The sequence below is a fragment of the Cibotium barometz genome, chromosome 12 (genome assembly GCF_041138505.1).
Source record: "Cibotium barometz isolate CiBa-2024 chromosome 12, ASM4113850v1, whole genome shotgun sequence".
Taxonomy (NCBI): Eukaryota; Viridiplantae; Streptophyta; class Polypodiopsida; order Cyatheales; family Cibotiaceae; genus Cibotium; species Cibotium barometz.
In genome coordinates this window covers 55,991,740-56,063,828 of record NC_141057.1, presented here as the reverse complement: position 1 = coordinate 56,063,828, position 72,089 = coordinate 55,991,740, and the positions used below count along the sequence as shown (strand labels likewise).

Genomic DNA, 72,089 nt, shown 5'->3' with positions numbered 1-72,089 from the left:
TAAAATAAAAAATGATATAGCTAAATTTGTGTCTAAATGTGATGTTTGTCAAAAAGTGAAAAGTTATAAGGGCAAGAAACTTGGTTTACTCATGCCACTTCCTATTCCTAACACTCCTTTGGGAACAGATTTCTATGGATTTTATCACTAGTTTTCCATTGACTAACGAACCATAATGATATGATTTGGACCATTGTTGATAGGTTTAGCAAACAAGCATATTTTCTTCCTTGTAAAAAGACTCTTACTGCACATCAAGGCTGCACATTTATGTGTTAAACACATTTTCACACAAACATCATGGTTTACCACAAGTGATTATTTCTGATAGAGATTCTAAGTTTTGCAGTGATTTTTGGACTACATTGTTTGATAATCCAGGCACTAAATTGGATTTTTCCACTGCATTTCATCCTAAATCTAATGGTCAAACAGAAGTGATAAATATCACAATGTTGGATTTACTTCGTGCATATGTTTCATCACAACCTAAAAAAATGGGATAAGTATATCTATATTTTGTAATTTGCATATAACAACACACCGCATTCATCCACTGGAAAGGCACCTTTTGCGATTGTGTATGGAAAAGCTTTACCTACTCCTATCACTCATTTGTCACACACTATTGAAGCTGCAGATCAATTCACCATTGATTTCACTTCCATTCATGATCATGTTTGTAAAGCTATTTCTAATGCACAAGAGAAATACACTAAACAAGCTAATAAGAAAAGGAAGTACATGGTTTTTCAAGAAGGTCAATATGTTTTGCTTTGTATTGAAAAGAGACGTCTTAAAAGTACTAAGACTAATCTTGTTGTTAAGTTAGCTCCTCGTTTTTATGGTCCTTTTAAAATTACTCATAAGATTAATGACCTAGCATATAGGCTTTCACTTCCTTCTCATTGGAGAATTCATAATTCTTTTCATATTAGTCTTTTGAGGCTTATAGGGGACCAATTCCTACACATCCTGTATATGATGAAGCACCTAGTCTTGTTGACCAATAGAAGAACTTTAACCTGAGGCTATTATTGACCATGAGACCACTACTACTCGCACAGGTACTGTATATAATAGATATCTTTTGACCTTCAAAAATCATCCTCGTGAAAATGCTAAATGGATGCTTGAGCGGTTTTTTTGCGCCTATCCCGACATCATCCGATCTTACTTTCAAACACGGGCCAGTTGATATGATGCAACTAAGGACAGTTGCTATCTTGGGCAAGAGGGATGTCACGGTTTGTCTGTCTATCCTTCTATGGTTAATTGGGGACGCCTAATTACCACTATGTTCAAAGCATGGCACTTGGGTGATTCCAAATTTCCATGTGTAGGACATATGAAATTAGGAATAGCTAGAACTAAGTGTGGATTTATTACTTATGTGCTGTCGTGGACTTGTGGCATGTGTTGCTAGTTCGTAGCGTGTTTGAATGGACAACCTTGTAGGTTGGTGAGATTAACGTGATGGCGGCGATATGGTGCAAGCTATTACCGAGATGGTTCTCATTTTGATATTTTTACCATAGTGTTTACTCTACGAGATTTTGTATTTGGCCATCCATTTTATTCGGGCGTGAACCTATTGAGCCGCCCACTTTTGTTACATTGGGCGTGGATTTATTTATTTGCACGTGAATTAGCCCTTGGGGTTCTTTTTGTAATTATCCTTTTTAGATAGGAACACTTCAGCTAAGCTTGTGTTAAAAACAACCCCCATTTTTGTAAAGGGCAAGCCCATGCATAAGCGTGCATCTATTTTTGGCTTATGGGCTATTTTTTATTAACAAAGCATGAATACTCAAGAAGTGGAAGGAAGCCGACACTTCTCGAGGAGGGATAGATTGCACCCAATGATTCTCTCTTGTTTTTTTATGCTATGTAATGTTTTTATGATATTTATTAATTTTTCGGCTATGGTATTTGATTGAAGTGATGAACCAATTGGTATTTGGTTGGATGGTGTGTCTCCCCATGATCCTAGTGGTTTCAGAAACCTAAAAACAAAGCTCTCTATCATGCATCCATTAAGCAAGTAAGACTCAATAGCATACATGCAAGCAAGAATAGAGAAGCGGAGATCACAAGTATTCTATTGCAAGGGAATTAGACCTTAGGAAATGTGGACACATTACACATTGATATTAAAAGCAAGGAGGACTACGGGTTATTCAAAAAATAAAGGTTTGGGACTAAGGATAAATTGGAAGATAAGGCTAAGTAGAAAATATAGAGTCTAAATTGGGTCATAAAGAGCCATGTGTGCATGTTTCGACTAATTTGATAAACGATCTAGATAATTTTTGCTAAAAATATGGGAGCAAAGCTAGAAAATAATGGAATAAGGTCAAAAGGAGAAAAGCCAAGAAGTTTTTAGGAAAAGAGTTGTCGAGCACCCATGCTTGTTAAGCCCAGCTCACACCTAGATGTGAGCCCAAAGCTTCAGAATCATCAAAATTAACCTTAGATCAACTTTATATGTATTTTAAATTAGCCCTCTATTGAGATTGGCTAATTTAGGAAACCCATAAACTCTTATATGACATCGTATAGTAAATTAAGGCGATTAGGATGTCCACATGCATCATTAGCTTCAAGGGTTTCCCCTCAAAGATTAAGAGCTAGTTTAACATAGTCTATTATTTTTAGGCCTAGTTAAAACATTAATAGGCTAAAATGTATCTCTATGCATATAGTTTAGTATTTTTTATGCTTAGTTCTACATAATTAAGCCAAGGTGTATCCCTAAGTGTCTAGTATGATGATTTAGACCCTTCTCTATCTCCAGTTGGGATCGAGACCAAGAATTGTGTATGTAAAGATTAGGTTGTACTTCTTAAGCCAGAAGTTGTTCATTAAGAGTATGACAAGAATTTGCACGAAAAGAGAAGGTTCTTATTAATCTACAGTGATTCACATGCCATGTAAATAGATTCAGCTTTCAGTTATACTTGGTTCATGTTTTATTTTAAAGATTGCTTTGTAAAATGTTATTTTTGTGGCTATAGGGGTGGCTTGTGAAGGTATCTTACGGGTTAGTTTAATCTGATATGATTGTCACCTATCAGGGATTTCAAGCGAAGGTGTTCCTCTGAGACAGTGATACCTCTCGAATTGTATATTTGGTCTCATGTTTGTAAATGAGATTAGATTTCAAAACATGGGGTGCTTATTGATAACTTTTCTAAGGGACTTGGAATTGATCTCTGTGAGCTTTTGTTTGGTCACGATGCTACAAACTCTCATGAGCTATTCTAGGCTGAATTCTTGAGATTTATGTATGAGTCATCGATGACTCATACATAAATTCTTGAGATTTATGTATGAGTCATCGATGACTCCAATGTATATATCGTATGGAGTTTGGTTGCTCTCGTAATCACTACATTGGGGTTTGTGTTACCCTAGTATATGCAAGACGGGTTAGATTTACCCCAATACCTCTGCCGTAGTAGTGGAGCTGTGTGCTCTGGTGATTACCAACTGGTGATTACCAACTGGTGATTACCAAAGTGGAGCTGTGTGCTCTGGTGATTACCAAAGTGGGGTTCATCTTGCCTTGGAATATACATTGGTATAATTAAGCTAATCCATCCGTATTGTTTGATGGACATATATCTTAAGGAATCATTCCCATGGGCTGTACAATTGGGATTATCTAAGTACTCGATGGATAGTTAACATTGTTTTTAGTTAGTTATTCTAAGGACATCTATCTTAAGGACTCGTTCCCATGGGCTGTACAATTGGGATTATGTGAGTACTCGATGAATAGTTAACACTGTTTTCAGTTAGTTATTTTTCTATGGACATATATATTAATGCTAAGGTTTTAATGATATTGTTTGGACATATATATTAATGGTAAGGTTTTGATGATATTGTTTGGATACTTGATCTGGAATTATGTAGTTGAAAGTTGTTCAAGACAGATCTTCTTTTTAATTATCCTTTTAAGAAGTTCAGTGTGCCTATTTTCATTGTATGCATGCCAGCTAGGGGGCATAGGAATTATTCCTCTTTACACTGAGAAGACACCCCAAAAGCTTAAATAGAACACCAAATTCATCTACTAAGTGGTTTGCTAAACCAAGCAATGGATGAAGTTAAACTTAGTTTGCAGATTTGGGAAGTCTAGGAATCAAGTTTCTTCACCAACTACACCACTTGTTGTTTTTTGAATTGAGGCATCATCATCATCATCATTAAATCTGTGTTTTCATCATCATTAGTGTTGCAACCTCTTCCTAGATAGCCCACTCCTCTATAGTCAACCCCTTGGTTTGCATTTTTTGTGCAAACTTATGTGCCTTTTGCCTCATCAACTTCTTACTTGTGATTTGGTCTAGCCTTCCTTCCTGTCTTCATCACACTGGGCTACTCTTTAGCAACTCTAGTCCAACTTCAGCCTCGAGGGTAATCCTCTTTAACCACATCATATGTCAGTAAGGTACTTAGTGCTTATATCGTTAATATTTTAAGATAAAGTAGCATGGAGGAGTTCAACCTTTCCCTTGGGTGCTCTAGCCTGGCTTTCATGCCAAAAAGAAATGTACATGGAAGTATTATAAGCACCATCACGAAGTATCTTCTCCTTGCACCCCACACTTGACCATTAAGTCTTAGAATCTTAGAACCAATGATGCAAAAGGATCTTCATCGGCATCGAGGGAAGACTCTTCTTCCTCAACTTCTAGGACTTTTTTATTTTATAGTCTTGAGTTCTTTGCTTGAGTAGTCCCCCAAAATATGAGTTGTATATTTTTGGATCCTATTGGATTTTGTAACGCCTTGTTTTCTATAAAAGACGACTCATCTCCATTATTCCCTTTTTGCCCCTTTTACGTGAGGGGGCAGCGAGTTGTTTTGGTATGCTGATGTAAGAGGTATTTATCCCCAAGGTAGGACTTGACCTGTGAGTCCTGCCTCGAGGGATAAATACCTCTATAAAAGACTCATCTCCATTATTCCCCTTTTGCCCCAACTTTACGTGAGGGGGGCAGGGAGTTGTTTTAGTATGCTGATGTAAGAGGTATTTATCCCCGAGGCAGGACTTGACTTGTGATGAGTCCTTTGCATTGAGCCATGCTTTATGAAACTCTGAGCCATGTTCACTAAAGTTGCGGCTACGTCTGGTCTTTTCTTGTGTTAGAGTACATAATTATTGAAGGTTATGCATCCACTCCATCATCACCACTCCGAAGGGTTTGTTGGCTATTTTTGAGTTAGTCTAGAGTCTAGTCAAGTGTCCTTAGTGGTGTACCGTGTGAACACCCTCTTATTTAGGGTCAAAAGATAAGGTCATGGTGCCTATAAAAGCATTGTACATGGTGGAAGTATTATCATAGTACAATCATTCTTGTGTGGTGGAACTCCTCTTTATTGTGTGTGTGTGTGTGTGTGTGTGTGTTTGTCCACCATTAATATGGCTTGAACTTCCATATCATCTCTCTACTTGCACTCTACTCCTATCTATCATCTCTCTACTTGCACTCTACTTCCATATCATCTCTCTACTTGCACTCTACTCCTATCTATCACAGATATCTTTCATCCTCCACCGGGGTACCCTAATTTCAATATATGTAACTTTTGTATAAGAAGCCTAATCTCATGACTAGACCCTTGTGATGTAAATAAATAAACCTACAGTAATAAAGAGAATTTTGTTTTTCTTTATTATAAGTAAGATTAAAAAATCTCCAGCATCATGAAGACTCAACTTCAAACTTGTCTCCATTGGAGTAGCAATAGGCTTGCAGTCTTCAAGGCCAAATCTCCGCAACAATGTCTCAATATACTTTGTCTGACACAAAGCAATACCTCCATCACACTGCTTAAATTGTATCCCCAAATAATGATGCAAATGCCCCAAATGTGACATCTCAAAAGAGGCATTCAAATGAGCCTTAAAATCAGCAATACGACTCTCATTTGGTCCTGTGAGCAGCATGTCATCGACATAGAGAGCAATGATTAGATGTACATCATTCACACGTTTAACATACAAAGTGCTTTCTGTTGGACTATTCTGAAAACCATGTGCAGTCAAATATGCATGTATCTTTTCATACCAAGCTCGTGGAGCTTGCTTTAAACCATACAAAGCCTTTTTCAACCTGCACACTTTGTTTTCCTGCCCTCTTTAAACAAAACCACGAGGCTGAGATACATACACCTCCTCATGCAAATATCATTCAAGAACACAGTCTTTATGTCCAACTGATGTACATTCCAACCATTATGAGCTGCCAATGCATAAATGCTACGAATGGTAGTCATACGACAAGTGGGAGCAAAGGTCTCATCAAAATCAATGCCCTTTTCTTGAGCATAACCCTTTGCAACAAGTCTAGCCTTATAGCGATCAACACTGCCATCTGGCTTTCGTTTCAACTTAAAAACCCACTTACATCCAATGACCTTTTTACCAATAAGCAAATCACACAAAGACCATGTACCATTCTTCATTATAGCATCATATTCACTTTGCATTGCATCCAACCAATTTTTTGATTTTTGTGCCTCATCAAATGAAAGAGGTTCTTCCTCTTCACACATACTAGACACAGCCAAAGCATAACAATCTGATGCATAAGAGGCATGCTCAAAACTTGAACGAGTATGACTAGAAATAAGTGCATCAATTTTACTATCACGCAAGGTTTGCACCAGCCATTTAGGCATACCTCTAGCCTGCTCATTTTCAACCCTATCCTCATAAATTACATCCTGTAAATCTACATCAGAAATAGGCTGATCTATGATGTCGTTTGAAATCTGCATAGGCTGAATATTTGCCTCATTAGGACTTACATTTGAATTCCCACCTGTAAATAGAGGCAACAACGTATCAAATACATCCCGTGAGCTCACACCTGTCTCTTTGGTACATGATAACAAAGGCTGCACATCATCTTCCACAAAAACAACATCTCGACTAATCAAGATACGCTTTGACTGCGGATGATACAATCTGTAACCCTTGCTCTCAGCACTGTAACCAACAAAAATGCATTTGACAGCCTTATCATCCAATTTTCTATGTTGTTGCACAAGCACTAAAGCATAGGCCAAGCAACCAAAGACACGCAAGTGACCAATAGAAGGCTTCCTGCCATGCCAAGCTTCATATGGAGTAACAGACTGCAAGGCCTTAGTGGGACACCTATTGAGTACATATGCAGCACACATGACAGCCTCAAGCCAAAACGCATAAGATTGGCTCTTGACCATACATCGTGTCATCTCCATAAGTGACCTGTTTTTTCTCTCAGCAACACCATTTTGCTGAGGGATATACGGCACTGTACATTGGTGTTTTATCCCACAACTAGCCAGAAATGCATCAAACTCTTTAGACATGTACTCCCCCCCTCAATCAGAATGGAGGGTGCCCACAGTATAATTGGATACATTTTCAACCATAAGCAAAAATTGTTTGAAGCACAAAAACACTTCGGACTTTGCCTTCAGTGGATATACCCATGCATGCCTTGAGTAATCATCAATGAAAGTCACAAAGTACAAGTGTTTACCAAATGACGAAGTTTGCATAGGCCCACATACATCACTATGTACAAGTTACAATTTGCAAGTGGCCCGCACAGAACCATCCTTTGGAAACGCAGAACGCTGCATTTTGCCCAAAATACAGCCTTCACAAACATGTTTCAATGGTGCCTTAAGAGGGGGCAATGAAGCAACCATATCAAATTTATGCAAACGTAGCAAACTAGCAAAGTTCAGATGACCAAAACGAGCATGCCATAGTTTTGCATCTGAAACTGCCTTTTCATCAGAAACTGCATTTGCTGAATCTTCCACACACTTGTTATAAGAATTGAGCCTATACAGCCCACGAAACAAGGTGCCAGATGCAATAATCGTATCACCAGAAGTGAACAATACATCTGTCATCCACAAATTTGATTACAAGTCCAAGTCCAGCAAGCGCAGAGACAGACAATAGATTCTTCTTTATCCCTGGCACATACAAAACTCCTTGAGATCTTTAATCTCAACAAGAAAAATATTCATGTCATCATCTTCCTGCATAATCTTCGATTCTAGCTCTTTACGCAGGTAAGAGATTTTTGCCTCGTTACGACCTGCATACAAACCAGCTAGAATATCCCAAGCTTGTTTTGCTGTTTTAGCTGAACGAATATGTGGAGTGATATTACGTTTGACAGAAAGTGCAATCAAGGCATGAGCCTGCGCATCTTTACCATCCCAAAACGAGCTTGTTCAGCAGCAGTGGGTAAAACAACAGCAACAATAGAGCTGCTAGAACCTACAACATCCTCAACAGATCCTACATCCACAGAACCTGGACGTACATCCATGGACGTACATCCATATCCTGCACAATGTTCCACACTCCTTTAGCAACCAAAACATGCTCCATCATGTATGCCCAAAGTGGGTAGTTGCTGTCTCCATCCAATTTGTCATCAGTAGACAACATGCAAAATACATCATTGCTGTTATCAGCCATGGCCACTGACTGAAACTAATGCAAAGCTACCTGTAATGAAGCAAAGACTGAACAGAAAACAACTCGTGCTATGTAGCACGGTCCACAATAGAATATGTATGCCTATTTTGCAAAAAATTGCACTGTCAAAAATTTTACACAAAGTGACGACGAAAACACATGTACAAAACTTGTAATGCAAAAACGGAGACCGAAACGACCTCAGATGCAATTTTTGAGAACTCTAAGCCTTACGGGCTTATCTACAGAGCATAGGGACCTACAAGTGCTCGTGAAAGCTCGCCTCAATCGGAGAACGTGAGTCGGAGGGTGCTAGTGGCGTAGCCCTGGGAGCCGATGCCTGCTCTGATACCAATTGTTGGAATTAGGGTTGCAGGAAAGCACACAAAGCTTGGAGAAGAAGAAGCAAGAATGAACACAACACATAGTGTATTAGATTGTGTCAATGTACAAAGATAAGTTTGCCCTAGAATGATGGGCGTATATACAAGCCGGGGGAAAAAACCTCCTAAAGAGGGAAAAAGTGCCCCGACGGTCCTAAGTGTGTTCACACACATCACTGCCTATATATATGGCAACAATTTTTGCTAGGACTACAACTAGGATGGGAACGGAGGAAAGTTTGTTGTGGATATTGATTTAGCCTTCCTTCTATATTATGCCTCGAATCTCAATTTGGTAATGATAATGGAACAATGGGATCTCGTAAAAGAGTATAGGACCCGTGGCTATGGTTTTTTCACTTTAGGCGAGTACTTGGCTAGGCTAAATCATCTTAGTTTACACCTCCCTAGTCGTAATCATAGGGCAATATAGATCTTTTTGCGTGACTAGACGTGAGAATTAGAATCATTGTTAATGATGTAATAAGACTTTGGTTAATAAAAAAAGTCTCTATCATGAGTAATATGGTCTTGAGAGAAGAATATTTCATTAAAATTCAAGTGACTTTTGAATAATAGACACAAGTATGTTTTCCCAAATACCTTGTAATTATGGTAAGGCTATCATTGAATCGCCCATGGGAGAGTTTGATAATGATGTAAGAGATGCACTCTATAGAGCATAGCCTGGACCATTCATAAGAGAGGGACAAAACCTGTCTGATGTATTGGAAGGCTAGATCGACTCAATGGATGAGTATTTTGACTAGCAAGTTACAAAATGAGCAGAGTAAGATGGTGCTAGAAGAAACCCCACAATCCTCCTCCTCTGTAACTTATCCCGTGTTTCCATCCCTCTCTAGTAAGCTACTAAATCCTTATCCTAGTGTATTTCCTACTAATAAAACTGAGGGAGAGTGTATCTTTTCACGTTACTCTTTACCCCCTGATAAATTTCCCACTGACCCTCTCGATCTCGAGGAGTTGCCAGCGGGACGAACGTATCTCCACAGAGGCGGCTCGATGAGGTACGTATTCTCCACCCTTGGGATGACATTGCACCATTTACTGTTCAAAATGTATTGGAATCTTTGTCAGCTATAGAGTATGAAGGCTTAATAAGGCAAGGAACCCACTCTTGAAGCCAAAATTGATGTTCCAAGTCCTCATGCAAATTACCCCTTTTGAGCCAACACATAGGCCTACTCTACAATAGGGTCGAGGCGGTAGTAGAATGTTCCTTACCTTTGTCGAGCCCCAATTACCAGACATGGAAGAATTAATGCCGATGGGCAGAGAAGGAATTGTGGCGCGGCACACCAAGCTAGTGAATCCACACCTTACTGCTGATGTGTTGGAAATTTGAGTGGTCACATTTATGATAAGTTATTGTTTGTGGCGAAGACAAAATCCAGTACATACACGGGGTGGGTATTATGTAATTGAAACAGATGGTGACAACCCTCGCCTATAAGATTTCAGCATACAACCCGTAAGGAGTACATAACCATACCAGAATACAGTTGGGAATACAAAAGCTCTGCACCAAACAAACGAGTCAACCCAATATACATGCCTATCAAGTAGCAACTCACGCCATACCAGTTCACATAAGCAAAACAGAGGGACTCCCATATATGCTACAATTTTTCAAAGTTCTAGCCATCGGAGTTTTTAGATATATCTAGTCAGAGGAATCAGATGCTCACATGGATTCGATCATGGCATAGAATTCTAGATCCAGACATAGTGGTTGCATTTCGATTTCTAAAATTGATTATGGCTCTAATTGACTAGCCAAAAGAAAGATATGATGGGCATGATGTAGAACATATTTGCTTTGACACATGAACAAAGGCCCAACGGAATGAGGGATGATGCTCTACTATCATCGCCTACCAAGATACATGCATGCCACATTTGAAGACATGATAGACACTGGGTTTTTGATTTCCCTCTCAGCATTCAAAAAAGCTTCAGTCATGCTGAAGGTTCTACAAACATGAGTTCGGCGACGACCAAGTCTTTCGACCTAGGTAACAGGTTCTGAGGATAGAACCTACATCAAGTAGGGAGGGATGTTAATCCCATTTTAGATTAACAAGGATGCTCCTCCATTTGAGGACATTAATAAGTGTTATGTAATGGCACTGTAAAGGCTGTAGATTATGAGATATTGACCAACCAAGGCTTTAGTTAGTAAGTTTTGGGTGCCCAAGTCTGAGCTAGTTGTATATAAGGCAATTAGTGTGGAAAGACACAATCCCCCTTTGTGCTATGAGAGCTCTTGTCTTGTCTTGTCTTGTGTGTGTGTGTGTGTGTGTGTGTGAGAGAGAGAGAGAGAGAGAGTAGTCTAGTCCATGTGCCTCTTCTATGCGTGTGTCTGGGAGAGTGAAAGGATGATTGCCTTGCATTGTGGTGTGAGCGACTCCATGGTGACATAGTGGAGGTGGAGATTGGAGCTTCTACAAGCGAGCTTAGAGAGCCTCAAGGGACGTGAGCTCAGAACATTGGTAAGTACCCTGCGAGACGGTTGTTGTCTATTGCTTGTTCCATTAGTGAATGTGTGGAGTTCTCTTGGGAGGTGCAGTAGGCCATAACACTAGCTTGTTGGACATGGCTGAATGGATCTGGATTCTTGAGCCTCTTCTTGATGTACTAGTTGCTAATCGGCCCTCTTGTGTGAAGCATGGCAATGACTGCGGAAAGAACTAGAGCATTATAGGCCTTGTGGGGCTTGGGGGTGAAATTCTACATTGCCGGACAATTTTGATCTTAGGTGTGAAGCATTTTTCCACTCGGGTTACAACGGTGGTTCTTTTAGCGGGCTTCTTCACTCTTAGCCTAATCCAAAACCTCGATAAAGATGATGATGAAGAAACTCACAATACCAATAAAACTAGGCATTAATTACAATAACGATACAAAAATAGTCACCCAAAATGGTCTTGGCAACTTAAAGATTAGTTGTGAAAGCTACTATCACAACCTCTCCAATAGGGTCCCTTAGCAATTATGTTGGATTTGCAAGAGACTTCTAGAGGCATAAGGATTTTATGAACATAATTTATGAATATGGGTTTGGAAGCAAAGGTTCTAATTCCCAAGCCTGCAAGAGCTAAAGCTACCCTAGCAACCCCCAACCAATAAGCCTAGGTGGGAATGGAGAGAGAGTAAAGACATTAACTCCGATTGAGTGGTACTACTTTAGCAAGAGTTCAAGAAGCCCCACCTAGCAAACCTAGGTAGGAACATATAATAAAGACCTTGACTCTCATTAAGCCTTCCAAACTAGAAGTTCCACGAGCATACATGGTCACTCAAAATGAGGATGTTGGGAGGCAAATCATAAGCTAATGGGGGGATGCCTCATGAATCACGGGGACACTTAGAAATCCCACATGGAGTGTGGTCGAGGGTTGAGTAGAACTATATGATCTAGATCGGGGTTAGTTTTCTCCTATCTTATTAGGCCCATAGTTTTGAGGGGGGTGGGAAGGAGATGGGAGTCTTGTCGGCAACGCTACCCCCACTTGTTGTTGCCTCTCTTGTGATTGTGATGGCTATGTGAAGAGTGCCCTTTGACGATTACTATAGTTCTCTTACCTGGTATCAGAGCGGGATTTTACTAGATCCTTGGGTTGCTCCTCTCTCCTGTGTGGTAGCCTTTGAGGGGGGTTGTTGGGAGGCAAATTGTGTGTTGATGGGGGAGTGCCATGTGGATCTTCGGGGCACTTGGAAATCTCACATGTGGTGGTGTTGAGGGTTGGAGAAGGCTATATGATCTAGATCAGGGTAGGTCTTCTCCTACCTCCTCGCAAGCCCATAGCATTTTTTTGGGGGAGGGAGCCCTATCGGCAACGCTGCCCCCCTTCTTAGTGGCCATTGTTGTTGCCTCGTATGGTTGTGATGATTGTGCAAAGAGTGTGCTGATGGTACTGTAGTTCTCCTATAGATGAAGCTAAAGAGATCCTAACAATTCCTAAATCACTAGAACCACATTGCAAGAAGTCTGCCTCGCTTAAAGTTTGGACAAAGTAGCCACGCTTCTTCATGGTTGAGAAAGAATAGGAGACATATGATTCATGAGTTAGAGTGAATAGCAAGGTGTCTAAGGAAATAAGTGGTAAAAAGATTGTTGCATGCCTTGCTTTTAATTCTAGGGAGAGAGAGAGAGAGAGAGAGAGAGAGAGAGACTCCAAACATGGAGTGTCCGAGACTCCCAAGTTGAAGCTCGATGTTGGGGCGGGTCCGGACAGAGGTCACTTATGGTTAGCACGTCTGAAATCATCAGACGAACACCCCTGCGGGTCTTAAATTCGGAAAATAAAAAAAGAGATAAAGTAGGCAAATATATATATACTTAGGCTAGAGGGTTTCGATTCCTGGCTTTTGCTTCATCTCGCCATCGCTGTGTGATTTTCTTGCAGTTATATTTTACCCCGACTCTAAACGACCGTGCGCTGCAAGCAAGCGTAGCTTCTTGCGGCAGATTTCTCTCTTTGTCATTTGTAAAGGCATCCTGTGAAAAGCCTATTTCTATGCTCACCCCGAAACATGAAATTGCTGCTGAGCAGTTTTATTAGGGTTAGTCTCTGCTGATTGCTGGGTTCCGATCAAAAAGTTTATTCTTTCAGGAAGGGCAATCGAGATTTGTCTCAAGAACGTCAGATCAGGGTAAACGCTTAATCAGGTGTCGTTAACTTAATCTGGATCAGAAGCTTCTGGGAAACACAGCAGAAACGCTAGAATAAGGAAACTTTGCAAGGAAATTTTGAATAGGGAAACCTGCTGCATGGGGGGTGTCAGGGGGCTTTCACATGCGCTGTTTGCCTCCTTTTTGAAGCTGGAGATGAAGAAGGATGATGGTTCTTACCTGCTGCAACGTTCTTTTTTCTAAGAATGCTGATACAGGATTTTGCAAAGAAGGCTGATGGTTCTCGCTCACTGCCATGTACCTTAATTGTGCCAGGGTTAGGGTGTTGTGCATAGCTTGGAAGGCTTAAACAGGTTTGCTATGGATAGCATCAGAAGACTGCTGGAAGGGGAGCGAGTGGAGGTATGCTTTCCTTGCACAGGAATTCTCCTGATTCATTGTCTCTCATGCATTATTTTTTCAAGCCTCAATTTGCATTCTGACATGTAGACATACACTTTAAAATACACGGATGAGTGCGTGAGAGAAAAAAACAACAGTTCTGTAAGTCCCAGTGGTACAATGCTACAATGATACAATGTGAGGGAATCAATGTGGGTCCTCGACAGCTATGGCTATAGAGGCTGTCCACATCCACTGCCCGTGGAGGGGCACTCCAGTCTCCTGTACCTCTGAAGGATCTCTTGGATCTGAAGCTGTTGTGTGGAGCACCTCCTAGGATCAGCTGGTATTGGGCGTCTAGCTTGCTGCATCTGGATGGCTCTGTTTAGGGAGATGCCCGGGAGGCGGGGTGGCACAGTTGCTGTCAGGGTGTGCTACCTAGTCTGTCGATTAGGGGCATCTGGGTCAGGGCTATCTCATGGTCATCAAGAGAGAGAGAGAGAGAGAGAGAGAGAGAGAGTGCACACACACACACACACACACACACACACACACACACACACATTTACATGCAACCTTTGAATCTTAAAATTGCAATGATGACCAGCAGGCCCTTTTGAGTCAAGGATCAAACCTTGCTGCTTTTTTCCCCCTTTTTTCATAAAAAATTTGGCGATCTTTTATGAAAAGTAAGGATTCATCCTCCATCTAAGTATGCAAGCATTTTTTTTGGGGGGGGGTTTTCAGGTTCGACAGAAGGAGGTGGGCCTTCGAGGCTCTTGGCATTCTGGAGTGGTGGTGCAAGTGAAATGTGGACGCAGAGTAGTGGAATATGATGAGTTACTCACCTTGGACGGCAGCAAGAAGCTACGAGAAGTGATTCCTCTCCCGAAGGATATTAATCTCCAGTTTTCTGCTCTGCGGAATAACAATGGAGGATTGGCTGAGCGTAACAAACGTGGCTTCATCAGGCCCAGACCACCTCCTTGCCTCTTACCTTCTCCTCAAAGCTGGACAAAAGGTCTTCTAGTGGACGCCTTCTATGATGATGCTTGGTGGGAAGGCATTCTTCTGGATGATTTTTTTTTGGGTAATGAGGAGGTCAAGGTTAGGATTTTCTTCCCCGAGGAAGGTGATGAGCTTTTGTTTCTCATCAAAGATGTTAGGGTCTCACAGGAGTGGGATGAGGCTTCTGGGCAATGGGTGGTGCGTGGTCATTGGTCCTTTGGTGGTGAAAATGGTGAGTTTGATTTTAGTCCTCTCAAAAGTATCTGCAGACAACGTAGGAGTTCTTTAAAAGCATTGTGGCGACAGAGAAGATTCGACTGTGTACAAGACCCATGGACAGGAGAGCAGAAAAATGCATCTTCCATGTCGTCCTCATTGTTACTCGAAAGTCATGGATCGGCAGGTCAGGAGAGAGCATTTGTAGATCTTGGGGAGAAACCTGCTGCATTTGCAAATGGCATAGTAATGCCCTTGGAGAGTCAAGCTGTACAAGTCGTATCATCAACAGGTGCCACCTTACCATTCAAGCGTACACCTAGCCCGAAGTCGCAGGAAGGGGATAACACAGGTAGCCTAGGGGCACAACAAAGACAAGAAATAGAACTCCTTGGTAACAAGCAAAGCAGTCCTAGGAAAGATGGAACGTTTTCTTTGGAATGTTCTGCACCATTAGAGTCATCGATGAAGCAGACTCGTCTCTCAGCCAAAAGGTTTCTTGTGGATGAAGGATGGAAAGTTGAAGTTCGAATTCGTCCACACGATATGAAGCAAGAACCTGTTTATGTGTCACCCAGTGGGTCTAAGTATTACTCTCTAGCATCTGCATGCAGAGGATGGAAAAAGTCCAAAAGCCTAGCAAGCTCTCTGGTGGAGGGTCCTAGCATGAAAGTGAAGCTTTTGAATTCATACAACATTCCTGAAGGATTGATGCGTGGCAAGCCATTAACGAGACAAAAGGCAGCACAAATGATGCAGTCGGATGAAGCAACTAAGCAGAATGCACATGAGGCAAGAAAGCCAGACAGTCCTTGCATTTCTGCAGAGATTTCTAAGGATGGAAAGCCAATGAATCAGAGTTCAGATCTAAGTGGCACTGGTGCTGTTCAACGAGAAGATTGGGGACTTACGTTGCCTGTCAGTGATGGTAAAAAGAGCAAGTTAACTCCTTGCATAGAAAAACTGAAGAAGAGAAAGTCCAATGGGGAGGGAACAGAACAGAGGTGCAAGAAAGGCAGGTCTTCTCTAAGAAAGGAAGGCTCCTCACAGGAAGGCAAGGCTCCTCGTGGTAGAGGAGGTTGTAAAATGCAGGTGTTGCTATCAGCTCCTGGGAGGCAAAAGGATTCAAATTCAACTCAAAACAAGGCAGAATCATCTCACTTCAAGAAGTCAACTGTGCTTTCCTGGCTAATAGACAAGGGTATTCTCAAAGACAATGAACCTGTGCGCTATCTTAATAGGAAGGATGGACGTGTGATGAAGAAGGGCAAGGTGACTCGTGAGGGTGTGCTTTGCAAATGCTGTAAAGTTGTCTTTACTTTATCAAACTTTGAAGCCCATGCTGGAAGCAAGCTTCACCGACCCAGTGCAAACATCTTCTTGGATGATGGGAGGTCTATTACAGATTGTCAGCTGCAAGCTTGTGCCCTTCAGGATGCCAAAGAGAAGAAGGATGCCTTTATTGATATCAGTGATGACACTTGTGGTGTGTGTGCGGACGGTGGGGAGCTGATTTTGTGTGATCACTGTCCATCAACCTTTCATCCCAACTGCATCGGATTAGAGGTTAGTGGAATTATTCAAAGAATAGTAGTTCCCTCATTAGCACAGTATTGTGAAGAATTTGTCCTGATTACTTTGATACAGGTCATTCCTGATGGGGATTGGTACTGTCCAAGATGTTCATGTGGTTCATGCGGCAACAACAAGATGGCTGGTGAGGTAGACAACACGACTTCTCGGTGTGTTCAGTGCGAGCTTGAATGTAAGCAGAATTCTTGTTGGTTCACTTGTACAGTTCGATCATCTTTCTGTGTGGAGGACTGCTACTTAGGCATGGAATGATTGACCTTATGGAGCTCTGCAGACCATCTTGCATGTGTACCGGAACATGTTATGTTTAAACTGGACTGTGAGGCAAGGGAGACCTGGTTTTGTGGGAACCAGTGTGAGCAGGTATAGACAGCAATAATGTAGTGTCATGCAGGAGAAGGTTTTGATTGATTGGTCTTTTCCTCTCTTTAACAAAGACTGCTCTTTGCAGATATTTGCAGGCCTGCGAAGACTTGTGGGGATAACAAATTCTCTTGAGGATGGATTCTCTTGGATGCTATTAAGATCGATGAAGCAAGATAATGGGCTTTTAACCTCAAGTCTTGAAGTAATGGCTGAGCACAATGTCAAACTTGGAGTGGCACATAGTGTGATGCAAGAGTGCTTTGTTCCCATGATTGATCCCCGCACAAAGATCGACCTTATCTCTCAAGCGTTGTATAATAAGACGTGAGTTTATTTTGGCAATCAGCCACCTCAAAAATGGAGCATTTACATTTGTTTGAAATACTTGGTAGCAGTTGGGTTTATATAACAGCTTCTTGTTCGTCTAATTGCCTTTCAGATCCAAGGTGACTAGGCTTAACTACAGTGGCTTTTACACTATAATCTTGGAAAAGGGGGATGAGATGATTTCGGCTGCAACAATCAGGTTTATATAGGCTATTAGCCATGTCTTAGTTCTAATTACGAAGCTTCTTGGCCAAAACTTTCTTTGCTTGTTAGGAATTTTGTACTTTATTGGTAATGCAGTGAGTTCTCCTTGTGGCAGGGTACACGGGGCAAGGCTGGCAGAAATGCCTCTTGTTGGTACCCGGTATCAGTATCGTCGTCAAGGCATGTGTCGGCGCTTGATGCATGCCCTTGAACAGGTTTAAATCACTAAACTTAACCTGTCTGGTAAGTAACTTGACGTCTGCAATTCAATAACCTGATGATTCTCTGATTGTTTTGCAGATGTTGGAAAACATAGGGGTGGAGAAACTAGTTTTACCAGCAGTTCCTGAGCTGCTAGATACATGGACGGGTGCCTTCAGTTTTCAGCATATGAGTTTTTCAGAGACACGTGATCTTAGTAAACTGAGCTTGATGACATTTCCTGGGACCACACTTCTTCAGAAGCAACTGAGAAAGGAATCTTCTATGGTATCAATTTGTCAGTCTGGTATGCATGAAAGGGTTCATAATCTTGATGGCTTGGCATGCAAATCAGTGAAAGATTCTCTGGTTGTTGTGGGTGCACCATTGGATGGAGGTGTCTTAGCACGTGATGATGCTCACTCATCAAAGGAATCTGTTCATAGTGACTCTTGTCTGATAGAGAAGATGGATCATTTGAGCCAGAACTTCAACATAGAAAGCCGTAGTTATTCCAACAGGCCTACAGCTTCATGTTTGCTGAACCATCAAGTGACTCCTCGAGTGATTACAGAGGGCCACCTGGATGTGAGGGGAGGAAGGGTGAAAATTCAAAACAAGTTCAAGTCTCAAGCTGAAGGGTACTTTTATTTGTAAATGGTGTTTTAATGTATTTGAGTCTGAAAGATCTTGTGGCATTTGTAAGGGGCCGTCATGTGGACTTTAGGGGGCATAGAAAGCAGTTAGCTTTGCAATCAAGTTTGCAGGACCAAGTACACAGTCTTGAGAGCAGATTTTGCCACCCTTCTAACTGTTTTCCTATTGGATTAAACTACTTGCAGTTCTGGTGATGCCTCAAAAGGGAAAAAGGATGATGATGTCCAATATGCGAGAGTGGTCAGGGCAACAACCCGGTCAAAACGACTGGTAAGCTCTTTAAGTTTAGTTTATATGAAAGGGAAGGACTTATACAAGCAGAAAGATTCTGGCATGCTTTACCTCCTTAATGTCGTTTTTGCATTTTTGCAAGGAAGTAATCTTTAGCTATTTTGAATAATGATCGTAAAAAAAGAAAACTGTTCCACTTTTCTTATTTTGATGTATTTTAAATTATATCTTAGTTAAAGATGATACCAGTCTAGTGCTTATTGAATAATTGAGCATGTTTTGTTCTAGGTGATTTGGGAGTTGAGCCTGTGAGGCTTTTAGTATGGCTTGCTTTGCTCTCCTTGGATAATGATGAATAATTCTTTCTTAAAATTACTCTCCTTTGAAATTGATGAGTAATTCTTTTTTAATATCATTTATTTTAGACAAAGAGAACAGATGAGAAATAGGAAAGTTACATCAAAAAACCTCATAGGGAGGTGAAAAGATCACCCATAGTTGTCTAAACAGTGTATAGCTGTCTTTTGAGAAAGCAGACTAAAGTCTTTGCTTATGTATTTAAATTCCAGGGTTTGAGCCTTGGACCTTGACTGGCCCTCTTGACTGGCCAAGGCGGTGCCATTTGGGCTAGAGCCTGCTGGCAAAGCCTTTGCGTCTATTAACCAAGTACAGGTCAAAAGTAAAACCAAGGCTACTTGATTTTAATGAAACTAACCCCTCGGCCTAATGACTACAGGCTCCTTTAATAAATCAAATCCCTCCACACACACACACACACACACACACAACCAGAACCACACCTCCCCCCCCCCCCCAAAAAAAAGAGAAAAAAAGAAAAAAAGAAGAAAAAAAGAACAAATGAAAAAGAAAAAAGGAAAAGACCTTCTGCAATGCCATAGCAGCTGTTTTATATTGCGGGCAGAATTTTCGAAAACAGCTATATGCCCTGGTTGCAACATTGAATAGATCACCCTGTCAATTATTTGATGCACACCTTGAAAAATAGCCAGTGCCCTTTGCACTAGAAACAATTAGCTTAGCATGGGTATCAAATTACACTTCATGTCCATATATAGAAACAATTTCATGTAGTAGGCACTCACACACACAAATTGCTCTTCTCTCGATCTACACGACACATTTATTATCTGACATCTTAACATAGAAACTTGCCCTTTTACTAGCCTCTCTTACACTCCTACAAGGTGCAAGTCTCTTCCTTGTGTCGTGCTATCTACTGCTCTTTTGCCTTCGAGTATACCTTGACATTAATCCCCTCTTGTGCAACTATTTGGCCCTCCTAGCCCTATTTCACATGATGGAATACATGCCCGAACACATGGACGGGTTGATGAAAGCATGGGAACAAGGATCATGAAGTTGGCTTAGGAAAAAGCACCAGTTTTGGTCAAAAAGCAAGGAAAAGCAAAAAGTCAAACTTAGTTGATTGCAAGCCAAGGGCACCATTGGAAAGAGGAGATTGAGTTGGATGAAAAAGCTAAAAGCCGTTTTTTCAAAAAGGAGCTCCAGGGCCAAAAAGCAAGGCCCTGAAGCTAGAAAAGCAATAAATCATGAACTTTGGCAAAAGATGAGTAATATTTTATTATTATTAAAAAAACAATAGGAAAGCATGGTAGCTTTTGGCAAAAAGCAGGACCCTCCTTGGATATAAAAGAAGCAGGAACCTCTCCCTTTTCCTCATTCATTGAAGCTTGGAGATTATCCTCACCTTCATCAACATCATCAAGTTTTTGGAGAGCAAGGAGATCATCACGATCGACTTCTTTAGCCCCTTGTTGCCCTGCTTTGTTGGCCGCCGCCTAGAGCCGTCGCCGCTCAGCTCTGCCGGCCGTTGCCTAGAGCCATTGCTTGCCACCTTTGCCGCTTGTCCGCCTCCGCCTCCGCCTCCGCCTCCGCCTCCGCCTCCGCCTCCGCCTGTGTTGTGCTGTTGGCGCTGTTTGTCGTTGGTGTAGCGCTGCCGCCCACCACCGGTGCAGCGTTGCCGCCTCCCGCCGTTGCCACTGTGCAGCGTTGTCCGCCGCATCAAGCTGCCTGCAGCTTTCTCCAGATCTTGAGTAGAGAGATTGGCAGTTGGGCACTTATATCTGCCATTTGGGTGTTTGCTTTTTCGATAAGCTGCTTGAGGTTTTTCTTGAAGATCGGGTATTGAGTTTTCTTGGATTTAAACTTGGATTTGGATTTGGACTTGGACTTGGATTTGGATTTGGATTTGGACTTGGGACTTGGATTTAGACGTGGATTTGGATTTGGACTTGGACTTGGGCTTGGACTTGGATTTGGATTTGGATTTGGACTTGGACTTGGATTTAGACTTGGATTTGAGTTTGGACTTGGACTTGGATTTGGATTTGGACTTGGACTTGGACTTGGATTTAGACTTGGAGTTGGAGTTGGAGTTGGAGTTGGACTTGAAGATTGGATCCGGTAGTAGCCCGGTGAGAGATTCTTGTGGGTTATCCCTGTGGTGTGCTCGGCATTAGATCTCGACATCAACATCGACTCGGATATACTACACCGGTATATTTGTTTGCTTTTGTATTCATTGTTGTATTGATCCTGACCAGTGTGCCTATGAATTGTTCCTGAATAAATTCTTGAAAGGGGGCGGGGCCTGTTCTCCGCTCAGTGTGGTGTACCGTGCAAAGTTTCCTAACCTCTTCTCTCTCGCTCTCTCTCTCTCCCCCTTTCTCTATATCTCTATCTCTTGGACACGTGGTTGAGTTTGTCACGGCACGCCCCGTTGGGCTTACATCTTGCATAATCATATTCAAGTACAAAATTTATACTACGTAATTATCCTCATGGAAACCTTATAAAATTGCTTAAATTGAAAGAATTTATATTTGTTGTGCTTGCACATGAATAGTTGGATTCTTGTGTTTTGCTGTAGAACACTTCAAAATGAGGCTTCGGTCCTAGCATTGTTGTGTGGTAGATTGCACGGGATGGACCTACAAGAGGTCAACTTACATGTGAGCTTCAGTGAAACCGGCCTCTGATAGAAACCAGAGTGTGGTAGACTAGCAGTCACCCGCCCACTTGTAGTCTAGATATGAAAACAAAACAGATTGGAGCTAGAGTGCCTAAATCTGAAAACAAGGCAACACCTGTTGGCCCCAAAGCTTGGCGCCCCTTGCGGTATTTCTTTATTCAATTTCAAAAATATGAATGGCTGAGCACAACAAAAATCAGCCAAGAGATTACACTTGTATGTCCAATCTGACGGCCCACAATACCTCTTAGCACAGAGGATCTATGCACACAGATCTGTGTCTCCAAATAACACACTGTGCCTCCCTCTGATCAGCCAAGACCACTAAGCAGGGCAGCCATGAGCATACATCTGGCATAACTCAAGTACATGATTCAACATCTCAGCTCATACATACATGTACTGTCCAACCTCTGTCTCAACCCTTGTCAATCTGCCATACCCCTCCTCTCACAAGGGGCCAGATAGCTCATATCTGCAACAGACATCAAGCAGTAGAAAGAGAGATAGATGAACAGATGAGGAGCTTACCAAAATCAGCCCGTGAAACAGCACTGGAGGAAGCAACGGTACCAATCCGTACTTGCAGGCACTTGTTTCCACAACCCTACTTCACACACATGTACGTACTTGTCTGTACCCTCCTCCTTGCATCACTTCTATGCTGTCTTTGATTGTACAGTCCTGAAAAACAGCTCTGTACCGGTCTGTACCGCCTCAGGATACGTGCCAGAAGCTATCCTTGCCTGCAGCCAGCACTTGTACACACCTGTACCTGCGCAGCCAGTAGTAGCCGCCTGCTATTTTGCTGCTGGTCGCCTGCGCCGCCTGCAACAGTGAAGCCCAGCACCTCTACTTGCACCAGATCTGGCCGTACAGCGTACCTGCAGAAGTACAGAACTGTACTTGCAGTCGTACAGCCTGTAGTACTGACTGTATTCTGCAGTATCCAGAAGTGGCCGCCTACTGTTTTGAAGCTGGTTGCCCGCGCCGCCTCTGTCCACAGCAGTACTTGCTGTCATACAGCACTGTACGGCTGCTGTACGGCCTGCTCCAGCACACAGATTTCAGCAACAACACCTCTCAGCAGTCGACCAGAGCTTCTCCTCAGCTTTTCCACGCATGAGCACAAGCTTTTGCTCCACGACTCCTTTTTCCCAAAAAGAAGAGAGAGAGGGAGGAGAGAGAAGCACTCACTCCAAAAGTGGAGTGGCCCCCCTCCCCATAATAATCCTAGGGCCCCCAAACTTTAAAAGTCCCTAGGGGCCACTAAGGCCTAGGGGCAACTTTAATAGAACATTAAAAATTTAATGTTCTAGTTCCCCCCTTCACACCTAGGGATGTCCACACATCTTTAACTCTGTCCGGGCACCCCCCATGTGAATCATTCAATATTCTGACTCTGCAACCACCATGCCCACACTTGTGCTGTTCCATTTTCACAGGGCCATGACATACCCCCCTCTTGAAAAATGGCAAGCGTCCTCGATTGCATTCTGGTGATACAGCAAAATATCCAAAGTGAAATATACAATAGGGCAAGATCAGCGTCCCAATCTCTCTAAGCCATGCACATGTATCAACATTCACTACAAACCAATGGCATAGTAATAGTCCAAGTTGTATACCACTGTGAACCATACATATTCACAAAATCTCATGTGACTAGAACACATATCATAGAAGTCCCATAAACAGATGTACTGTCAGCCTCAGTACCTTCGGGTGAGATAAAAAAACTGTACCAAGCGACCTCTAGATGTCATCTGAGCCTGTCTGTATCAAGGGAGTGGAGGTGCTACCCCCCTCTTGAGCATCAGGTAATGCTCCAGACCCATGCTCTCCTGAACCTGAATGAGCCACAACAAGAGTCGGCTCTAACTCAAAGGCATCAAGATAAAGCTGCAAAACCTGAGGTGAATCTGTTAAGTCACCTTCCTCCATCCACTTCGCATCCATCGGTGAATAGTTCTTGAACTTCACAAGATAGCGACGGGAAACTTTACCTCGTACCTTCCTTTCCTTGCTCTGGAATCAGAACCTCATCAAGTTCCTCAACTTCCGGCTGAGCCTCATCTGATACATCCTCAGGCACATCCCCACGGAAAGGTCTAAGAAGACTCACGTGAAAAGCATTGTGAATCCTCCAGTGATCTGGTAACTTCAAATGATAGGTTACCTCACCAATCTTTTCCAAAACCTGAAAAGGCCCATAATATCGCATGCTCAACTTAGGGAATAAGCGCTCTTTACCCTTCATCTTCTTGAGTCTAGCCTTTTCAAAGCGCAAAAGAACCCAATCACCCAATGCAAACTGTAAATCACGTCTGTGACGGTCTGCGGCTTTCTTTTGCTTCTGCTGAGTTTTCTGGAGTGCCAACTTAACCCTCTGATAAGCTTCATCCAAACTTTTCACATACTCATCAGCCTCAAAAATCTTATCCTTTGTATGCAAAATGGGTGGTACCTTCTTCCCTCCTTTCACAATCTCAAAAGGCGCCTTGCCTGTCGAGGTATGAACAGTGTTGTTATATGCAAACTCCACCAAAGGAAGATACTTTTCCCATTGTTGCTTGTGCTCTGACACATAACACTTGAGAAGATCCAACACTGTAGAGTTAGCCTCTTCTGACTGACCATCTGTCTGTGGATGAAATGACGATGAAAACTTGAGAGTTGTACCCATGTTGTCAAACAACCCTCTCCAGAACAAACTCGTCATCCGTGGGTCACGGTCACTAATGATAGACATAGGCAATCCATGATACTTGAAGATGTTCGCCCCATGAACAACTTCACCATATGATCCACTTTGATCGTCTTACGTACGGGAATGAAATGAGCCTGCTTACTGAACTTGCATATGATAGTTCAGATGCCATCATTTCCCGTTTGTGTCCGTGGAAGATCAAATACAAAATCCATGGCAATGCTCTCCCAAGGTCTATATGGAATAGGTAAAGGCTGTAATAACCCTGGTGTCTTCTGACGGTCAAACTTTACCTTCTGACACACGATGCATTGCCTCACAAAGACATCAACATCTCTTCTCAAGGTTGGCCAATAAAAGAAAGTCTCCACTGCTTTGACCGTGGCGTCAATACCTCTATGACCTGCATACGGTGGAGCATGACTTTCAATCATAACCTTGAGGCGCAATGGCCTGGTAACACACAGTCTGCCATGCATCAATAAAAACCCATCTCTGAGAGTATAGTGCTCATGCCGCTGACCCTCAGACATCTGATCATACAACCTTTCAAAGTCCTCATCATAGGCATACTGCTCTTTCATTTCATCAAGCTCATGGTGATAAGCAAGTGAAACTGCAGAGACCTGTGGCTTGCGTGACAAAGCATCTGCCACTACATTCTTTTTGCCTTCCACATGCACAATCTGGAAGTGAAACATTGACAAAAAGTTTGCCCAACGCATATGCTTCTCTGAAAGCTCAGTCTGCGTGAGGAAGTAACGCAAGGTTTGATGATCTGTCTGTACAGTAAAATCAGCCCCAAGCAAGTAGTGTTTCCATGTAGAAAGAGCGTGAATTACAGCCAACATCTCTTTCTCATAAACCTGTAAATGCTTCTCGGCATCTTGCAATATTCTACTCTCATAGGCTATGACATGTCCCTCTTGCATGAGAACTGCACCAATGCTACTTCCACATGCATCACACTGGACAACAAAAGCCTTTCGGAGGTCCGGTAACACCAATACTGGATCCGAAGTAAGCTTTTCTTTGAGCTTTTTGAATGCTGTAATTTCCCGATCAGCCCATCTAAACGGAGTTGCCTTCTTCGTCAAAGCATGAAGAGGCGAAGCAATTTCAGCAAAGTGCCGTATGTATCGCTTGTAATAGGAACGCAATCCTAGAAAACTGCGTACATCATGCACGGTCCTCAAAGCTGGCCAATTAAGTATTGCTTCCACCTTTGCTGGATCCATACAGAATCCATGCGCAGACACAATATGTCCCAAGAAATGTATCTCCTGCAAAAAGAACTCACTCTTCTTGCCATTAACAACCAACCTATGGTTTCTGAGTTCTGCAAACACAATGGCCAAATGCCTTCTATGCTCTTCCTCAGTTTGTGAATGCACAATCATATCATCAAAGAATGTGCCCACAAACTCTCTATGAGGCCTGAAAATCCTGTCCATCATTCTGTTAAATGTGGCAGGCGCATTTGTCAAACCAAAGGGCATAACCAAGAACTCATACAACCCAAACGTGGTTCGGAATGCTGTCTTATGCACATCCTCGGGTCTAATGCGTATCTGATGATACCCGCTTTTCAAGTCAATACGACTAAAAACTGTGGAGCCCTGTAATAAGCGGTCCAAAATGTCATCGATCCTCGGTATGGGGAATCGATTCCACATAACCCTGCAAATGAAGCCGAAGCTTCCTAATGATAGGAGTAACGGGTTCTGCATACCCTGGACAAGCCATATTAGCCTCATGTAACGGCCCCATCTCCTCTGCGCGAATCCCCAATCGGCCAGCCAAATCTGGTGAAATGAAGTTGGCTCTAGCACCTGTGTCAAAGAAGGTCAAGGCATTCTGATCTCTCACTTTGCCCAAGGCCCTGCACAACTCTGTAGCTTCACCACCTGGCTGTTCCCCCACAAGATTAGGAACTAAGCCTGCAGAAGGTTTTTGTTTCTTTGGCTTGGGCTCTCCTTTATTGTCAGAGTCCTTTTGGGACTTTCTTTTGGGACAATTGAATGACATATGCCCCTCTTCAGTACAGTAAAAACACTTATGAGCATCTCTCAAAGCCTGTCTTTCCTCAGAAGTCCTCTTGGGCATTGGCAACTTCTTATACTTCGTCTCTGAAGACCCTTTAGCATCACGAGAAGCATGCCCAAATTTTTCAGCTTTCTTGCCCAATTTCTTACTGCCTTTAAACCCAGATGAACCTCCAGTGAGTAATGCATTAGCTGTCATAGCATTTTCAATCATCTGTGACATGTTTGTTACTCTTGTCTTGATACAATAATCTCGTACCTCCTTGGGCAGCCCACAACAATACTTCTCTACCTGCTCAAATAGTGGCACCGCACGATAAGAAGTCACTGGGAGTAAAGCTTCCCAAAACTTCTTGTTATAATCCTACAGTTCTGACCAGGCACTTTCCTCAGTTCAGAAGAAAGGTCGGAGTTGCTGCTTCTCTTGTGGGAAAAGAGGACATTTGTCCAAGGATTGTTTGTCCAAGAAGAAGGACAAGACCAAGGGCAAGGCTTCATCTCAGAGAAAAGGCAAAGATCAGGATAGTGATACAGATTCTAGTACCACTTCTAGGGCGCTTCTGACCCAGATGGTGTAGTTATCTAGTACACATGCAGTTCCCTCCCATGTGCTTCCAGCTAGAGTAGGCTTGTGGGCGGGAGAGGGGGCTGATTACAGCTCCACTTACTGTGCATGGGGACTGTGATTCGTAGTTCCAAGCATTAGACATCTAGTAGGACATGGTTATCTTTTGTGTAGAACTGGATCTGTTCCGAGTTCATTGTTCGAGGCTTTTGGGATGTGATGTGTTCCATCCACTCTCGGGGATTATGGGCGTGGTGTGTCCAGTAGCTCATCATCTATTCTTGGAGTTCACTACACACTTGTGTGGGAATTCGTGGCCAAGCAAAGTTCCTTGCTGTATGTGGTGGCATTTTGTTTCGAGGAAACAGGTTGGTGGGTGCTCTGTCCGAGGTGATTCCAGTATTCGTTGTGTTGGAGGGTCCATGGTTGCATCTTCATCGGCTTATCTTCTTCTGACTCTTGCACACTATGAGTTGCAGAGGGGGTGTTAGAATTTATGCATCTCAGTGTTTTGGGGTTGTACTATTTATTTGGTATTTATATATTTTTCCTTCATTTATGTGGTCGTGGAGCAGTTGGCCAGCTCTAGGAGCAGCCGACTAGTTCCCAAGTCACTATATAAGAAGTTCCCCCATTTCTCACTATTCCATCCAATCACTGGCACAAGTTCAACATTCTCTTGCTGGCCATTTGCCATTGTAAAGCTTCAAGCTAATATAAAAGGTGATCTTGTCCACAAGCTCTCTCTACTCTCTCTCGTCTTGTTTATGCTTCCACTTGTGCATTCTCCAATAGTTAGAAGCCAAAGGAGGCTGTAGGGTTACGGCAAGTCGCTAGGAACATGCATTCGTGCTTAGGGGATTTCGTGGAGAGCGAGTCTGAGGGGTTTGACGCGTGCGCAAGAGCTAGATCTTTTATCTTCATCAACAGGGGAGCCACGCGGGCAAAAAGGGGCTAAAGCCCAATCCCTAATTGTAAGCTCTCAAGAAAATAGAGGAGGAGAGGAATGGAGAAAACTTGCCAAGGAACTTTTTTTTTTTTTTGGGGGTCTTCACCTTGCTAGATTTTTGGAGTTGCACCACCTTCCAAAAAGGGGTGTTACATTTGGTATCCGAGCGAGACTGTACGACAACACATAGGACACACAACAGGCCCGGCTGTGAACGATTGGCAATGTAAGGCGTAGTAGATACACAGCCAGCCGAGTGGTCGCATCTGGCAATGCAAGGTCCACATGGACCACCACACAGAGGCAGCCCAAGGTGCACACGGCCAGGCGTGCAAGCTCACCAGCCCGCCCATGTGTCTCATCGTGGGGAAAGAAGAGAGAGCACCATGACTCACTCCTTGTTGATATTATGGTCACAATTTGCTCTTTATACCCTAAGCTATAGGCTCAAGCGTGCGCATGTGGGATAAATCGCTAATCTCCAAAGTCCCTTCTCCGGTGCAAGATATGCAACTTTTTACTTTTTTTGTAGTTTCTATGATTTGAAAGCTTGAATTGGTGCAATTAATGTTGGGGAGCATGCATGTATGATGTATGGGATGTAAATATGCAATATGCATGATTGTACTCTGCAATTTCTGATTTTGCTCAAAATCTTGAAGAAATTTGCATTGAAAACTCCTTGAAATGAACCTTATGTGTGATGTATATCTAATGTATGCAAGGGTCTGGTGCTTTCCAATGCTTCGTTTCCTTAGTGTGTGTGATGTAAAGCTTTTGTATTAGTGTCATAAAAAAAGAAAAACAAAAAAAAAAAGAAAACCCAAAAAGAAGAGAGAAAAAAGAGGTATGGATAACGAGGAAAATCAAAACCAAAATCAAGAGTAAGAGCCCAATGCATCTTCGGTGACTATAATTGATCGCATGAATATGTGAAAACATACTTTAGCTTGCTTGATGCGAGAGATGCATAATTTACTAGCGGCTAAGGATAGTCCAGAGATTATTTCATGTGATGTAATCCGACTTGGGCCAAGTGAACCCAAGAATATGCTAGGTGGACCATCCACTAGCCGAATGAAATGGCAACTTAAAGACGTTAAGCCTCCTAAATACTCGGGTGTGTTAACGACTCGTATGGCCGATGCCGTCGAGTAGTTTGACCAAATGGGAGCAACACTTTTAAATCTATGGTATCGTAGATGATGATACCAAGATTCAGCAAGCCATGTATAACCTCCTCGATGTGGCACATCGATGGTGGAGAAAAATCATATCTAACAAAGCTGAACCCGCAACGTTGGAAGAGTTTAGAGTTATTTTTACAAACAATTTTGTATCTCCCGACCAGTGTAGTTGTGCGCTCAATGCATGGTTTTTCTTGATGCAGAAGCACGTGTTAGTTCAAGAGTATGCGAACAAGTATTGGGAAATAGTTTTGAAAGTACTTATTCCAAACTTTTTTCAAGTGCATAAGTTTGCACTTGGTCTTAAAGAATCACTAGAGGAAAGAAAAATGTTCTACTTTGTAAGAAGCGATTGAACTCGCTTTGGTCTTAGAGGATGGCCACTTGTACTCGATTTCCTAAGCAGCAGGCTCAAGTGTATCTTCCCAAAACAAATGTGCAATCTAAGGGCAAGTCCTTAACGATGGTACAAATGTAAGGGCCTAAGTGGGTATTAAGCGCAAGGTGTCACCGATGACTGATGACTAAGAGAGCCTATACTAAATCGGTGTCAACACCACAACAGAAAGAGAAGGCCATGCGAGAAGGCTTATGTTATGGTTGTCTTGGGCACCACTGATATAAGGATTGTCCTGGGAAAAAGCCTAAAGTAACTGTCGAGATGGTGGTAAATCCATTAGATGTAGGGGATAAGGATGATGAACTCGAGAATTTACTTACCGATACGGAGTCTTTAAATGCATCTGCAAATGCACCCACTTGGATTCTTGCTATGTCGGTAAGCAGGAAGGTTCCTAGTGTACACGATGTAGTTTTATCTCATGAGGCTCAAAGAGGGGACCAGTTTGTTGACATAGACTTGATCATCATGAAGGGCATGGTGGAAGGAAAACAAGTAAGAGTCTTGTTTGACACCGGCTCTACTAATAATGTCTCAAATTCTCAACTTGTCAAGAAGCTTAAGCTCCCCACTAGCTCATCATATTATCAATAGACAGGCAAGTGGTCGGTCTCAACCTACAGATCCAAGGCTATGCTGACAAGTTAGACTTTGAGATTAGTCGACTAGCACACTTTGATATCATGCTAGGTAAACAATGGGATGCAAGGAAGAAGCCAATAATCAACTTCAATACGTATGTTTATTAGTTTGAGCACCAAGTGAAGCCTTTGCTCTCATCAGTGGTGAACTAGATCTTCTCGATCGATCGTTGTTCAATGCGACAAAGCTGCTCAAACTAGAATGTAAGTCCATTTATTTTTGCTATTTACTTAATTTAGAAAAAGTAGAATCAATGTGGACAAGCTAGCCACAAGCTCATGATTTAGCTGAACGAGTTCGTTCAAAATTTCATGATGTTTTTAAATTTGAGCTTCCTCCTAGTTTGCCTCCACGCAGGAATGTGGAGCACAGAATCGAGTTGATTCCGGGAGCAAACTTTGTGAATAGACCTCCCTATCCAATGAGGCAAAGAAGGTGATGGATGAATATCTTCAGAAGGGCTTAATACGCCCACCATCCACCTCCCCGATTTTACTTGTTAAGAAAAAGGATGGTTCTTTTCGTATGTGTGTTGATTACAGGGCATTGAACAAGCTTACAATTAAGCATAGGTACCCAATGCCAAGAATTGACGATCTCTTAGATTCCTTGCATGGTGCCGTAATATTTAGTAAATTAGATCTAAAAAGTGGTTACCATCAAATAAGAGCAAGAGATGATGATGTATATAAGACAACTTTTAGGACCAGGTTTGGTCATTATGAGTATTTGGTGATGCCGTTTGGGCTAACCAATGCTCTTGCTACTTTTATGATGCTCATGAATGACATTTTAGTCCATTCATGGGTTAGTTTGTAGTAGAATGAGGGAGTATTCTATTTGGAATGGCTTGTGTACCCAATGTTGATGGTGCAAGGAGGCACATCATGTTTGAGTATCATGACACGCCTTCTGCTGGGCATCGGGGTGTGTCACATGTACGCTCGTCAGCCGTGCCATGGCTAATCTTGAGCATGAACTAGCTTAATCCCTGATTAGAGCAGTAGCATCAGAGTCAACATCAACATCTTCATCAGCATTACCATTAGTATTATTGTGACCTCTCCCTACAGGAGGCCTACAGATCAGAAGACAATATACACATACTTATTTTAATCGTTATTAAACAATGGAAACAACATCAGCAACACAAATACTGGAAATACTGAAAATACAAATGACACCAGCATTGGGGCCGGAAAGGCCCCCCGCCCCCCTTCAATACTTTTTGTATTTCTTGGAGTATTTATATTTGTAAAAGTGTCACGGGCTTTGATAGGCCAGATTTCTCCACAAGGGAGTGAAAACAACCAAATAAAACTGGTTCAAGTCGATGAAGAGATGTTGGGCGGAGTAGCCCCAAATCACAGGCTCATTCCCACCTTCACTGGGTGGACACCTGCCTTTCACTGGACTTCCGGGACCGTGCACCAACAGGCACGCCCTTCTAATGCAGGCCATGGTACACCGCGGAGGGAACGTGGCTTGGTTCTCTCCAATGAGCTTTGCTTCCAAATTCCCTGGTGAGTCTAACCTTCACTGGCTCTCGGAAGCTCTGAGAACGCGGTTAACAACACCACACAGGGAAATATACTAGCCACACCAGGAAGAATTTCCTGAACATGGTTAGCATATATATGCCATTGCCCTGCACTACACAACTTAAAGCATTTTCTGAATTTAAATTAGCAAATTTCAGATTTATTCAAATGAGAGAATATATGAGAGCACCTGGTACGGTGAGTACAATCCAGATACAACCGGTACAATTTGTAGCAGGAACAATCAAGCACTTTAGGTACTTCACACGTGTAGGTACAACCAGCCAGGTACTACCAGCCAGGTACTATGCAGGTACAGCAGGTACACCAGGGCAGCCAGCAAGTACACGTGGGCAGCTTCAGGTGGGTACAACAGCTAGTACAAGCGTGGGCAGCCAGCAGGGCTGTGTGGCGGGTACTGCAGGGCTGCCAGGCGTGTACAGCAGGGCTGCAAGGCGTGTACAGCAGGTAGGTACAGGGCAAGTACAGGCAGGTACAGCAGCCCGGTACAGATCAGGTACAACCAGCAGCAAGGAGGTGGGTACAACCAGCAGCAAGGAGGCGTGGGCAGCTTCAGGCGGGTACAGGCGATGGATAGAATAGGCTGCAGGCGATGGAGAGAAAAGAGGCCACCAACCCACCACATGGGGAATTTTCAATAATGTTCCATGCAAAAGCCTTATCAAAGGTTATAAAACCTTAATACATAATTAACACTTATGGGCACCATCCAAAAGAAAATGTCCAGTCCCTTTTTAAATGTATGTGAATACATTAGCTTATAAACATTAAAGTAAACCATAGTTTATGGATTTTACATTTTAAAAGGGCCAAAATGGTAATACTTACCACCTGTTCACACGCCACACCACCAAGTCAGTCAACAGCATTCCACGGTACACTGGGGGCGTCCCTCTCCAGTGTACTGGCAGGGCATAACAGGCAGACACGCAAACAAGTCATGCAAAAACAAATTTATGCATGCAGGCATAAATGCATGTGCACAAATAGTGGACGAAATGTCCCTTTCATGAAACTTGTACAAGAGGTTCCTGTCGGGCACAAAACTGGCGCGACAAATATAAATAAATGTCCTGGTCTTCCTATGGAGTGACAGTCCCATAAGTAAGACACCATCCTGGCCATACACGGGTGGCACCAACAGGCTCCCGTCCATACAGCACGAAGCAAATCACACACGGGTGACACGAAACTGGTTCCCATCCATGTGACGCAGTACTGGTCGCACACGGGTGGCAGTGATCTGGCTCCCGTCCATGTGACACCATAAAACTGGCCCTTTCACATGGGACACTGGCCTGGCCCCATGTGAACATGGCACAAATCTGGCCGCTCTATGGAGTGACAGTCCCATAGAAGTGGCTCCAGAAATGGAGATGGACCAAATGGTGACATCCCCCGGGCTTCTAAACAGTTGACCTCAATTGAAAAGTCTCAAGATATGTATGTAGAAGCTGAGGGTAGTCAACAAAATAATCCTCATGTACTTTTCATCAATTGATTAATAATTTTTAAATTTCACAAGGTATCTCCTGGAAAGCTTCCCATGTGGTAACTTTCTCTCCTTGTGAAATACAATTTGCTCTAGCTGAAGGATCTCCTCAAGCTCATCAACTTCTAGCAGATCTTCTGTGACAAGCTCCTCTGGATCTGGCCCCACATACTTCCGCAAAAGACTCACATAAAAAGCATTGTGAATCTTCCAATGGCTGGGTAAAGCAAGTCTGAAGGACACTTCATTGATCTTGTCAATCACTCTGAAGGGTCCATAATATCGAGTAGAAAGCTTTGGATATGATCCTTCTCGTCCTGTTCGAAGCCTAGATTTCTCAAATTTCAGCAATACCCAATCACCTTCCTTGACTTGCATGTCTCTCCTATGCTTGTCAGCTGTCCTTTTATGCTTATCTTGTGACCTTGCAAAGGCTGTTCGCGCCTGAGCAAAGGCTACATCCAAGTCACGCACATACTCATTAGCTGCAAAAATCTCATCCTTTGTACGAAGGATGGGTGGCAAGACCACTCTGCCATAAATAATCTCAAATGGGGCCTTTCTCGTGGAGGCATGAACTATGTTGTTGTAGGCAAACTCTACAAGTGGAAGATACTTCTCCCATGCAGTCTTTTGATCTGCCACATAACACTTCAACAAATCCAACACGGCTGAATTTGCAGCTTCACTTTGGCCATCCGTTTGGGGATGATAAGCTGATGAAAACTCAAGTTTAGTGCCCATGTTATCAAATAAAGCCCTCCAGAAGAGGCTTGTAGTCTTGGGATCTCTATCCCCAACAATGGAATTAGGCATACCATGATGCTTGAAGATTTTAGCAAGAAAAAGCTTCACCATATAATCAACTTTAATGGTTTTCTTGACAGGCTAGAAGTGAGCTTGCTTTTTAAACCTATCCACAATGGTCCAAATAGCATCATTCCCATGCTGGGATCTAGGCAAGTCCATAATAAAGTCCATAGTAATACTTTCCCATGGCTGCGAGGGAATAGGCAATGGCTGAAGCAAACTTGGAGGCTTTTGCCTGTCAAATTTCACCTTTTGGCAAGTAAGACATGCACGTACATATGTCTCAATGTCTTTACGCATGCTTGGCCAAAAGAAATATCTCTCAATCATGCGTATAGTAGGCATAATACCTCTATGACCAGCATAAGGTGGAGCGTGACATTACTCCATAACCCTTGGACGCATTTCCTTCACCACACATAAGCAGTTATCCTTTATAAGATAACCCTCTTTGATCACAGAAGAGGCATGTGAGTGACCAGCCATCAAATCAGTCCATATATGGCAAAAATCAGCATCCAAATGATACAAATCTCGCATGGCAGATAAGTCCCCATGAGAGGCCACTGAAACTGCAGCCACATAAGGCCTCCTGGATAATGCATCTGCCACCACATTTTTCTTTCCCGGAGTACGTACAATCTGAAAATGAAACATGGAAAGAAAGTTTGCCATTCTTATTTGCTTCTCCGAAAGCTTTGTTTAAGATAGAAAGTATCTCAAGCTTTGGTGATCTGTTTTGAGTGCATCTACTAATCCACAAGCTTAAGCAAGCATAGAATGTAACATTTACAAACCCACAAGCTCATAGAGAGAGTCTATTCATGAATAACTCATTGCCAATGAAGTGGGCAAGGGCTTGCATCAATGGAGACTACACACACACACACTACAAGCATGCATACACAAGAGAAAGAAAGAAGCATTCAACTAATCATAGATTAATATACTTCAATGATGCTAAAACAGATTAAGAGAAAGAAGTGGAGCTATATACTTATTGGAGCTTGATGCTCATTAGAGTACAATAGAGAGAGAGTTAGAGAGTTACCATAGCTTGAGAGCTCAAGAGCTTTACTCAATAGCTTATGAGAATGGCCAGAAACGTACTCTTTCTTTAGCTAACATCTCTTTTATAGAGATGTCACTAACCCTAACCCTAGGCCTCTTTCACACATGGGCGGACAACCCCATAAGTGAGCCTTGCTTAATACACTTAGAACTGTCATTTAGAACCCACATTGGCCTAAAACGATTTACATTGCACTTCGGCACAAAAATATGAAAAAATTATGTGCGTCTTTATGTTCCCATGGCTACAATCCCGCTCTCTCGCATTAATTGCTTCCAGTCTCCTTCCATAATCCGTGTTCCCATGAGTGTTCCCGTGGAACATTCCCCCCTTTCTAAATCGCGCACGTCCTCGGGCACGGTAGAAACAAAAGCTGCAAAAAACAATGGAAGACAAGTAAAGTCTTTTATTGAAAAAAAACCAGCAATGACAATCTCACACGTAAGCATGCAAGTGAAAGGCCGATTAGAGTTTTAAAGAGTGCTAAAAGAAGTGAGTAAAGACTAGTCAAAGTGAGACTAAGTGGTAGATAGTGCTATATGCAAAGGCAAGTGTGCATGTACGTCGCAGGTTATGACCGCAGTCTCAATGTCCTACAAGTGTTTAAGTTATTCCTAAGTGGCAACCCTACTCCTAAATATAAGCCATGGTGATTGGACCTTTCTTGTTTAAGGCATGAATTATAGCCAACAGCTCTTTCTCATAGATGTCCATATGAAGCTCGGCATCATGCAATCGACGGCCCTCATATGCAACTGCATGACCACCTTGATTTAGGGCAGTCCCTATACAATCGCCACAAGCATCACATTCCACTATGAATGACCTTTGCAAGTCGGGAACAATTAATACGGGTCCACATATGATAGCATTCTTGAGTTGCAAGAAGGCATCCTGCTCCTTTGGAGTTCATTTAAAAGTGGCTTTCTTCTTCGTGAGATCATGTAGAGGGGTGGCAATCATAGCAAAATGCCTTATGAAGCGCCTATGATATGAACATAACCCCAGAAAACTATGTATTTGATGTACGTTTTGCAACTCTGGCCAATTCCGAATGGTTTCAATCTTGGCAGGATCCATTCTTACACCATCCTTGGATACAATGTGACCCAAATAATGTATCTCTGAAAAGAAGAACTCACTTTTCTTGGCATTAATGAAGAGTTTATGCTTCCACCAAACAACTCTTTAAACATTGTGGCCAAATGAGTCCTATGCCCCTGCTCATTCTTGGAGAAAACCAAGATGTCATCAAAGAATAAACCTGTGAATTTTCGATGGGGTCGGAATATCCTATCCATCATACGATTGAATGTGGCTGGGGCATTGGTGAGACCAAAAGGTATCACCAAAAATTCATACAATCCAAAAGCTGTCCTGAATGCAGTTTTGTGGACATCTTGTGGCACCACTCGTATCTGGATTGAATGTGGCTGGGGCATTGGTGAGACCAAAAGACATCACCAAAAATTCATACAATCCAAAAGCTGTCCTGAATGCAGTTTTGTGGACATCCTGTGGCACCACTCTTCAAATCAATACGGCTGATGAAACCGATCCCGTCAAGTGGGAAAGACTCCGTTGGACACCCACACGCTTAATAGCACAACTTTAAAACCACAAATATGAAATGGACAACTTAAAACAACTTGAAATTTAAATGAAATGAAATGAAATGAAATGGAAAATGGACACCAGCACTGGGGCCGGAACGGGCCGACCCCCCCCTCAATATATGATATATTTATTGGGAGTATTTAATGAATACAATGCTCCATGGGTTCTGAGAACCAGATAATGTCCATGTACATATGAAAACAGTACCAAACAAATAGCTCGAATTTCGATGTAGAAGCTCGAAGCAGATCGACCACTGGTGTGGTCCAATCGCTACGGTCCTGTGCTTTCACTGGACTCCGCGGTGAGCACCACACTGGTGTTCCGAGACCACGCACAGACAGGCGCTCTCGTACTAACGCCTGGCTCTCCCGATCTCAGCACCTTTGGACCGAGGTTCGCCCATATAGCTTGGACAACCCGGCACCGAACGGGTGTAGGCCGAGCGGGACGAATCTTTTACCAGATTTAAACATATAATACTTTACTCAAATCTGAAAAATCACTTACTTGAATATGGTTGATAGAAAACCAAAACTTGTGGTGTTTGTGTAGACTATGAAGCCACCTTTATCGAAGAAAGTAGTTGTCTCAAGTAGTACCATCAAGACAAGCACCACCACGAAGGGTACAGCCGCCTGCTGTGAGAGAAGAAGTATCCACTTATTGGTGGTGGACAATGTCCAAGAGGCAAGAGACCACTCGTTGGCGATGCACACGCAGCCTGTAAGGGCTGGACCACACAGCCAGTTGCTTTGAAGGGCTGCGTAGAAAGGAGAGGATGTAGTCGCCTTGTGAAGGTGGCCCACGTTCAAGAGCAGCCACAACAATACCTTGTGAAGGGGCAGATTCAGCAGTCGCCTGGGGTAGTAGGCGCATGCAGGGAAGGTGGAGATGGAAGACAGCCGCCTGCAAATGGAAGACAGCCGCCTGCTGATGGAAGACAGCCGCCTGCTGGAGTGGTTGCAGCCAGCCTGTGGGAGGAAGGGCACCTGGCTGCTGTTTACAGGCTCCTGGCTGCTGTACACAGGCGCCTGGCTGCAGCCGTACAGTAGAGAATATGGCAGCCGCCTGGGGAAAGCAGCCAGCCGTCTGGGAAGAGAAGCCGCAGCAGTACTTGTGAAGATGATAACCGCCTGCAGGAGAGTAGGCGCAGCCAGTAGTATGAGCAGTGGGTACTGCAGTCGTACAAGGAAGGCAGCCAGCCGCTTGGGAAAAACCAGCGAAGAGAAGATGGTTGCCGATTTCTCCACGCAAGTTGGTGGTAGCGACGGGTGATGAGCAAACGCAAGAAGCGATGGATTTCTCACGCTTGAAGGAGGGAGTCTTTTTAATAAAATTTAATGTGGAGATAACCTTAGTGTTGTCCACGCTTGCATGTGGGGGACTAGTGGGGGTTGGTGACCATGCCCACCCCCACACTCACTTAAAAGTGAGGCTCCCCACCTTGGCCCCAAAGTGGGTGCCCAAAGGGGGTGCCCACTTTTAAATAAGTGTGAACCCCTAACCTTATAAATCAAAGGGTTAGAATTTAAAACATTAAATCAACATGTGTAACATACTTACCACCTGTTCACATGCACTGAAACTCGTCAGAATATAGAGCAGACTTCACGACTCACTGGCAGGCGTCCCCGCTCAGTAAGTAACACGTCAAGCAGGCAAACACACAAATACATGTCATGCGAAAACAGTTTCAAACATGCAAAATATGTGTGCATGTGCAAAAAGTAACATGGACATATCTCCCGTTCATGGAACATGTACAAAATATCTGTCGGCACAGAACTGGCACGACATAAAACATAAAAACCTGGTCTTCCTATGGAGTGACAGTCCCATAGGTAAGACACAGTTCCAGGCACGAGTTTCCCTAGGTGTGACAGTCCCATAGGCAAAACACGGCACGAATACTGGCTCTTCCATGGCGTGACAGTCCCATGGATCGAACACAGTCCAGGTCATACACGGGTGGCACTGATCTGGCTCCCGTCCATACGACACCATCCTGCTAACACACGGGTGGCACCAGTCTGGCTCCCGTCCATGTCAGCAAAATACTGGCCTCTTCACACGAGACACCGGCCTGGCCTCAAGTGAACGAGACGCAAAAACTAGGAATGGACCAAATGGTCGGCCAATTGGTGACAGCTGAAACAAGCCGAGCCATCAAGCTTATCCAAAATGTCATCAATACGCGGGATTGGAAATCTATTCTTGGTGGTGAGCTTATTTAGAGCTCTATAATCCACACACATGCGGAATGATCCATCTTTCTTTTGAACAAGAAGCACGGGAGAGCAATAAGGTGAGGAACTTGGCTGAACCAAACCTTTTTCCAAAAGCTCATTAACCTGCTTTAGGATCTCTTCTTGTTTTGCGGCACTCACACGATATGCAGGTTTGTTAGGTGGAGAACTACCTGGCACAAGATCTATGCGATGATCCTCGGGCCTTTGAGGAGGTAGTTCACCTGGCAATGCATCAACAAAACAATCTTTATATGCATGAAGAAAATTCAGCCTATCCTAAGTCAAAACATCCACATTTTGATGACTTGGTTCAATGCTATCACGAACAAAAACCAAGTACGCAGAAAGACTCTTTTTCATTGCTTTATTAATCTGGATGTGAGATACAACTTGGATAGAATCTCCTTCCTTGCTAGCATCAATAACATGCATGCGGCCTCTCTGCATAAAGGAAATCGTGTTTGTCTTGTACTCTTTGTGGGGCTCAAGCCTATGATGCCATGGCTTGCCAAGCAATACATCACATCCATTAAGTGGTGCAACTAAGAAATGCTCATGATCAAGGTAACCCTGGATATGCAACTTCCCAATAAGTGAGGTAACCTGCACCTCTTTACCAACAAAGGCAGCTTCTGCTTCAATTTGAGGCTCCATGTCCTCAACCTCGATACCCAAGGTGACTGTCATTTGAATAGAGATGAAGTTATTTGTTGCACAATCATCAAACATAAATAGGGCGGGTTGGATCCTTGATTTGACCCCATGCTTTGCTCTCTTTTTCATCATGCTTTGTGTTTCCCTGCACATCGGGAACCGCATGCACATTTGCCTTGGTTTACTTGTCCTCATGCTTTGGTTTGCGGTTAGGGCATTGTCTAAACATATGCTCTTTGTTGTCACAAGAAAAGCATTTCCCCTCCTTTGCATATTGCTCCCTTTGCTCGGGGGTCAAGCCAAATTTGTTCTTCTTTGGCCCATGCTCTTTGGATGAGGTATTTTCAGCTTTCTCTCCCTTCTGGACCTCCCAGAAGCTCTTTTTAGGTGGCTGTCCACCTTTTTGCAGGTTTGGGACAGCCTTCTCTTTGCCCTTAGAACCCCCTTGATCTTGCTTAATTTTGAGCACCAATTGCTCCATAGCAAGAGCAGAGGCTATAAGCTGTTGCAGAGTGTGTTTCGGGTGCAATTCAATGCCCGAACGATAAGTTGGTTGCAATCCGGAGCGAAACTTCCTCTTTCTTTCATCCTCGGAGATTTGCATAAAGGGAGTTACCTCAAGCAACACTTTCCAAAACTTATTGACCTACTGCTGCACACTTTCATTATCTTTTTGCTCAAGTCTATCCCACTTTTGGGTGAGAGTTTGCTCCGCATTAGGAGGCAAGAATTGGGCATGTCCTTAAACTCTTTCCAAGTGCAAATGGGATCTTTGGTGGTCTTTTCAGTGATCCACCAATGGACAACTGTCCCCTTCAAGAACATGTTTGCATGACGAATTTTGGACTTCTCAGTGAAGTCCTCATCACTAAAAGCAATATCAAACTGTGCCACAAAAGCTAGCACTTTAGAGGCATCATACTCTCCATGAAAGGCATTTTCACGGACTTGTCTCCTGCCTTGAACTCTTGGAGCTTCTTGGGATGTGGTACATGTTCTTCTCTTTTTCTCTTCCCCTTATCCAACGGGACAGCTGTCTCTGCATGAGCTTCATGGGCAATGATGGGTGTTCTACTAGCCAAAGTGACATGGGTCTTTGATTCTTGTGGCCCCACTGCATGTGACCTCGCTGAGAAATGCCTTGTCTCACCATGAGACAACTCAATAGGCAAGGTATTTTGGCTTGCATGCCGACCACTGTCCCCATGATGTACATACTTAGAATCCAAATGGCCTTGAGCATGCATAAATCTGTTTCCTCCTGTGCCATGAGGAGTGGATACATTGCGAGAGGTGACCGATACTTCTTCTTTATGCACAGCGGCTCTCAGAAGCTCTGAGAGCGCGGTTAACAACACCACACAGGGAAATATAATAGCCACACGAGGAAGAATTTCCTGAACATGGTCAGCATATATATGCCATGCTCTTGCACTACACAACTTAAAGCATTTTCTGAATTTAAATTAGCAAATTTCCGATTTATTCAAATGAGAAAAAGAATATGAGAGCACGTGGTACGGTGAGTACAATCCAAATACAACCGGTACAATTTGTAGCAGGAATAATCAAGCACTTTAGGTACTTCACACGTGTGCAGGTACAACCAACCAAGTACTATGCAGGTACTTGTACGTGCAGCAGGTACAACAGGTACACAAGGGTAGCCAGTAGGTACAGCAGGTACACAAGGGTAGCCAATAGGTACAACAAGTACACCAGGGCAGCCAACAGGTACACGTGGGCAGCTTCAGGTGGGTACAACAGTTGGTACAAGCGTGGGCAGCCAGCAGGGCTGCAAGGCGTGTACAACAGGTAGGTACAGGGTAGGTACAGGCGGGTACAATAGCCAGTAGCCAGGTACAGATCAGGTACAACCAGCAGCAAGGAGGCGGGTACAACCAGCAACAACAAGGAGGCGTGGGCAGCTTCAAGCGGGTACAGGCGATGGATAGAATAGGCTGCAGGCGATGGAGAGAAAAGAGGCCACCAACCCACCACGTGGGGAACTGAAACCGATCCCGTCAAGTGGGAAAGACTCCGTTGGACACCCACACGCTTAATAGCACAACTTTAAAACCACAAATATGAAATGGACAACTTAAAACAACTTGAAATTTAAATGAAATGAAATGGAAAGATGGACACCAGCACTGGGGCCGGAACGGGCCGACCCCCCCCTCAATATATGATATATTTATTGGGAGTATTTAATGAATACAATGCTCCATGGGTTCTGAGAACCAGATAATGTCCATGTACATATGAAAACAGTACCAAACAAGTAGGCTCGGATTTCGATGAAGAAAACTCGAAGCAGAACGACCACTATTGTGGCCCAATCTCTGCGGTCCTGTGCTTTCACTGGACTCCGCGGAGAGCGCCTCACTGGTGTTCCGAGACCACGCACAAACAGGCGCTCTCGTACTAACGCCCGGCTCTCCCGATCTCAGCACCTTTGGACCGAGGTTCGCCAATACAGCTTGGACAACCCGGCACCGAACGGGTGTGGCCGTAGAGGGATGAATCCCTTATCAGATTTAAACATTAAATGCTTTGCTCAAATCTGAAAATCACTTACTTGTAGTTGGTTGATAAAAGACCAATACTCAGAGTATGATGAAGTCTTCCAGGTGATGTGAAGTCCCCTTGATGAAGATTCAGTCTCCTCGTGATGCACTACCAAGGCAAGAAAAACCACAGCCACCTGTTGTGAAAGAAGGAGAACCCACTTGGAGAAGAGGCCGGGCTATAGTGTGGAGAGAAGATGGCCCACGTTTGCTTGCAAAAGAACAAGGCAACGCAGCCAATGGGTAAACAGCCGCCTGTAGGAATGCTTCCACCTGTAGGAGCAGTACGCTGAGGTTCTTGCGGGTTTGGTGCCACCTGTAGGAGCAGAGATCAAAGCCTGTTGGAAGAGGGTACCCAGCAGCCTGCGCAGCCACCTGAGGAACAGTGGTTGGCCTGGCTGCAGCCGCCTGGTGATGCAATCAATGGGGCAACCAGCCGCCTGGGAGAGGACAAGCGCAGCCTGTTGTGTAAGGAAAAACAGTCGCCTGTAGAGGGGCAGGTGCAGCAGCGGGAACAGAGGGTACAGCAGTAGTGGCAGCCAGCCTGTTGAGGTGCAGGCGCAGCCTGCAGCAGAGAGTGAGTGTCTGCTGTAGGTGGTTCAGCTATACAGAGGAAGCCGGCAGAGGATATGTGCAGCCACTAGAGGCGTGTACAGCCACCAGCCATGATGGAAGAGATGGCCGCCTGGTTCCTTTTCGAAGGGTGATGAATCAACGTTAGGAAGAAGCGATCTTCTTTACGCTTGATGGAGAGCCATATTTAATAAAAATTGAAGTGAAGATAACCTTAGAGCTACCCACGCATGCATGTGGGGGATTAGTGGGGGTTGGTGACCATGCCCACCCCCACACTCACTTAAAAGTGAGGCTCCCCACCTTGGCCCCTAAGTGGGTGCCCACTTTTAAATGAGTGTGAACCCCTAACCTTATAAAACAAAGGGGTTAGATTTAAATAACAATTTAACAACATGTACCATATACTTACCACCTGTTCACATGCACTGAAACTCGTCAGAATACAGAGCAGACTTCACGACTCACTGGCAGGCGTCCCCGCTCAGTAAGTAACACGTCAAGCAGGCAAACACACGAATACATGTCATGCGAAAACAGTTTCAAACATGCAAAATATGTGTGCATGTGCAAATAGTAACATGGACATATCTCCCGTTCATGGAACATGTACAAAATATCTGTCGGCACAAAACTGGCACGACATAAAACATAAAAACCTGGTCTTCCTATGGAGTGACAGTCCCATAGGTAAGACACAGTTCCAGGCACGAGTTTCCCTATGGTGTGACAGTCCCATAGGTGAAACACGGCACGAATACTGGCTCTTCCATGGCGTGACAGTCCCATGGATCGAACACAGTCCAGGTCATACACGGGTGGCACTAATCTGGCTCCCGTCCATACGACACCATCCTGCTAACACACGGGTGGCACCAGTCTGGCTCCCGTCCATGTCAGCAAAATACTGGCCTCTTCACATGAGACACCGGCCTGGCCTCAAGTGAACGAGACGCAAAAACTAGGAATGGACCAAATGGTCGGCCAATTGGTGACAGGAACTTTCAATAATGTTCCATGCAAAAGCCTTATCAAAGGTTATAAAACCTTAATACATAATTAACACTTATGGGCACCATCCAAAAGAAAATGTCCAGTCGTGTGTGAACACATTAGCTTATAAACATTAAAGCTAACCATAGTTTATGGATTTTACATTTTAAAAGGGCCAAAATGGTAATACCAACCACCTATTCACACGCCACACCACCAAGTCAGCAAATAGCATTCCACGGTACATTGGGGGCGTCCTCGTCTAGTACACTGGCACGGCATAACAGGCAGACACACGCAAACAAGTCATGCAAAAACAAATTTATGCATGCGGGCATAAATGCATGTGCACAAATAGTAGATGAAATCTTCCTTTCATGAAACTTGTACAAGAGGTTCCTGTCGGGCATAAAACTGGTGTGACAAATATAAAAAAATATGTCCTGGTCTTCCTATGGAGTGACAGTCCCATAAGTAAGACACCATCCTGGCCATACACGGGTGGCACCAACAGGCTCCTGTCCATACAGTACGAAGCAAATCATACACGAGTGACACGAAACTGGTTCCCGTCCATGTGACGCAGTATTGGTCGCACATGGGTGGCACTGATCTGGCTCCCGTCCATGTGACACCATAAAATTGGCCCTTTCACATGGGACACTGGCCTGGCCCCATGTGAGCATGGCACAAATCTGGCCGCTCTATGGAGTGACAGTCCCATAGAAGTGGCTCCAGAAATGAAGATGGACCAAATGGTGACAATTACCATCAGCATCATTAGTAGAACCATCAGTATCAGCATCAGAAGCATCTTCATCAGCATCATCATCATGATCAGCAGCATTAGCATCACCATCATCAGCATTGAGGGTGTAGGGTACCAGCTGGCAGCCTTACAGTTCTGGGGCCCTAGCATCAGTTAGCAGCATACAGTTGAAGACCAACCAAGTGGATCTAGCATCAGATGTCAGCACTGAATTTTATAACATTTTATGTCAAAATTCAAGTCCAAATACTGGTCGACAGCAGTTTGTGTTGGCCGACGTGGTCCTTAAACACACACACACACACACACACATATATATATATATATATATATATATATAGAGAGAGAGAGAGAGAGAGAGAGAGAGAGAGAGAGAGAGATGTCATTGTTTTCAGCAAGATCAAGTCATTAGCTCATCATTCATTCATTCCATAAGTAGTAGAACATATGTAGAAGGGGCCTAGGTGGACTTTGAGGGAAAATAATGCCATTTGGGTGATCGTTGACCGATTCATCAAATTGGTTGGGTTCATCCCTACAAAAGAGAAAATCTCAATTGTACACCTTGCTCATTTTTGCATTGAGAAGTTGTTTAGTCTTTATGGCTTGCCAATTGATATTGTGAGTGAACGAGATCCAAAGTTGACTGGACATTTTTGTCGTGAGGTATTCAAGAAATTGGATACTAAGCTGAGTATGAATTCATCTGACCATCTTGAGTCTGTTGGGTAAATAGAACGTGTAAAAACAGACCATGGAAGATATGTTGCGTGCATATGTCCTCTATGAGGGAGTTTGATTGGGAGGATTGTATTCCGGTAGTAGAATTTGTTTACAATAGTGCTAAGCATTCTTCTACCGAGATGAGCCCTTTTATGCTCATGTATGGCTTTCAGCCTAGAGCCTCGTGGATGATTAGCTTAGAGAAAGTGCTATGGTTGATTTCTTGAAACAACAGCAAGACATGATCGAGTTTGTAAGAGAGAGCATAAAGAGTGCACGGTTTTATGCCAACCAAAAGCGATCAGCTAGAGTTTTGAAGAAGGTCAACGGGCTTACTTGAGAGTCCCAAACGACACTCAGGTAATGAGGATTGGAAAAGTCTATGAGCTGTCTTGGAAAAGTCTGTAAGTTGTATTGAAGATTTGCTAGGTTGCTTAAAGGTTACGTCTTCCGGATGGAGTACTGTGACATGTGAGGGATTGACCGTCGTAAACACAACCTTAGGCTAACTAAACTGCACTTAATGATGCTTAAGAAAGACAGATAGTGTCAATGCAATGCAATGCAGCTATATTAGATGAATGGTTTACAATGAGATCTAAATAGATCTATGATGAACTATATGCTGAATATGTTGCCTATATGCTGAATATACTGATATGCTGGATGAACTGCTGTCCCGCTGTCTTTCCCTTGTCTCCAGGGAAGGAAACGCTGAAGGGATGGCTTTGGGTTTGATGCGATGCTGATCTGATGCTGAAAATGCAGATGCTCTCCTGCTGCCTGGGAAGGAAACGCTGAGGAGATGGATGCGTTGGCTGAACTGAACTGGGATGCGTTGATGGACTAAAAACGCTGATGTGAGATGCGATGATGGACTGAATGGTATGCGCCTCTATTTATATGAGTGCCTGGTGCTGGTCGGCCAGCCTTGCTGTAGTCGGCTAGCCCTGAATGTGCACGACTGCATATGAATGCCATAAAATGCCATGAATGCTGCAGGCGGCTGGTTATAAATGCTGCCGACTGAGTAACATTGCTGTCGGTTGATGCACATGAATGCCTTACAATGCTCATGATGACTAGAGTGCTGATGTTGGTGATAAAACACCCCCATATGATGCTCATACTGATATATGCCTGAATGAATATCCTGATTATATGCCTGATGATGCCATGCCACTTGTACACTTGATGGGTGTGCACGTGACATTCCCCTCTGCTAAACTGTTTTGCTGGGTGGTATACCTGGCAACCTTTCGACGACTTTGGTGATCCTTCTCCACCGAACCACTGTCCCCTTTTGACTTCTTCTGCCGAGACCGAGGTCGTCTGTAGGAGTGGAATCCTTTGAGCCAAAGACTTATCTACTGCGGGAATTGAATGGCAAATGCTGCTAAAATTGCTTGGAAATACCTGAGTCACCCCCCGTGACCTGTCTGTGGAAACCTTTCACCTACCATCTCCGTCGTTCATGAAGCTCTGAACCTCCTGAGGCGATGTTGGAGCCAACTTCCGTCTTCTTGTGTGGAAGAGAACCCCCGTGTTGCTGCCAGTTGAAGCCCAAAACTTTATGTACTCCTTTGTGTTGGGGTAAAGGCATTATGCCCACCCTTATAGTGTGTACAAGCCCATAAGTTATAGTACATAGTGCACTTAGTACATTAAATGTACTAAGTGCACTATGTACTATAACTTATGGGCTTGTACACACTATAAGGGTGGGCATATTAAATGTACTAAGTGCACTATGTACTATAACTTATGGGCTTGTACACACTATAAGGGTGGGCATAATGCCTTTATCCCAACAACTAATGTACTAAGTGTACTATGTACTAGTGCAATATACATGTGTGATAGGGGAGTCACACACTCATATCATGAGTTGACTTATCCCCACAACTCTCTCTCTCTCTCTCCCTTGTTCTCTCTGTGTATGTCTCCCACATGAATAACCTAACCCTAATTCTCTCTCCCATTCACTTTGATGATGGATGTCATTCTTCCCCAGAGAATTCATGGGCAAACATGTATGCCTTGCAGATGCAAGACTGACTGCCAAGATGTCTGCTATGCAAGCCATGTGCAACCCTATATGCTGTGCAAGAATGCAGATGGATGGGTTACGCATACCTAAGGGAAAATCCCTAAGGGTGACCTGCAAGATTTTGAGAACTGGGTTTAACTGTGCGGAAGCGATTAACATGATGTCTGACTGAATGACTGATGGAATGAAAATGATCTAAGGCTGGTTACCCTGGAACGCTCTGATACCAATGTGACATGTGAGGGATTGACCGTCGTAAACACAACCTTAGGCTAACTAAATTGCACTTAATGATGCTTAAGAAAGACGGATAGTGTCAATGCAATGCAATGCAGCTATATTAGATGAATGGTTTACAATGAGATCTAAATAGATCTATGATGAACTATATGCTGAATATGCTGCCTATATGCTGAATATACTGATATGCTGGATGAACTGCTGTCCCGTTGTCTTTCCCTTGTCTCCAGGGAAGGAAACGCTGAAGGGATGTCTTTGGGACTGATGCGATGCCAATCTGATGCTGAAAACGCAGATGCTCTAATACCAATGTGACATGTGAGGGATTGACCGTCATAAACACAACCTTAGGCTAACTAAATGATGCTTAAGAAAGACAGATAGTGTCAATGTAATGCAATGCAGCTATATTAGATGAATGGTTTACAATGAGATCTAAATAGATCTATGATGAACTTTATGCTGAATATGCTGCCTATATGCTGAATATACTGATATGCTGGATGAATTGCTGTCCCGCTATCTTTCCCTTGTCTCCTGGGAAGGAAACGCTGAAGGGATGGCTTTGGGACTAATACGATGCTGATCTGATGCTGAAAACGCAGAACTGCACTATGCGCTGAACTGGGATGCGTTGATGGGCTGAAAACGCTGATGTGAGATGCGATGATGGACTGAATGGTATGCGCCTCTATTTATATGAGTGCCTGGTGCTGGTCGGCCAGCCTTGCTGGAGTCGGCCAGCCCTGAATGCTCACGACTGCATATGAATGCCATAAAATGCCATGAATGCTGCAGTTGGTTGGTTATAAATGCTGTCGGCTGAGTAACATTGCTGTCGGCTGATGCACATGAATGCCTTACAATGCTCATGATGACTAGAGTGCTGATGTTGGTGATAAAACACCCCCATATGATGCTCATACTGATAAATGCCTGAATGAATATCTTGATTATATGCTTGATGATGCCATTAGTTTACAGATCGTTTTTCCGATTCATTGCTAGGGGAGCTACCTCTCAAGCAACCAGAGAATCATCATATTGATTTAGTACCAAGCTCTAACTGGCCCACTTACAGGGTAAGCGCCAGCCAGCACAAAAAAATCACGGCTCAAGTGAATGTGTTGCTTGAGAAAGGACTTGTGAGGCCGAGTTTGAAACACACCTAAAGCAAGAATCCACTTACTTGTGTGCTTGCCCACGACAGACACTCACTGATTATTGTTCATGAACCTCGTTCATAGCTCTGCAACACTGCCACCATATTATAGATAAAATAACAAAGGGAATATATAAGGGTTTGGCTAGCACTTGCCGCCCAATTGTAGGCTCCAAACCACATGCAATGGTAAGCCACCCACCGAGCTAGATACACGCACAACCTAGCAAGCACGTGCCGAAAGGCATGCACGTCCCATACCACGCACCCCCAGCTATGACAGTGTGACACTGCCCACCAGTAGGCTAACCACTATTTGGGACCCTTGGGATGCCCCACTCCCAAGGTAGAGCCCCACAACTGGAACTACTCATAAATGAGTCATAATCCCAACTATATAGCCACTTGATTAGTTCACACTGGCCAACCTCTAACACTAGCCACGTTATATCCACACAAAATGGGACATAACATGTAACTCGCGGCGGGACCCTGAGGGACTAGGGCCTTTGACACACTTGTTGATACCATCAATGCATGTTAAAACACTTAAACATGGCCACAGCCTTAACACATATCCATCATGACTTTGCATAAAACATAAAGCTGGACAAAACATCCACAAATGCTGAAAATGGAGCTTGCACGTGTGACACCGCGTAGAGGCCGGAATGGGCCGACCCCCCCCCCCCTTGGAGTATTTTATTACCCAAGGAGAATAATATCATGTACAAGCTTTGAGGGCCTTACTGTCTCCACGGGAGATGCCGGATTATCCATATACAAATGCCATAACACAGCCCAACACGAGGCAACCAATATGCAATAGAAAGGGTACAGCAAGTACAACTCTCCATTCAGCCGATACAACAGGTACAATGGTTGGTACAGCCGGTACAGTTGTTGGTACAATAGGTATGGTGGCTGGTATAGCCGGTACGGTGGTTGGTACAACAGGTACAGAAGCTAGTACAGCCAGTACAATGGGTGGTACATCAAGTATAGAAGCTGGTACAGCCAGTACAAGGGTTGGTACAACAAGTACAGCAAGTACAAATGTTGGTACAACAAGTACAATGGCTAGAAATCATAATAAATGATTAAATACCCTTGCCTTCAGTATTTCTTCGTGATGGAAGCCTCCAAAACAGTCCCCAACAGTCGGTATTCTTCATGGCAGCCTTCAAGCGAGAGAGAAAGAGAGTAGCCATCATTAGGGTAGCCTGTAACGGTGGTAGAGACTAGTGTGTAGCAAGAGAGCCTCTATTAATGAAGAGAGAGGGCTCCAATTTATAGATTTGGGCCTCCCATGAGCTAAAATGGCAAGAGAAGGTTACGATGACAAGTGGAGAGCCACACAATAGCTGAAGTGACAAGTGTGAGGCCACTTGTCTCACTTTGATCCCTTTTTCTAACAAGTGTCAGGCCACTTGTCTCACTTTGGTCCACTTTCTTGCCACATGTTCCAATCTAAGAGATGGGTCCTTCCATAATCTGTACCTCTAAAAATATCCCAAATGGTACATTCTGTCATAGGCACTTTGCCAACTCTTGGTATCTGCTCAATTCCAGATGTAATGACGCGAACAGAATTTCCATCGGGGTCGGGCCAAAAATAGCAATTTTCCTAAATTTTAGGAGTGTGGTCCTTTGTATTCTAGGATAATCCCCCATTCCCAAAGCTTGTACTTTCCAAATATTTAAACATCCTGGAGTCCACCAGACCCCTTTCAGACTGGGAAATGTCTAGGCTGGTGACATCCTCCCCAACTTCTTAAACCAACTTTAAGCTTCAAGCCATATATTCAAGATATAATCATGTCCCATCGATTGGGCGAGACGAGACAGTCTCAAAAATCCAATATAACTGAAGAATCCATGTCCCAAAGAAATGGGCGAGACTTAATAAGTCTCCATAATACCAATATCAAAATCATGTCCCAAGATAAATGGGTGAGACAAAAACAGTCCCATAAGTCCAGATATCATAATCATGTCCCAAGATAAATGGGCGAGACAAATCAGTCCCATAAGTCCAGACATCATAATCCATGTCCCAAATAAATGGGCGAGACAAAACAGTCCCATAAGTCCAGATATCAAATCATGTCCCAAGATAAATGGGCGAGACAAATCAGTCCCATAAGTCCAGATATCATAATCCATGTCCCAAGTAAATGGGCGAGACAAAACAGTCCCATAAGTCCAGATATCATAATCCATGTTCCAAGTAAATGGGCGAGACAAAATAAGTCCCATAAGTCCAGATATCATAATCCATGTCCCAAGTAAATGGGCGAGACAAAATAAGTCTCCTGCCAACAAGACATCGGTCCACATGACCCTTGGCATAGACATAAGTCCCGTCATGTCCACTTTACCACTTGCACTCCGTGTTGGTACTCTGACCACACACCTTGGATGAGAGGTGGGCTCAAGTAACAAGATAAAACAATCACTCGCAGGCATAGATAACCTGGTGTTCCATAAGCATTTCTGCTACACATAGTTTATAGGCATTTCGGCCACCAACTCACACTACCCTCTCAAGTGCCCATGTTCCCTTCCATCTGCTCTCTATTGTTCCACCGACACATGGTAGAAACAATCTTCAAGAGAGCATGTAGGACAAGAGAACACTACACAGGGTATGTTATGCTTGTCACTATCCTTTGAAGTGCCCATGTTCCCTTCCATCTGCTCTCTATTGTTCCACCCTCACATGGTAGAAACAATCTTCAAGAGAGCATGTAGGACAAGAGAACACCACACAGGGTATGTGAATCATGAGTTTCATAAGTCCAATGCATCCCAAATAAAGGGAGCCAAAAGGAATAATCCATCCCAGTCAAAGGGAGTCATAAACATAATCCATAAACCTGAGGATGGATCCAAATCCCTAGAAAAGAAGTCCAAGAATCCATAGACCTGTATACCATAATCCTTGTATACCATAACTCTTACCACATACTTTGTGCTAACCACACACCTTGGAGTAGAGGTGGACTTTATCCATAAAAGCATCATATCCATGAGATATCCAAAGATTTCTTCTCTATAAACTCGGATAGATTCGTCCATAGAAATTGCTTGTAAAGCCCAATATCTATATAAATCTCGTCGAAGAAAGAAATCTCCATAGATATAATCCATCCCAATAAAGGGAGCCATAAACAATGTTTCCTTGAAACCATCTCAAGGCAAACAATAACACCTTTCTCCTTGCATAGCTATACAAGGGTTAGTGAACATCAAAAACACTTCATAGCAAAAGCACTAACTTTGCAAACTCAAAGTATACTTAGCTTTTCTTTGCCAGGTTGGTCATGAATCCAAAAGAAATATCTCATCACCATATCCTTAAGATATCCTGAGATATATCTCCATATAGCTTGCCTGTAAGCTTGATAATATAATCCACAATATCCATATGGAAAGAGTGCTAAACGTGTGCACATAAAGCCAACTCCATACTTCCAAGATAAATTTTGTGAATTCATAAATCCTTAGACCAAGCTGTCTATTGCTCATACTCTTGCTTCATAGGCTTTGAAGTGGCTGGCCATGCTTAATAGCAATGATGGTAAGTGTGGTCCCCACTTGAGATCTTTTCTCTTCCTTATTGATAGAAAGAAGCCTCTGCTTCCAAGAAAGCCTATGCTCTGATACCAATGTAACTCGCGGCGGGTGCCCGGGGGACTAGGGCCTTTGACACACTTGTTGATACCATCAATGCATGTTAAAACAATTAAACATGGCCACAACCTTAACACATATCCATCATCACTTTGCATAAAACATAAAGCTGGACAAAACATCCACAAATGTTGAAAATGGAGCTTGCACGTGTAACACCGTATAGAGGCCGGAATGGGCCGACCCCCCCCTTGGAGTATTTTATTACCCAAGGAGAATAATATCATGTACAAGCTTTGAGGGCCTTACTGTCTCCACGGGAGATGCCGGATTATCCATATACAAATGCCATAACACAGCCCAACACGAGGCAACCAAGCCGGAACATAGGCTGTAGAAATGCCGAGCCAAAAATATAATCCATATACCTCTGTGTGGGTACTGATTCTTCCCCAAAAACCACGGGTCTTCATGCAATAGAAAGGGTACAACAAGTACAACTCTCCATTCAGCCAGTACAGTAGGTACAATGGTTGGTACAGCCGATACAGCGGTTGGTATAGCAGGTACGATGGTTGGTACAGTAGGTACAACAAGTACAAAAGTTGGTATAGTCGGTACAATGGATGGTACAGCAAGTACAATGGTTGGTACAGCCAGTACAAGGGCTGGTATAGCAAGTACAGCAAGTATAAATGCTGGTACAACAAGTACAATGGCTAGAAATCATAATAAATGATTAAATACCCTTGCCTTCAGTATTTCTTCGTGATGGAAGCCTCCAAAACAGTCCCCAACAGTCGGTATTCTTCATGGCAGCCTTCAAGCGAGAGAGAAAGAGAGTAGCCATCATTAGGGTAGCCTGTAACGGTGGTAGAGACTAGTGTGTAGCAAGAGAGCCTCTATTAATGAAGAGAGAGGGCTCCAATTTATAGATTTGGGCCTCCCATGAGCTAAAATGGCAAGAGAAGGTTACGATGACAAGTGGAGAGCCACACAATAGCTGAAGTGACAAGTGTGAGGCCACTTGTCTCACTTTGATCCCTTTTTCTAACAAGTGTCAGGCCACTTGTCTCACTTTGGTCCACTTTCTTGCCACATGTCCCAATCTAAGAGATGGGTCCTTCCATAATCTTTACCTCTAAAAATATCCCAGCTGGTAGACATTCTGTAATAGGCACTTTGCCAACTCTTGGTATCTGCTCAATTCCAGATGTAATGACACGAACAGAATTTCCATCGGAGTCGGGCCAAAAATAGCAACTCTCCTAAATTTTAGGAGTGTGGTCCTTTGTATTCTAGGATAATCCCCCATTCCCAAAACTTGTACTTTCCAAATATTTAAACATCCTGGAGTCCACCAGACCCCTTTCAAACTGGGAAATGTCCAGGCTGGTGACATAACATTCTCCCCCTCCTAATGAGAGAAAGATTAGGAGACAAAATCTAGATATTGACATCGAAGTGAAGCAACATTCTCCCAAGTGTTGTCTTCATCAGCACAATCCCTCCATCTAATCAACCACTCAAGAATAATCCAATTCTTCAGGGTGCGATCCCTATGATCCAGAATGCCCACAGGCTTGTGGGAAACATAGATAGATATATCCTCAGGTGTCATGAGCTCTTGGTCAAAAACTAAGTTATCTCCTACACCCAGAACTCCTTTCAATCTACAAACATGAAAGACAAGATGCAAATGTACTTGTCAGGTGCACACCCATTAGGTGTACAAGTGCCATGGCAAATTGGCACGCTCCTGTTCATTAGGTAAGGCACATCTAGAACGATGTCCCTCCCCATGGGCTTCTCTTTGGAAGGAAAATTGAAGTCCTTAGAATCCTTCTTGGGTCGTTGTCCACTTATGTGCTAAGGTGAGACATCCTTGTTCTTGTCCTTTGAGATAGATGTGACAGGGTTAACCCGTAAAACCACGTTCCAAAAGTTCAGGATGTAAGAAGTGAAGGATTCGCCTTCTTTTTGGGAAAGCTTATCCCACTCCTGCCTAGTACCCCGCTCAAAGTCCAGTGAACTCAGCCTTGAAGTCTTTTTAGGTAGTTGGACATAATACTCCTCGTCACTAAAGGTTATGGCAAACTCAGAAAGGTATGCTAAAACTTTGTTGGTGTCAATCTCACCCATGAACTTATCAAATTTGACTGTCTTCTCATCAGATTTGAAATCCTTGGTCTTCTTCCTAGGAGAAGAGACCTCTCTTTTTACTTTTTTCTTTTTCCCACGAGAACTTTGTGTGCATGCATATGTGTCCGATCTTGATCTTCATTCCGTGGAAGAGTGTCTTATATCTATATTCCAAAATAGAAGATTCATATATTTAGCAAGAGTGGCTTGCCATAAATGATCTCAAATGGAGCTTTACCTGGAGAAGTGTGTACTGTGTTATTGTAAGCATATTTTACTAATGATAGGTACTTCTCCCATTGTACTTTGGCTTCATAGCAATAATACTTCAACATATCCAAGATGGTGAGATTTGCTATCTCACTCTGTCCATCTGTCTGGGGATGATAAGAAGAAGAAAAAGTCGGCTTCGTACCCATGTTATCAAAGAGAGCCCTCCAAATAGTTCTCGGATCTTTGTCTCCCACAGTGGATTGTGGCAATCCATGATGCCTAAAGATTTGCTGGATGAACAACTTAGTTATATGCTCTACCTTGATGGTTTTCTTCACTGGAATAAAATGGGCATGCTTGTTGAACCTGTCAATGATGGTCCATATCCAGTCATTTCCATTGGTGGATTTTGGCAAATCAAAAATGAAATCGATAGCAATACTTTCCCAAGGTTGGTTGGAAATTGGTAGTGGCAGAAGCTATAATCCACACACATGCGCCAAAACCCATCCTTCTATTGGGCCAACAATACTGGAGAGCAAAAGGGTGAAGAACTAGGCCTAATCAAACCCTTTTCCAATAACTCATTTACCTGCTTCATAATCTCCTCCTCCTAGCCTCTTTGGTGGTAGGTAGTTCATCTGGTAAAGAATCTGCAAAACAATCTTCATACCTCTTTGAGAAATCAATCCTCTCTGTATTTAAACTAGAGAGGGATAGTTTAGGCTTAGACTCTTTCTTTTTGAGTCGTTTACAAAAAGCAAGTACAAGGAAATAGACGATTTCAGTGCTTTGGAAACTTGTACATGGGATATCATGGGAATAGAATTTCCTTTAACTCACACATCAAAAGATACATTCTTGCCTTTGAAAAAGAACCTAAACTTGCTTCGGTCCCAATCAATGGCTAGATCAACTCTCCTATGCCAAGGCATACCGAGTACATCACAATGGCTTAGATTTTCCATAACAAAATTCTCATGATCTACATACTCCCCTATCTCAATCCTAAGTTTCTCGAGGATTGGTTGATCTGAGATTGCATCCCTTCAAAGACAATACCTGACGTTTCCAGAGTGCTAAACCTCTTCTTTGGCAGTTTGAGAGCTTTAATGATCCGAGGATGGATATAATGGTGAGTAGCACTAGTATCGAAGTGGATAAGAACATGCTGATTGGCAACCTTGCTCCAAGCCATAAACAACTTCTCTTCTCTGAAGGAGTATCATCTAGTTGCAAGAGTTCTTCAGGGAGAGCATTCACTTGAGATGATTTTTGTGGCGGATTCTCCTTCTTTGGCTTGCTGGGGCATTGTCCAGCTATATGTCCTTTTTCTCCATGGTTGAAGCATTTTTCTTCCTTGGTATATACTTTGCGAGCTGTCGATACATCAGCTCCCTTTTGGATGGCATAGGTGGTTTACTACCATTCTTCGGCTTCTGCTCTTGTTGTTCTCTTCTTTTGGTAAAACACCTTGGCCTTCTTCTTTTGGGACTCTTCTTTATAAGACTTCCCAATTGTCCAAGGCATATGCAATCCTTTTGCTTCTATGGTTGTATCTTGCGCTGCTTCCAAGTTGTTCGGTTTTGTCATCTTGACCGCTCGTTGAAGTGTTGGATGCAAGCCATGGAGAAACTTCCTTATCTCCATATTTTAGGAAATTTCATTGAAATTTCATTGAGAGATGTGAATTTGAGAGAGGTTGCAACAAACGTATTGATATAAGTTTCAACATTCTCTCCTTGATTCTACTTCAATTCAGTTCTTTCTCTTCATGGACAATCTTGAGCCACCAATTCAAGGCAGCATCCTTCAAATGCATTCTCGCCATTCTTTCTCTTCATGGACAATCTTGAGCCACCAATTCAAGGCAGCATCCTTCAAATGCATTCTCGCCATCTTGATCTTGGAATTTTTTGAATAATCTTCACCACAAAAAGCAACATCGAATTGCCTATTGAAACAAATAGCTTTTTGAGAATCTCTCTTACCATAAAAAGCATCAAACTTGACACTTTTTTCTCCGGGCTTGAACTCTCGCTTGGCAGCTTTTTGTGAAGTTACTTCATGAACCGCTACTCCTTTCGCCATAATAGACTCGAGAACCTCCAAATTGTTGATTAATACTCTTCTGTCCTTCTCTTGACATGGTGAACGCAATTCTGTCACCCTGGTAAAGTTCTCACAAGAGAAGACTTAGCTCTGATACCATGTAACGCAAGGATGCGTGAAAGTGACAAAATTGATGAACTACTTGTAACAAACCCACTTAATCAACAATCACAAATAATGAAAGAAAGTAGGATTCAGAGAAAAGAGAAACGAGATCTCATTGAGAGGGGAACATGCCCCTTCCCCTTTGCAGGAATTTATTGAATCAAACCACGAGCACAAAGTGCCTGAGTCTTTACAATAGGTGAGACGTGTCTTATCCAAATGAAGAGGGAGTGCTCCAGGCTTCAATGCTCGAGAATGGAAAGAGTAAGCTCCAAATGACAAGTGGTTACTTTAATTGACAAGTGATAAGCTAAATTGACAAGTGTAAGGTGAAATGACAAGTGTAGGGACACTTGTCTCATTCTAGATGCCACATGTCCCATTCTAGATGCCATGTGTATTAATTTAAGAGGTGATTCTTCCATAACCTTTTATTTAAAAATATCCCAAGTTGTAAAGAATTTGACAAAGGTGCTTTAGTAATTCTTGATCCTTGTGAAAATCTAGAGGTTTTGATGCGAACGGAATTTCCATCAGAGAGTCTACCAAAAATAGCAATTGTCCTAGATTCTAGGAGTTGCTCCAAGAAGGCTTCATTGTAAAGATTCACTTGTTCATGGCTTGTTCAAATGATTTGAGCATCTAGTTTCGCCTTCGAAACCACTCATCTCTCATCTTGGTGTTTCGGTTAATTTGACCACCCGAGTGCTAAATCCAGTCATTTGGTCTATGACCACCGGACTGAAAACTTTGGGCGTTCTGGCCAATGGTGACCCGTAAGTAGAAATGAGCATTCTAGTTTAATTAGCTACTCAAAAGATATACAAATCACAATTTATGCTCCATGAGCTATTTGGTAATTACCAACTCTCATATGGAACAGTTTTGAGCAAGACAATGATCAATTTGAAGAGCAAAGTAGGAGGCTGGTTATAGCCACACGCAACCTCTGAGGCCTTACTGATGTACTACGTGTACTTACCAATCTTTTGCAAGCAAAGAGAGTCCTTGGGACATGTGATAAATACCTCTAACCAACAGGCTGGTGTTGGTCTCCAAGTTTAGGCGTTCATTACCCTTGGGACCTTTACACATCATTTTCCAACATTTGGTCTTGCGCAACTTGGTGGAGGTTGCTAAGGATTTATCCGTGAAATATTGATGCCTACACATTACAAGGTTAGACCCATCCTTGAAATTTTTTGGGTGTTCCCAAAACTCGTAGAAATTTCACATGCATTAAATCCAAGCAATGTCTAGGTCCAAAAATGGTTCACATTTCCCATACGGTAGGCATGAACCATGTTAGGCCCATTATCAAGAAAATTCCCCATCCGTCAAAGCTTTGTACCAAGATTCCATGTGAGAGAAATCATGGATGCTGTCACAGCTAATATTCTTTTGATCTTTAAATGGATATACTTGAGTGCTCTCATTTTGAGAGAGAATTCGATGCATTAGATTGATGGGATTCTTGCTGACTTGCTAAGCCTCTTAAGTTTCAATTATCTTGGTTATGCAGTTAAAAGGTTGATTATCTGCTTTTGACCCTCCATCGCTAGCTAGATATCTGGGTATATTGCAGCCAGGTTTGGACATCTGGCAGCAAGCCAAGTAGTTGACCACGACATGGGCCTATAAATAGGCCCCCCTCCCTACTTAAGTCATCAATTATCTAACATTTCTTCTTCATTGAGCAGCCTGGAGAGAGTTTTTGTGTGCGTTAAAGGCAGGAATCAACAGAGAGCAGCCAGTGTTTGGGGAAAGTGTAGCGTTTTAATCAACTCGGGCTCAATCTGCAGTTGGTCACAATTTGTCTTGGAGGAGAAACATTCTTGTATTTTTGAGCGTTTTGCTCACACTATAATATAGAAGTCTAGAACATAGAAGTGGTATTTTATTGTGCCGGCTGTTGTTTTGTGTGTGTTGAAGGCTTGCATCTAGTGATCCTTTCAACTTGGCAAGCCTCTCTTTTTTTTTTTTGGTTTGAAAAGGAAGATTGCATGATTTTTGGAAGTTGCTATGATGCTGTCTTGCGTAATTGCAACCTATAGGCAAAATAAGCCCTCACACAAGTCTGCAGTTAATAGTTTCCACCATGACCTCGTCCACTTTTGGGTGAGCTTGTTGTCACTTTTGAGGACCTTACCACTATCATCATTCTCATGGCTTCTCAGAGGTTCAAGTTTTTAAATCCATTATGAGTATGAACAGAAACAAATTGGTTTTGCTAATGTGCATATATCTGATAACTCTCTGAGTTCTTCTGGACATATAATGATATTAGGGACCGATTATTTATTTATTTAGTTTTCAATAGTCCTATGCCATTTGCTGTTTGTTTGAGGAAGGTGTCCTCTTGCAGTGTTTTGCTGAGTTCTTTTTTTTTTTGGCCAGGTGAAATCCTCCAGGTGGATTGCAGATGGGCTGAAGGAACTTGCCAAGGACATGGAAGAGCCAAACTGCACTGTAGGCACTGAAGAGAACCTGCATAAGGTGGTGTTATCTGATTCCGCCCAAGGGTTGAATTGTGGTGGATGGCTAGAAAAGTCTGGTCGAACTGGTGACAGTATGGAAAATGGGCAAAAGGTTGAAAGCTCCTCCTTAGTGCCGCCCTCTTCATTGCCCTCATCATCAGTACAAATTGAGGTAGGGAAAGAGATTCAGGTAGCTACGGTGTTTGGTGAATGTGTTGATGATACAATGAGATCTGTAATGGAGGGATCACGGATGGTTTCAAGTGATAGAATTCTGTCCGATGGCCCTGAAATCAATGTTTTTGATGAGTCTTTGAATGCTAACAATGCCTCTCCTCAATGCTACCAAGCTTTCGGTATGGTTGAAGATGATTCGCTCAGTATTGTATTGGCAACTACAGAATTTATGTTTAGCCCTAAATATTATATCAGGCGCAAGGCGAGAGACAAGCAGAAAGAAAGATCTGTTGACTCCGCATGGCAGGATTTTGAAGTACCTTCTTCTTGTGTTCAATCAATTCTGGGTTGAAAAACAAGATTTGGAGATGGGGGTCATTGTCCTTTTTGGTTCCTTGGTACTTGGAACTGTAAAGGAACTAGGTATGCTCACAGTGTTTTGTTCTCATTTCTTCTTATTTGAAAGGCCTCCACCATAAGAAAAGGCAAAGATATGATATATGAAGAAAAGACCTGTCTTACGACGCTTCGGACGTCTCCAGGTTACGTAGTCAGCTTGTTTTCACTGCATAGGGTTTCACAAGCATGTCTGGGTAAGGGGCCTGGTCTAAGTGTAAGTGTCATGCACCATTATTGCCTAGAACATGTTTCATATCAGCCCATGGCTGCATGCAACCTTCTAGCAAATGCACACGTAGAGAGAGAGAGAGAGAGAGAGAGAGAGAGAGAGAGGGGGGGTGGGTTGCTGACACTTTATTGTTATGCCCAGTGGATCATTTGGTCTCGCTCCATTTTTTGGAGCACAGGGAGGGAGCGTGGAAGAGTTTACAAATGCAGAGATTTTAATAGCTGCCAGCATGATGGCAGTTAGTGTTTTACATGATATGCAGACCCCAAGGGTCATGTCTGCAATGTTTAGAGTCTATAATCCTACAGTGGGAGAGGCTTCAACAGTGAACCTGCAATGGAACAGGAGAAGTTTTTTCCCAATTTTCAATGAAAAATTCACAGTATTGGGCTTTCTTTTAAGTTCACAAGATTGGGAGCACATTTTTGGGAGCTGGTACTACTGACCATGAGGTCAACTTTTTGACTGGTAACATTGATGCTGTTTTTAAGGGTGGTGTTCAACCTCAGACTGACATTTGAGATTTTGATACCTAGGCTGGCTCAAATGCTAGTTAGATGCATGCATAGTCCTGTATATAGTTATTGCAATCTAGTCCGTTGATATTCATTTCTTTGGAATCGAGTATATTGATTGAGGATTTGAGAGAATATATATGCATATCGACCAGTCAGTAAAAACATTATTAGCAGAACTGTCCAGATTCTTATTGCTCTTGGATTAATTCACATCTTTATACATGATTCATTTTTTTTCTCAAAACAACATAGTAGGTTGTACATCCATCCATATCAAAGTCAAGTTTAAAGAGGTTTTACTAATGATTTTCCAGCACATGGTCTGGTGTTTATTTACTGCTTTTATGTATTTCTACGGTTGGTATAATATTTTGCTGGTGCTTGTGTATAAATTCTCACCAGGTGCTTTAAATGGAGCTGTTCGTCTGGAACAGATAACCTATGTGGGATGTGCGTGTGCGTGTATGAGAGAGAGAGAGAGAGAGAGAGTCATGGGAGAGAGAGAGAGAGAGAGAGAAGGGAGAGAAGAAAGTCATGGAAAAAAGGAAAACAAACTGCTACCTAGTTAAGGCCATCATATGAGAGACCATATTACAGAGTTTCGAAGTAGCCATTTCAAAGGAGCCCTGAAATGGTTGAGACGTTCTCGGGTACATGTCCTTTGTTCGAAGAGGGTAGAAGGGGTGGTCAGTGTGTGTCACCTCATACAACCTCTCCATCCTTGTGCTTCTGGAGTACGCACGGATATGGAGCTGCCGTGTGGAGGGTTGCCTTTGTGTAGTGGGCCTCACTTGCTGCTGCAGCTGGAGTGCTCAATCCCTCTATATCATTGTGTGTGTTGGAGCATCCATGTGCCTCTGGAGTAATCAAGGATCTAGAGCCACCATATGGAGGGTTGCAGTGTACTTGCTGCTGCAGCTGGGGTGCTCTAGCTCTCTGCAGAGTGCTCTCTCTAAAGTGGCACCTGGAGGCAGAGTGGCTGGGGTGGAGAGAGAGAGAGAGAGAGAGGGAGGGAGAGAGAGTCTTTAATTGTCATTGCCAAGCTAGTGGACCATATGTGATTGATAGTACAAAACTGAAATTCTGGGAATGGAACTTGAAAGAATCTATGCTACTACTGCAATGAAGCTGTTATGGGGATGAGGTATAACAAACTAACTCAGAAAGTGAATGAAGGGTGTACCCTTGTCAAGAGATTTTATGGGCTATGTTCAATAGTCTTATGTATAAGAAATAAGTTTCCAAAATGCTGTCCTCTTATTTCAATAATGTCTAGGGTAGTTTGTTCATGTCTCTCGTCTGAAGTGTTTTCAAGCACTGGTGAGATGCTCCTTTGTAAACATAGTCAGAGGGACTATGCTTAGAGGGTCTAGATGGTGAATTGTGTCCACACTAAATATTCACATAATTGATGCCACCTCTAGATTTCCTTTGGGTTGTGGATGTGCTATACATTTCCTAATCCGCGTGAGTCTCCAAGCTACATCAAGGGAAGTCTGGGTGGGCGTTGACTAGTGTGCTTACACTATTCGTAACCCAATACTAGGAAAGAGAAATTAGAAGTGTTCATTTTTGCAAGCATGTTTTTGGATAGTCACTCTCTATGTCAGAAGAATCTAGCCAATACTTGGTAACAAATAAATAAGAAATGCCTTCATTTTAGCAATGCTTTTGAACAGTTACTCAAGTCTATAATCGCCATGTATCTTAGTTTTTATACTTCTGTGTAGAGGGTGGCAAAAAAAACTTTGGAAACGTCTGAACTCTTATAGTTTGTATCGACATTACGTACTCTCTAGATTCCATGCGATGAAACATGCAGCTATGTTGTAAAAATACTCACATAAGGTATGGACCCCACACAATCTCCGTGTTTACATGCGTGGCTCCACGTGTATATGTGTGTGAGAGAGAGAGAGAGCGAGCGAGAGAGAGAGAGATTTATTTTTGGTCATAATGCGTGCGCACACGTGCGTGTGCACACACGCACACACACAAATACACTCTTTATGCCATCTTACAACCTGGAGACACATCTAGTTGCCTTCCTGAACAAAACATTTTTAACCCTAGACTATCAATCAAACCAACCATTTTTAAAGTCGGTAATCATGAATCTGACCTTGGACTTGTGCGTTGGGAGGCCAAGGTGATACCTGGCAAAAAAATCATTCAAAACAAAAAGTATGTATGAGGTCCCACAAAATGTAATGGAAAAAGAAGAAGACAGAAAGCACAGAGGAATGTGGGTGTTGGCTCTCTGTCTCTTAAACAGTTTGTGTCATGGTTCGTGTTCACAAAAGAAAAATAACACGTGTGTCTCTTAAACAGTTTGTGTCATGTGTTCGTGTTCACAAAAGAAAAATTACACACGTGTTAGCGCATCTCATCTTTGTTTCTCCACCATCACCTGTATCTTGCTCAACAACTACGTTTCCTTTGGCAGCAGTTCCTTAATGGAAGCCGAGCAAGCAGATGTGACTGAAATGAAGCAACAAGTAAAGCAAGCTGATTTGAAGCTAATGCAATGAATGCATTCTTAGATGCAGGTTCCTGTGAAGATTCAGCCTGCGAAGGTCCAGATCCTTGTGCAGCTAATGAAGATGCAGACCCATGTAAAGAATATAGAAGTGTATTCACACACACACATGCACATGCATCTAGGAGATGTCATCGGACACTTGTCTGTTGAAGGCCGTAACTACCCCATGCATCTATTTATGAAGCTATGTAATACCAGCCCACTAATCTACTCAATCCTATGCTGTCTCTTATGTCTTTGCGTGCTTTTCTCTGACTCCTTAGAATAGGACTAACTACTAAGATTCTTGTGTTTGGAGGAGTCAGGACATCAACAACCTTGAAATTTGGAGGTCAATCATGGATCCTCCCAATTAAGTATATGCTCATAAACTCGAAGTTGAACATCCTCATCATGACACTGACTAAGCGCTGGCCGCTCCATGAGACGATCCTTTCACCATCAGAAACTTGTTACATTTCATAAACCCTTCAATTTTGAAGGGCAGGGGTGCCCAACAAAAAATTACATTTCATAAACCCTTCAATTTTGAAGGGCAGGGGCGCCCAACAAAAAATCAAGCCTGTGAGTCAAATGCATTAAGTAAAATCAAGCCTGTGAGTCAACAATCTCATGTATTAAGTTGTGTCTTTCATTTTCGTTGAACTTGCATGAAAAATAGTCAATATATTTTTGTGGTGTCATCCGCATGCGTAGGCCTCACTAATGAGTAAAAGAATCTATCACGTATGGGAGGAGTGGAGACTCTTTATTTCATCAGCATCTAAACAAGACTAAACTGTCGGAAAAAAGTAGCAGTACTGAGTAAAAATGTGTACATCGTGTTATTTTGCTGGCAAGGCAATATACGTTCCATCAGCCTTCTAAACAAAAACAAACAACAACACGCAAATAGTAGTAGTACGCAGAGCAAAAAGATACATCATGCTAAGAGTCGTCTCTGTATTAGCTCTAATAGTAGCAACCGAGTATGAGGCGCCTTGATTGACAGCGCTGAATGCACCATTTTGTGTACTAAGATTAAGCCAAGTACATTAAATGAGGGTAGCACGAGGCTATCAGTCTGATCAGAGCTTACCCATTTCTCTAGTCGAGGCTTTTGGGACGAGGCTAGCATTCTCAAATCTAGTCTGTATAACACATTCTTTGTTATCCAAGATGTAAGTACCAAGGTTTGATATTCCTATTGGATTATTAGGCAGCTATCTGGGTCTTCTACCCAGATCATCCCGCCGTCCTCAGCTCCTTGTCTCTCCTTCTAATTTCACCTCCTTAGCTAGGAAGGTAACCTCCTTCCCATCCTCCATTGTTGATTGATACTCTGAGTCCACATGGAATCTCTATCTACATAACTCCCTTGTCCTCTATCTACTACCCTTGAAGGGGGGTTCTTCGCCTCCTGCTGCTACTGTGGGTCTCTAGCTAGTGGCCTCCCTCTTAAGTATTTCTTCGTATGCCTTTCCGTATACGAGGGACCTTACTATATGAAGCACACTATTATCATATGTTTGAACTGCTTTTAAATATGGCAAAAAAATGTCTTTCATTTCTATTAAATATATTATGTGAGATTTTCAAGAATAAAAGTGTTTTCTAAGGTTTCATTTTAGTATGTAATGATTAATGCTTGAAAAAATCAATGAAATGATGACTCTCATATTTTCTCTATTTTTTTTGGCAATAAAATAAGCTAGGCTGAACCACATCTGGGTTTTTAAGGTTTCTGCATTCTTAGGGCTGCACATCTTCACCTAACACATAACCCCATAATCCTTTGGCCACAAGAAGATTTCAAACCATGAAACTCCAGAGGGAGTAATTACTGTCATCCAATTTGTCCTCTTGGGACAAAATCTCGAATATATTGGTCGTATTTCCAGCCATTTTCTGAAATCTCTTCACTAAGAGATATGCAAACACGTGCAACCAAATATGGTCTAAGAAGCACCTACAAGCAAAATCCAAAACGCACCGGAGTACAATGCCAAAAGTCCTGTGCAAATGTTTTGTCCCGAATACAAGGCTGCAATGCTGAAAATCCCCAAATTTTTGAGCACCAATGGGCTGATTTATATGTCAATTGCACATAATTGACAAAAGCCCCAAAAATCTATGTTCAAGGAGCTTTAATTGTTGTATGAGAAATTCAAGTGTTGTCTCCTACTCTACGAATGTTAGCTCGAGACCCCACTGGCTTATTAAGACTTGTTTCAAAATTGTCCATGACCCACAATATCGAGGTGACAACTTAGTAGATTTACCTGCACGAAGCGTCTCCGTTTTTCGAGGAATAAGTAGAAACACTTTCTCCCCTTCTTTAAAATATTGAGCTATATCCTTTTTGGATTAGTATACGTAATCGCTCGATCCATAGCATGACGGATATAATCTTTGAGCTCTAGCTAATTTTATTCGACTGTACTGGGTATCCTCTGAGGTAATCCAATTGTACCTGGCATCAATGGGATAGATTATCTAAGATGACACATTTTGTTCCTACTATACGAACAAGGTTGAAGCTCTGCAAGTAGCAAAACTATTTATTACCAATGTGTTGAGATTACATGGCTTACGAGAATCCATTGTGTTAGATAGAGATCTATGATTTACATGTAATTTTTGGTAACATGTTTTTAGTAAACTTGGCACACAACTCTGCATGAGTAGCGGTGAATATCCACGGACTGATGTGGTCAAACTGAGAGAGTCAACTAAGTCTTGGAGGATATGTTGAGAGCTTATGTCGGAGAACGACATAGCGATTGGAAAAATTATTTGCCTTTATTGGAGTTTTCGTATAATTCGCACAAGCATTCCTCTATAAACTTTTCTCATATGCTTTCTATTTGAAGTCCTATCTATTTAAGGCAATGAAATGATGACCTCCCATATCATTTCTATTTTTATACATTCATCCATATCCTTTCTATTTAAGGTCCACAATTCTCTATAAAAAGCCTCAAAGGGCTCACTCAACGAGTAGAGGGGGGGAGAGAGAGGAGGAGAGGGAAGGGGTGGGAGAAACTCATCTTCCAAGGTTGTATTAATTAAATGCCAGGTCAGTGACATTTAATTAATACATATCAAATAAATTATCTGAATATACATAATATCAAATAAAATTAACCTCTTCTAATGGAATAAGGGTGTTGGCATACTTTCACGAAAGAATCTTAATCCAATGCATTTTTCAGGGCAACCGTTTAGGCCGGGCTAGCCCTAACTAGTTCCTCAAGTAGCACATCCACACCTATTTTCATGTAGGGATATGGTTTGGTGTGTAATTTACTATTGAAATCATACAAGTACAAAGTGTTAGTTGTTTGAGGCCTAGACAACAACAATTTTGTGCTCATTGCCAATGCCACTGGAATCATGACACATCTAATTATTTGTACTACCAAGGAAACCTAGCATGGTGGACTTTGACACCATGACAAATTCTCCCCGCGTCAAGGCAACCATTAGCCTTAGCAACCCCGCCAATCTCTCCTCAATAGGTACAAGCCCAGTGCCTACCTAAAAACCCCTTACCAAGAGGTATGTATAGACTGCCATAGTTGCCATATCCATCTCCAGTACTACCACCTCAATTGATTTCTCCAAGCACTGCACCACTATAACAATACTCAATGACTCTGCTCTTCTACAGACATAGAAACCCAAGAACAAGAGAGCTATGAGTCTCATGAACAAAAGGACACATATGAGCAACAACAATTTGATACTTATGGGTATCTTGAGTAGGCTTCACCCATAGGTTATGCTTCTCTGTTTAAAACCATGGTGCAACAAAGCACTATAGACCTCAACAAGATATTACATAGGTCATCAATAAAATCCACCACAAATTTACCAATGAATGGCTTAAAGACATCATAAATGTGGTTGGCGTATTAGTAAGGCCAAATGGCATTATAAGGTACTCATAATGACCAAAACGAGTACCAAAAGCAGTCTTAGATACATCTGCGACTTTAATACGAATCTAATGGTATCCACTTTTTAAATCTATTTTATTGAAGACCTTAGGTTCACCTAGATCGTCTATCAAATCATCGATCCTTGGCATTGAATATTGATGTTTTACAGTAGGCTTATTTAAGGCTCTATAATCAATACACATTCGATAAGAACCATGTTTCTTCTTAACTAGCAAAATCAGAGAAGCGAACTCTAGATAATGTTTTGACACTTCTCACGGCAGTCTAATGGGGTCGAAGTTTATCATTTAAACCCAAGGCGAACTTATGAACCTGTAAGAAATCTGGTAAAATTTGTGGTATCTTCATTAGCACCTCTCGATCCTTGTCTGCTCAACTTTGCTCATCTGGAGGCACAAAATTTTGAATAAACATATCTTTAAATTCCTCCCAAACATTCGGGATTGCCTTGTCCTTTTGAATCTTTCTCCACCAATGATGAGCCACATCCTGTAAATTGTATGCAGCATGCTGGATTCTGATGTGCTCATCCGTGATATCACATAAAGAAAAGCATTGCTCCCACTTAGAAAGCCACTGATCTACTGCATCTGCCGTGTGTGAAAAGGTAAAGTGCGAGTGTACTTTGGTGGCTTCAAATCTTTGAATGCAAGTTTTGGCTTTATTACCTCACGATTACCCAAAGGATGAGAATCTAAAGTCGACGGTGAGGTCATGGTGTGGATATCATTAATGAATGAATTCATTTGCTTATGCAAATCATGCATTTGCTGGTGAAGAAGAACAGACTCGGGTGATGGTGGGGTAAAATGGTCCAAATCCACTTTTAAATCACGAATATGCTAAAAGCACCAAGAGAAGGGATAACTGAGCCCCCTGTAGTAAAAATATCTTAAGCGATGTTACAGGTTGATTAGGTGGAGACCAACAACTTCAAAGATCGGACCAAGAACTTCAAGATACAGTCCACCGAAAAGATGGCCGAGCTCTCCTGCGTGAACCCAAGCACCTTAGAGAGAAAACCTTAGGCTTTGATTTTGTGTGAGATAAGCCCCTGTTTTTTTAAAAAGAAATGTGGCGATTTTTTTTCTGTTCGGCGCTGCAGATGGAGGCGACGAAGGAAACGGCCGATGGCGTGGGCTTGCGTTGAGGCTTGTGCTGCCGGCTGTTGACGAACGACGGCGTCGGCCGCTTGGCACTGGTGTGCTGGGCTGTGTTGCAGGCGACGGCGTCAGAGCTGTAGCTATGGCCGTGGCCACTTGCTGTGTGGCTTGGCCACCACACAAAGGTTGGCCACACAATCTGCAAATAACGACAGCGAACGACGACGTCAACAAACGGAAACAACAAGTCGGTCAGCAGCGACGGACGGCAACGGACGGACGGAAGCAAGCGAACGACGGAAAAATGTGACGAGTTTCTGACAACGTCGACGGAATTCAAGAAAAGAGAAACGGCCGCAACAGCGATGTTGCTTTCCCCTCTTCTATGCAAGCTCAAGTCAAGCTTAAGTCTGCTACAAAGCTTCCCCCATAGCCAAAACTCAAGGGCTAGGCTCTAATACCAAATGTGAGATCTCCATGCAAGGCAAGCAAGGTCTCTGTATTTAGCCTCATGCAAAAAACGTGAGAGAGAAGAAGATGAACTCAAGAATAGGAAAAATTAAACCTAGCTTGGCTTCTCATGTTTAACTACCCAACCATTATGAAACGACTCAGCGATGTTGCTTTCCCGTCCTCTCGATGTTGCTTTCCCCTCCTCTCTATAAGTCAAGCTCAAGTTTGCTCCAAAGCTTCCCCCATAGCCAAGAATCAAGGGCTAGGCTTTGATACCAAATGTAAGATCTTCATGCAAGGCAAGCAAAGTCTCTGTATCTAGCCTCATGCAAAAAAGTGAGAGAGAAGAAGATGAACCCAAGAATAGCAAAAATAAACCTAGCTTGGCATCCCATGTTTAACCACCGACCCATTATATATACTGGGTGTCCAGTGTGTACCTTATTGGCCACACACCATACTCATGCATCCCATGTGTCCCTGATGGTACCCCCATGCTACACATCCCTGGGTCTTTGGCCTACAACCATCACCCATGAACGTTACCCGTTCACACTTCTTGTTATAACCAATGATGTGCAATAGTATGCTGCCATTGGTTTACCCACGCAACGTCCACATGTCCCACACATTACTGGTGTGTAAATCCTATGTAACAATATATGCGTTCCCACGTGTAAGTCCCATGTGTTACCACGTGTAAGGGTCGTAAAAAAAGCCCAAAGTAATTCCTTACGGAGACACATGTTACAAGTGTGGATTCAACCATGCTTACAAGGAGTGTTCCAATAGAGTGCGACAAGCACCCCAGTAATTAAATTTTAGCATTGTTAGGGAGGCTCATAGCAAGAAATAAACTTTATAATTAAATAATAAGAAGACCACTCACTAAAGTGTAATTAAGATACTAATCCCACGATGATTGCATTAATCAAGCTCTTCAAATGAGCCACGGATTACATGGAGTCCTTATCCATAAGATACATGTACCCTTGTGCCATGCATGCACCAATAAATGCTCATGCCACCTTGTGCTTTCCATATGCTACATTTTTTATCATTGACTTTATCTTTTATAAGTAACCATACAAATCAACCTTTGAGTTAAGATCCTTAGTCTTTTTTCCTTTTTAATGTGCATGCCCTCTCCCTTGCTTTACTCATATTGTATCCTCACACATTACTATTTAAACACTCCCTCTCAATATGATGAGGATCTATCACCTAAAACATGCTACATTAGACCTACACTCCTAGTCATATACTCCACAGTTAAGAGTTTACTTGCAAAAGAGAACTTATCGAAACTTGCACTTTCAAGGACAAGAAGATTGTGAAGCCTGCTATGTATTGTGGATGATATTCGTACTCACTTGGATCACACTCACTTTGGGGTGGGATAGGACTTGCCAATATGTAAGAGATGTGTATTGGGATGGTTGTACAATAAGGGTCCTTACTTTTGTTCACCTTCCAAGCTTTTTTGTAGCAAAAAGAGGCCTTTTTCACCCACTTGGCAAAGGGATTTAACATTGAGCTCTTCTAATGAAATCATCACATCCTTAGTCTTACACTTAAAAATATGGTCCGATAAAAAATTTAAATATTTCAAACGCCAAATTTCTATGTCATAAATATAGTGTACATGGCATGTCCGAAATTTGAACGGGTAGAAAATATGTTAATAGCTTCCTTATTTTAACTCCAATTCCATCTCCACTTTACACACAAGAAAGGAATATAATGTTGATCTTAACTTGATATATTGAGTAGAGGCTAATGTAGATGGCACTTCTTAACAAAACACAAGCTTGGGAATGAGAAGGCCCTAATACTCTGTAAGAAACTACCTCTTAACAAAACACAAGCTTGGGAATGAGAAGGCCCTAATACTCTGTAAGAAACTACCTCTAAACATAAACATCATATCCAAGATATTTCAAAAGAAGTGACATTTGCTTCAAATACTTCAAACTAAATATCATTGTGGAATGGAAAGATCACATAACTATTATATACTTTCATATATAATAAATACACCATGATATCATTCCACGACACATTTTCACATGTACTTGTACTTCATTATTTTCATTACATGAGCATGATTCATAACTAGACATGTGGAACCTCTGCACAAACATAAACCTAAGCTATACCTAAGAGAGACTCCTTTAGAGAGGAAAACAAATAGCCTTCTATCTTGAACTGGAGGAGTGAAGAAGAAATATGGGTAAGAGATGTAATATCTCCCATTTAAACCTTACTAGGATCACACAACCTTTAGAATTTGGAGGCCAACTAATCAATGCCCTTCTCATAAAACATTATGGGTGTCTATTATTCACCAATTTTTTTTTTGCATACCTTGCATTACTAAGGTAGACCTTAGCAATCTACCTTCTAATGTACCAACAACTCCTCTACACGCAGTTGAGGTCCTTCTCCTCCACCTCCTCAACTTGTAACTCATCATAGTTATAGCAAGGGGAGGTAAGGGTGAGGTTTTGAAGCCTGTGTGCAGCAAGAGAGAGAGAGAGAGAGAGAGAGAGAGAGAGAGAGAGAGAGAGAGAGAGAAGAAGAAGAAGAAGAAGAAGAAGAAGAAGAAGAAGAAACACAACACATAGCTGTGTGCAAGAGAGAGGGAGAGAGAGAGAGAGAGAGAGAGAGAGAGCGAGCGAAGAAGAAGAAGAAGAAGAAGAAGAAGAAGAAGAAGAAGAAGAAAAGAAGAAGAAGAAAAAGAAAAAGAAGAAGAAGAAGAAGAAGAAGAAGAAGAAGAAACACAACACATAGCTAGGGTCGCATGGTACCCAAGAGAGGGAGGTAGAGAGGTAGGGAGGTCAACATAAACCCAACTATGTAGGTTCCATGAAGATAAACACAGAAATATACGATGCAATGAGGGAGATGAATGGGGATGAAACCAAGGAATCTGTGTGTTGAGTGTGAAAATAACTATCAAAATATTCTATAAATAATAGACAATCATTTCTGTGCTATTAAAAGAACTTCAAAAAGGCTTTAAGCATAACCTTACAAAAGTTCACTTCAAAACAAGTAATTAATTAAACAAGCCCAAAAAAGTCAATTTTGCTTGCCTATCGACATCTGATGTGAGACAAAAATATGTTAAATAATTCATGCATCTATACTATTTCAATTTATGTGCTCCTTCCACCTAAGCTAAAAGTTAATTGCTATGTATTTAATCAAAAGTAGACCTTAGTTTTCGATCAGGGGAGGAGGAGGAGGAGGA

The 72,089-nt window shown here is 42.7% G+C and overlaps 1 protein-coding gene across 2 annotated transcripts; it reads left to right on the top strand.

The window, feature by feature from the left end:
• Positions 1-13,145: 13,145 nt before the first annotated feature.
• On the top strand, positions 13,146-61,035 carry LOC147633614 (uncharacterized). Of its 2 annotated transcripts, XR_015267149.1 has the most exons (11): positions 13,146-13,951; positions 14,678-16,720; positions 16,802-16,919; positions 17,022-17,110; positions 17,199-17,437; positions 17,553-17,639; positions 17,760-17,859; positions 17,945-18,486; positions 18,688-18,772; positions 59,389-60,068; positions 60,415-61,035. XR_015267149.1 is itself a non-coding variant. In XM_086806750.1 (10 exons), exons 1-10 carry the CDS (start codon positions 13,910-13,912, stop codon positions 59,995-59,997), a joined length of 3,954 nt encoding a protein of 1,317 aa, XP_086662876.1. In that variant the 5' UTR covers positions 13,146-13,909; the 3' UTR covers positions 59,998-60,155. The 2 variants fall into 2 exon arrangements, 1 of the variants encoding a protein (XP_086662876.1); XM_086806750.1 differs by lacking the exon at positions 60,415-61,035 and having other exon boundaries at positions 59,389-60,155.
• The last annotated feature ends 11,054 nt before the right edge of the window (positions 61,036-72,089 follow it).

Coding starts and splice junctions, on each gene's coding strand:
- LOC147633614 (XM_086806750.1), top strand. CDS start 13,910: ATGGATAGCATCAGAAGACTGCTGGAAGGGGAGCGAGTGGAG. Junction 13,952..14,677: donor TGGAAGGGGAGCGAGTGGAG/GTATGCTTTCCT, acceptor GGGGGTTTTCAG/GTTCGACAGAAGGAGGTGGG. Junction 17,438..17,552: donor CAAGCGTTGTATAATAAGAC/GTGAGTTTATTT, acceptor ATTGCCTTTCAG/ATCCAAGGTGACTAGGCTTA.